This window comes from Aegilops tauschii, chromosome 2 (assembly GCF_002575655.3).
Source record: "Aegilops tauschii subsp. strangulata cultivar AL8/78 chromosome 2, Aet v6.0, whole genome shotgun sequence".
In the NCBI taxonomy this organism is placed as follows: Eukaryota; Viridiplantae; Streptophyta; class Magnoliopsida; order Poales; family Poaceae; genus Aegilops; species Aegilops tauschii.
Window position 1 is genome coordinate 67,543,485 of NC_053036.3, and position 71,878 is coordinate 67,615,362.

Below are 71,878 nucleotides of genomic sequence, written 5' to 3' on the forward strand. Positions count from 1 at the left end.
GATGTCAACAGAGCTATTGTTTGAAATTGGTTTCAATTACCCCTTGTGGAATTCTTCAATGAAGGACCAATTTATTGTCTGCTGATGATTTATCATCCTTGTTTAATTTCCTGGTTGCTTCATTTGGAAATGGAAACACTTTTTTGTACAGCCGCAAGCTCCTTTTGTTCAAGCATCAATGGTTGCACCACGCTCCAGTTGTTCATTAGTGATTTTTTCGTGCCCACCCTGAGCAGATCAGCGCTTAATTGGTCACTATAGACCTGAGATCAATAATATTATGATTGTTTTTACTCTAATAAGTGACGTAGCTGGTGATCCCAAGAAATAACATGCCTAGCAAACAAGGATGTTGATTAAACTGAAGATCGGTACATATAACTAGTCATAGAATAAAAATAAACACAAAGACCTATCTTGATTAAACATGCCAAACAATATGAAGGTTGGTAAAATTGATGATTGGTACTTATAACTAGTCAATGACGAAAAAAAAGAACTATGCTAATAGAATGATGATTGGCTCTTGTAACTAGTCGTACAAAAGAACTACAAAGATGTGCCAATGGGTTGAGACTTGAGACTAATATAATGTTATTTTAACTCTATAACTGGTATATATATATATATATATATATATATATATATATATATATATATATATATATATATATATATATATATATATATATATATATATATATGTCAAATAATTACTCATATGGAATTGGTTTATGGTGCAGTTTCTTCAAACACACGTTTGAGCACTCGATGCACGGCCTATGTATTGCTGAAATTTGAGATGGGCTTTAGGCCCATATAGCAATTTCTGAAAAATATCAAAGGGCCCATGTGTGTTTACTAGCACTAGATGTAGTGGGAAGTTTAGTCCCACCCTGCTAGTGGAGAAGGAGTTGGACCTCTTTTTAAGGGATTGTCTTCCACATGCTATTGGAGCTTGAGAATAGAAGAGGCCCTCGCGCGCTCCTCCTCCGCCGCCCGCCGCGCCGCGGGTTGCGGGAATGAGCTGAGCCCGCCGAGGACACCGCTGCTGCCGCAACAGCTTCTACATGGCCTACTGGAGGGTACTCGTTTAGACAGTATCAGTATGTTACTAATTCTGTCAATGCCATGCTAGTCATCTATTTATGGATTAAATTAGTCGAAAAATTGCTTATTTACTCAGCAATCCAAAAACCTATTATGTGTAGGAATTTTTCGGCGAGTGGCTTTGCCGCAGCACTAAAACCGGATAAGTTTACCGGTACATATTTTAAGCGTTGGCAGACAAAGACCACCTTATGGCTCATGGCTATGAACGTGCTCTGGGTCATCGGTGTTCCTTCAGGAACGATTGCTGCTGAACAGGAGAAGACGTTCAAGGAAGCTACCATCGTGTTCCTAGGAGCAGTTCTTAGCATGATTGGAGATAAGTTGGTCGACGCATATTTACATGTGCGTGTTGCCAAGGACTTGTGGGAGGCGCTCGAATCTAAGTTCGGGGCCACCGATGCTGGGAGCAAAATGTATATTATAGAGTAGTTCCATAATTACAAGATGGTTGAAAATCATCCTGTACTGGAGCAGGCTCATGAGATAACATGCATCATCAAGGAGCTTGAGCTTCTTAAGTGCGAGTTACGACCGGGCAAATTTGTCGCGGGCTGCATAATCGCTAAGATCCCTAATTCATGGAGGAACTTTGCCACCACTCTAAAACATCAGAGGCGTGAATTCTCTGTGGAGGATGTCATTGGCCATCTGAGTGTTGAGCAGAATTCAAGGGCAAAGGACTCACACGGAAAAGGGGCCGAAGGGACTTCTGTCGCCAACATGGTGAACCAGAGGAACTTCAACTCTCACAAGCCCAAGGGAAAGAATGGTGTCCAACAGAATACCGACTTTAAGAAGAAAAGCAAGAAGACCTTCAAGAAGAACAAGAAGGATGAGGGCTGCTTTACTTGTGGTTCGGTTGAACATTGGGCCAACAAGTGCCCAAACAAGTACAAGAAGCCAGGACAGGACTCCAAGTCTGTCAACATGATTGTGGGCAACAATGAGAATGGTGCATCTTGATACGGTAATTTATTTACTGCCTTTTCAGTGTTTCAGCCCACCGATTGGTGGGTGGACACAAGTGCAGGTGTTCATGTGTGTGCTGACATTTCATTGTTTTCTTCTTACCAGGTCACAGGCCACGGGTCCGTATTGATGAGGAATGGCACGAGTACTTCTGTTCATGGTGTTGGCACGGTCGATCTGAAGTTTACTTCGGGAAGGATCGTGGAGCATGCAGCATGTCCCCGCCATCAAGAAGAACCTCGTTAGTGGCTCCCTTCTATGTAGAGAAGGGTTTAAGTTGGTTTTCGAGTCTAATAATTAGTCGTTACAAAATATGGACTCTTTGTTGGAAAAGGTTATTAGAGTGGAGGGATGTTCCGCCTTTCGCTCGCAGATTTTTGTAATAAAGTCGTGAACCATATTCATTCGAATGTGAATGAATCTGAAGTTTGGCATTCACGTCTTTGTCACATTAGTTTCGGTGTTATGAAGCGACTAGCTAAGTTGGATTTAATCCCGAGTTTCACTTTAGCCAAAGGTTCTAATTGCCTTTCATGTGTGCAAGCTAAGCAACCTCGCAAGCCTCACAAGGCCGCGGAGGAGAGACACTTGGCACTATTAGAACTCATACATTCTGATCTTTGTGAGATGAATGTGTGTTGACCAAAGGTGGAAAGAAATACTTCATGACATTGATAGATGATTCCACTAGATATTGCTATGTGTATCTGTTAAATACTAAAGATGAGGCTCTACACTACTTTAAAATCTATAAGGCAGAAGTTAAGAATCAACTTGAAAAGAAAATTAAACGAGTCCGGTCAGATCGTGGTGGAGAGTACTTCTCGAGTGAGTTTGATTCCTTTTGTGCAAACATGGCATTATTCATGAGAGGACGCCTCCCTATTCACCCTAGTCAAACGGGGTTGCTGAGCGGAAAAACCATACTCTAACCGATTTGGTTAACGCCATGTTAGATACATCGGGTTTATCCAAGGCATGGTGGGGGATGCTATATTGACTGCATGTCATGTCCTGAATAAAGTTCTGACAAAGGATAATGAGATCACTCCCTATGAGAAATGGGCGAAGAGAAGAACAACACTCTCGTACTTGCGTACATGGGGCTGTTTAGCGAAAGTCAATGTGTCGATCCCAAAAAGCGCAAGCTTGGACCAAAGACTGTGGACTGCGTTAATTTGGGATACGCTAAGAATAGCGTTGGTTATAGATTTCTAGTAGTGAAATATGAGGTACCTGACCAGAAAGTCAGTACAATTATGGAGTCTAAGGATGCTACATTCTTCGAGGATATTTTTCCTATGAGAGATATGCAAAGCACTTCTAGACAGGAATCTGATGAGACTCCTGAGCTGCCATTCCTATGGAATATTATGAACGAACACATGATGAAAATCCTGAGGAGGATGACGAGGAAACCCTTGGTAGGGGCAAGAGACAAAGGACTACAAAGACCTTTGGTGATGATTTCTTCATGTACCTCGTGGATGATACTCCCACTTCTATTTCAGAAGTGTATGCCTCTCCAGAAGCTGGCTACTAGAAGGATGCGGTCCGTAGCGAGATGGATTCCATCATGGCTAACGGGACATGGGAGATCACTGACCATCCCTATGGTTGCAAACCACTGGGATGTAAGTGGGTGTTCAAAAAGAAGCTTAGGCCCGATGGTACGATTGAAAAGTACAAGGCTAGGCTTGTGGCCAAGGGCTATGACCAGAATGAAGAGGAAGATTTCTTTGATACTTATTCACCTGTGGCTAGACTGACCACCATTCGAGTATTACTCTTGTTGGCGGCCTCGCATGGTCTTCTCATCCATCAGATGGATGTTAAGACGACTTTTCTGAATGGAGAGCTAGACGAGGAAATCTACATGCAACAGCCAGATGGCTTTGTGATAGATGGTCAGGAAAGAAAGGTGTGTATGTTGCTGAAATCTTTATATGGCCTAAAGCAAGCACCTAAGCAATGGCATGATAAGTTCAATACAACTCTGACATCTGTTGGTTTCGTTGTTAATGAGGCTGACAAATATGTATACTATCGCCATGGAGGGGGCGGAGTTATACTGTGCTTGTATGTTGATGACATACTGATATTCGGAACAAACCTCAAAGTCATTGAGGAGGTCAAATCGTTTCTATCTCAGAACTTTGAGATGAAATACCTTGGTGTGGCTGATGTTATCTTGGACATCAAGCTACTAAGAGATAATGAGGGTGGGATTACACTTCTGCAATCCCACTATGTTGAGAAGGTGTTGAGTCGTTTTGGATATTCGGACTGCACACCATCAAACACCATATGATCCCAGCGTGTTGATTCAAAAGTCCAAAGGCACGGCTAAAGATCAATTGAGATACTCTCAAATCATTGGTTCACTGATGTACCTAGCGAGCGCAATGAGGCCTGACATCGCGTTTGCTGTGAGCAAACTGAGCCGGTTTGTTTCCAAACTGGGTGATGTACATTGGCATGCTGTTGAAAGAGTTATGCGCTATCTGAAAGGTACTATGAACTATGGACTTCACTATACCGGAGACCCGTCGGTACTTGAAGGGTATAGTGATGCGAATTGGATCTCTAATGCTGATGAGATGAAGGCCACAACCGGGTATATGTTTACTCTTGGAGGTGGCGCTGTTTCCTGGAAGTCTTGCAAGCAAACGATCTTAACGAGATCGACAATGAAAGCAGAATTAACAGCATTAGACACATCTGGTGTTGAAGCAGGATGGCTTCGAGATCTTTTGATGGACTTGTCATTGGTTGATAAACCGGTTCCGCCTATCCTTATGAACTATGACAATCAGACTGTCATCACCAAGGTGAAGAGTTCAAAGGACAACATGAAGTCCAACAAACACATAAGAATGAGATTAAAAGCTGTCAGAAAATTAAGAAACTCTGGAGTGATAGTGTTGGACTATGTCCATACGGCTAAGAATTTGGCAGATCCCTTCACGAAAGGGCTATCACGTGTTGTGATAGATAATGCATCGAGGGAGATGGGTATGAGACCCACATGAGTTGCCATGGTGGTAACCCAACCTATGTGATCGGAGATCCCGTGAAGTAGGACATGAGAAAACAAGCCAGTGGTGAACTAAGGAGAGTAACTATACTAACCCACTCCATTGAAGATGCAATACTCTCAATACTGTATGGTAGGATGACTGTCATCTTAATGTGTTCCAAAGCTTATGTAAGCAAGATGCTATCCTACAGAGCGATCTTTGGAGAAACACACCTATGTGAGCCCGACTGCTGGTCACAGTCTATGAGATTGGGTGATCTCTAGTAAGCTCATGAATAGGCCAGGAGTGTGACTTATATGCTCCACCCGAGGGGTCAGCCTTCGGCAACCCAGTACTAGTAAGACATGTGGTGAAGCTTCTTTACGCCAAACTGACAATTCAAGGCATAGTCCATTGTTCAGTTGTGAAGGAGTGTAGCTACTTGCTTTAGGTGAAGCTCAACCTTAATAGGTCTTCACTGAAACACTGGTATATCGAAACAACAATTGGAACAGAGGACACACTATTGGGCCCTCGAGATCTGGTGGGGGATTGCTGAAATTTGAGATGGGGTTTAGGCCCATATAGCAATTTCTGAAAAATCTCTAAGGGCCCATGTGGGTTTATTGGCACTAGGTGTAGTGGGAAGTTTAGTCCCACCCCGCTAGTGGAGAAGGAGTTGGACCTCTTTATAAGGGATTGTCTTCCACATGCTATTGGAGCTTGAGAATAGAAGAGGTCCTCGCGCGCTCCTCCTCCGCCGCCCGCCTCTCCACGCCACGCCTCGTCACGACGCGCCGCGGGTTGTGGGAATGAGCCGAGCCGAGCTCACACCTACACGCTTATTTTTGCCAGTCACTAACGGAGAGTTTCTGACTGCTGGGCCACGATCTGAGACGTCGGATCGTGGGCTGTCACGGACTTGGACATGGGTCGAGCCCACGTCTCTCCATGCAGCTGCACTTATATAAGTGTGCGGTGTCTCCTAACCCTAACTGCCACGAACAGATCACATCTGCTCACGCGCACTACCCACCGTCGTTCCTTTGCTACTGCTGCCGCCGGTGACTCCATCCCGTCTGAGGCGTACACGGTCGACGGGAGACCAGGTCTCCGAAACCCCGCCCCTCCGGGTCCTGTACGGGAGAGGGGCGAATAGGTTTATGGGAAGCGACCACGCGACTGCTCGCCTCCGATCCACTACTTCCTCTACGTCCGCGTTGTCTTCATCATCATCATGTCCACCGATGCCGAACATGCCGCCGCCGAGAAGCTCGAGGCCGACAAGAAGGCCGCCGAGGACACCGCTACTACCGCTACCGTCGCGGCAGCTTCTGCATGGCCTACTGGAGGGTATAGCGCGTATAACCCTCTCCTGATTATTTCCGTATTAGCAATACTAGCATTACGTGTAGATGTGTCTACTGTTTGCGTAATACGTGCTCGTTTAGATCATTATCAGTATGTTACTAATTCTTTCAATTCCATGCTAGTCATCTATTTATGGACTAAATTAGTCAAAAAATTACCTATTTACTCAGCATGTATGTGCGTACACTAAACGAGGCACAACCAACCGAATCCTGCCATGGCAAGGCAAGGCCCAACCAAGCCCATAAGTTGGCTGAGGCACTGGTTAGGTTTTAGGCATATGAAGCCAGAAACGCCTGAGTTCTACCTAAAAACGGCCTAGATTTAGGTAAAAACTGGCAAAACTTGTTAAATCTCACAATCCGTACCAACAACCTCGTCGTTGCATTCTCTAGCAAGAACATTGCATTCTTGTGGTGTGTGATAGTATGTATCATTTATTTATAATTTCGATACATATATAGGATAGCTGAAGCTGAAGAGTAGGTCTAAGGCGGATCAAAAAGAGAAGCTAGCGAATAAGAACTTACATGGCGGCGCACATTATCTGACTCCATGAATAATATCCTCTGGGTCCAGGATGCCCTGAACAACACGCTCATCTTTTATTTCCGGAGCGCTCGTCTGTATTTATTCGTAGAAGAGGATGAGACAATGGACACATACCGTCTCCTTCCAGCAATCCGCTGGGATATGGATACTTTACATGTTGAGACTTTGAGATGGATACTTTATATGTTGAGAGAATCGGGACCAACTTTTTAAGAATGTAAGATACCCTCTTCTAATCATTACTTTTGCTGAACATATTCTTTAAAATAAAGGCATCTACAACGCCGATTCTCAAACCGCCCGCATATGTCCGAATCACGCTGTCCGAATGTGTTGTGCCATCCAACATGGGCCTGTATCGGTCCATAGGACTGTACAGACGTACTATTTCCCGCAAACCGGAGACAAACTAGGGGGTGGGGGCTTTGTAGGTGTCCGGACCATTGCCACGTCCGCTTGTGACAGCCCTAGCCCACCAGAACCTCCCCACCTACCTCTCGCGCGCTTTCCATCGAACATCCGTGCCGTTTGCCGCACCGCACTCATGCCGGCCGAGAGCATGCAGCGGCCGGTGTTGATGCCAACGATTTGACCGGACGGGAGGGCGGCGCAGACGAGCACGACCTCTCACTATCGGCGTTAAAGCGGCGCGCCGATCGAGAGAGCATCTTCTGCTGCATGCCCCGCCGAACACGCCTCCTCGCCGCATTCAAATGGCCACAATATGCCCGCCTTCCTCCATTAAACTAACGCATGTGCCGAGAAACCTACTCCGGCCACACTTCCGTTCGTGAGCCACCTGTCATTAAACACAACGTCGGTTGGCTCCGACGTCCACCCGCTATTTAAATGGTGCCAGACGCTAGGCAAAAATTACACCACACTTCACTCCCGTCTCCTCCTTGCACCATTTTCTCCACAATCTCCATGGCTTCCGACGAGCAGAAAGAGGAGTTCTCCGGCATAAAAGCCGGCTGGGTGGCCCGTCGAGCCCGCCGGATATGAGCCATGCAACTCTATGCTCCACCACCGTCAATGCTCTAGGCCGCTGCAGGCCAGCTCGCGGATGCAGAAGCTCCAAGCCGGTGTGTCGTTCAACAACTCGTCGCTCCAAGCCAGGTCGCCGAGGAGTGGCGAGTTGCTCCAGGCCGTCACATGAGGTGAACGGCGGCACGGGCATCGTGGCTGCTATGGACAATGCCATGTCGTACCGCTCATCCCGTGCCTACCATGCCCAGGGCCAAAAAAAAGGAAGGAATGACTCAGATCTATGCCATGAGAGGTGTAATTCCTGGAAGGGGGGCAAACGTTGCTTTGCATATCACAGCATAATAGTATTGAGAAATACTCCCTCTGTAAACAAATATAGTACGTTTTTGATCACCAACCCAAGATAACCTCATCAAGCAAGGATGGACAGGATATAGAACATGTGTTTTGTGGGCGAGATGAGTCAATAGAGCATGTGTTTTTATATCCGGGAAGAAGGGGAAGATGTTAATGTTGGTCCACTTTACAGAAGGTGTTGGTGTTTGCTCCTTTTACGACGATGTGATGTGTACATGTCGTTCCCTTGTCGAAGCAATGTTTTAAGAGTACCTTTCTCGATGTACATGTGTGTTTTCTAAAAACAAGATGTTGGAGTTGTAAATTATTGTCACATGCTGATGTTCGTTGCATGACAATTGATCGTCGTGCTTTTCTTTCATTTTGTGTTTGTTTGACCGTGTGCATCCTAAACGTCTTTTTGACCCTAGTGTTGTTGCAAATGTCGGGTGTCCTATGTATTATTTCGAGGCTTTAATAGAATGCCTCATCTATGAATTTGGCAGAACATACATCTATGGCGAGCTGCTATATTTAGGTCATGGTGTGAATATCCTTTTAGAGTTAGGGCGGTGACAAACATGGAATTAAGGAGAAAACGACCAACATAAACACAAGGAAAGCCGCACACTGTCCTAGTCCATGGGGCAAAGAAATGCTTGGGACATTGGGGGAACCTTGATGATGAGGTTAGATAGATCGCCACCAGAGACACTAATATAATCGCTCAAGAGGGACCGGACCTTCATGCTGGGGACAAACTATGTGGTGGCCACCTTTTCTGATTATTTTCATAGATCTACATATCAACTTCGGTGGTCTAAGTACAAGAGTAGATGGATGTGGGAGGTGCTATAAGCCGCTCGTGGGCAGTGTTTGTTCCGCCTGCAGGGTCTCATGATTGGGCTAGACACTACTTGGTCGAACAAATGTTTCCCATTTTATTAATTATCATAATTTATAGGTACTTTCTATCGATGTTCAAATCCCTGTTTAAAGTAAAAATATTATGTGTTGTTAAATAAGAAAATGTCCAGTTACTCTCCTAAAGAATGTTTCTATCTCCCCCCCCCCCCCCCCCCCCACCCGGAAAAATACTTCTTCTGGAAGAATTGTTCAAGCGCTATAAAATATATTTTCATATATGTAGAGATGTTAATATATTTTTTGTCACGTTGTTGCGAGGAAAATGTGATAAAAAAATTCATGTGTATGAAATAAAATATGTTCATAGCGTATTAAAACACAGTGCACCTGTATGGAAAAAATCATGTATTTTCAAAAAATGTTCATGCATTTGATAATAGTTGGTGTCTATGTTAGAATATATAAGTTCATGCTATTTTGGGGAAGAATATTAGCATTTTTTAGGGAAGAATACAAGTTCATGTGTGTGTGTGTTTTTTTTTCGAGAATCAGTTCATGTGTGTTAGAATGTGTATTCAAGCAAACCCAAACAAGAAAACCAGCAAATGGGCCTGGGCCAGATCGGCCGATAGGACTTCCCCATAAGCGTGTCGCCCTGCATTTAAGCCTAGCCCGCTCCCCACATTCGATCTCCCCCTCCACCCTGCTCCGTTCGACTCAACGGCCGTCAAGAAACCAAGAAAGCAAACCGAGCTACCAACCTCCGCCGCCACCAACGCCGTACGGACCACCGTGGCCATGGCGAACAACGATCTCCGGCCGCAGCCGCTGCCCCCCGGTGTCTACTTCAGCCCGACGTGGAAGGAGAGCATGGGGTTCCTCAACCGGTGGATTGCCTGTGACAAGGAGATTGCCTGACGCCCGGGGGTACATCTTCTTCGATGACGTCTACCACGTCGACCCCCACGTGCTCACGCGGGAGTACACGCCGTCGAGCAGCACCGCGTGTGAACACACGTGGTAGTTCCTCAGCGAGACTAGGTTCCAGAGCCAGATTGCGGGCGGGGGCATCAGCAAGCACGCCGACCGCAGCGTCACCACCGACGGTTACTGGGCGGTGGAGGAGTTCTACCTCGTGTCGTGTGTGATGCACCTGCGGACATATGCCCATCGCCTTTTGTTGGGGTTAAGTTAGGCATGCCAAGAAGCATATGCAAATTAACTGGGGATTATTCATTAGTCTCGTCTAGATATGCTTCTTTGGTGATGGCGTTGACATAATCAATTCATCCGTTTTTGTGTCTCTCAGTTGGTGAGGTTGGAATGCCTATCTCATATATGCACATGTAATAAGTCTCCCATTATTTCGTTAAAAAACTCTTTATGTCAATAATTATCCTTTCGATATATATTCTCAGAAAGTGAGAAACACAAGTTTCGAATAGCACTATGAGTCTGGTTTGCAATAGTCGCCCACGTTGCACTACTAACCATGCTGCTTTGTCCAATTTAGTATGCGTAGATGACCATTTTGTTATTGAACCATCAGATGTTTCAGAAACCATAGAGAGGTTTTGAGCTCTGAAAAGTTTAATGGACAGAAAAAGCACGCAACTTAAGTCATTCAATTCTCTCTAGCACTCATTATGTAAGCCACACCATAATCATATTAACTATCCGATATGAGGTGTAAAGGGGGAATCTCAAACAAATACATTTTTTGAAAATTGCCGCTCACTAATATATGTCTAAAAAAACTTAAATTTCCTTTACTCTTCTTTGATATTTTATGTGTTATGTTGTAAGAAAAACATTATCCACTGTGACAACTGTCACATGTTGTATATGCCTATGAAACAGTGAAACTGTTACTCTTGAAATTATGTTGGTTATCCTTTAAAGCTTCGGTGGGTATTTATATTTTATACATGCTTATTTCTTATGCGTCATTTGACCTGTCATGGTGATGTCACAACAGGACGGGCATCGAAGTTTGGCCCCTTAGCAAGTATTAATTACTATCATATTATATGTGAATCATTGTCTAATATAGGGGTATTTTAAGTAAATATATTTTCTTTATCTTTTTTTCAAATATTTACACAATACTCTAACTTCTTAAAAAATGAACGAACACACACTGGTAGAAAAAAGCCCTTTAGTCCCGGTTCGCAACAGCCTTTAGTCCCGGCTGTGCAACCGGGACTAAATATGCGCGACTAAAGACCCCCCCTTTAGTCGCGCCTCTTACGGACCGCGACTAAAGGCTTTAGTCCCGGTTCTTGTGGCTGACCGGGACTAAAGGCCCGTCCACGTGGGCGCCGGTGGTCCGTCGGGGCGGAGGACCTTTAGTCCCGGTTCTCGTGGCCAACCGGGACTAAAGGCCTCCTCCGCAAGTTTAGGGTTTTAGCCCCCCTAAACCTGGTTTCTTTTTAGTTTGGAGTGTTTTATTTCTTTTATATTTTATTTTGTGTTTTATTTTAATTTTGATAAAGTTTCAGTACACATATTCTACGCTACTATATACATGCATATGAAATTTCAAAAAGAAGAATTCAAGAGGAATATATAATATATATTCAATCTCGGGTGACCATATACAACTTCGAACAAGTTTCCATACACAATTAGGATGGATGACCATATACAACTTCGAACAAGTTTCAATCTCGGGTATGCATATAAATTTCTTCGTCCTCGGTATAGTGTTCTCCTTTAGGATTGATGACTTCCCTCATGAAAAATCCTGCTAATTCTTCTTGAATTGGTCGGAAGCGAGCTTCTGGACTAAGCCTCCTCCGCAAGTTATCCATCGCGTTCTGCACGCTATCCGATGCCTTCCGCTCAGAGGTGTGTCTCCAGATGTTCTCACAAACATAGTATCCACATAGGTTGGTCCCCGGTGGCTGCTTATCCACATTAACTAACCTTCTGAAATCTAGCTCATGTTTGAATTCACCGACAATTTCTTCTGAGAACCGTCTCCAAACCCTACAGGGCAAAGAAAATTAAATGAACAAGGGAGTTATTAGTTACTTGATATTAGGAAATGAACGAAAGAGACCGATCGATATAGAGCTCAAATGATTGAAAATAATTACTTTTGCAGCATTTTTCTCATGTCGGCCCAACGCTTTGGATCCGAATCCATAGAGTCCATGATTAGAACTCTGGAGGTGTGAAGTTCAATATTTAGCAGAATCCAGTGGAACCTGCGGACACGTTACATGCACAGTCATGCATAACTCATCGATTAGACATACCATGCATGGAGTAAACAAAAGAGAATGGGCACAAGAGAGAAACACTCACCCAAAATGGTAAGGAAATAGAATATGACTTTTGAGTTGATGCTTTCTAAGAAACTTGTACAAGTCTTTCTCCACGTCTTCGGGGTGATGTTGTAACACATGTCCATTAACGATATGTGGGTCAATGAACCCAACATCATGGATGTTTCTTATTTTGCATTCCCAAATCTTCAATCTGCATAATAGCGTACGCAACAATATAGTTAGGACAATATATATATATAGTGCAGGCAATGAAGAACGAGATGAGGTAGAAATAAATCACTTACAGAACGTAGCAACTCAGCATAGATTTGTCGAGGTTGCGCAGATTGAACAGCTGGAACAATTCACTCATATGAACTTCTACAGAGTACCGTTTGGTGTGATGCTCATCTGTAACATCCGCATAAACATATTCTTTGTCGGCCCATGTTATGAATTGCTTGTACCAACGTAGCAGATTTCACATTTGTGGTGGTAGACTCTTTTCCCGCGCAGGCTCGACGAGAGGCCCATTCCGCACATATTGTAATGCTATCTCACATACTGGCGCATCCTCAAGGCCTAAGAAGGCACGAAGAGTCAAACCCATCTCGGACGCTTGTTTCATGGCACTTGCTACAGTCAATCCAAGTGCTGCCGCAGCTGCTATGATCTCGGGGTCCTCTTCCGGACCGGCTTTCACTATGAGCGGGGGGATCGATTGTTTCTTCTGCATCCCGAGCTGGTCAACTTGTTTCCCGCTTTTTTTACTTTCTTCTTTCTCCACCTTCAATATTTTTGCTTGCCTATGAAGTTCATGTCCATAGTCGTCAGGCATATTCAGCTCGGCTTGGGACGGTGTCGTCAAAAAATCCTTAGCCCACTTCTTTTGCTTCTCAGTGAATACTTGCTTGGGCTCAGGCTCTTTTTTCGCCTTCATATCCGCCTTCCATTTCTCATAATCAGCAGACGCGGCCAATTTGGTTTCAGCTTCACTAATTTCCCCAGGCCTTGGGAGGAGAGGCTTCAGTGATGGCTCCGGTACCCTTGTGGTCTTAGGTACATAAGGGTCCGGGTTAATAGTCCAGGAGCGGGTTTCCTTGCTGTCCGCCTGCTTCTGCTTCTTCGCCGGAGGTGGATTGGGGGGCGTCGTACCCGCCGGAGGAGGATTGGGGGGCGTCGTACCCGCCGGAGGTTGTGGATCGGGGGACGGCGTCGAATGGCGTGAAGGAGGTGTAGGTGAACCACCACGACCACCACCGCCACCACCACCACCACCACCACCATCGGAGGGGGGTGGACTTGCTAGCCTTGGCGCCTCGCCTGGAAACACTATGTACTTCTTTTTCCATAGAATGAACTGGCGCTTGACATCTCCAAGTCTTCTCTCCCCTTCGGGTGTAGGTTTGTCAATCTCCAGGTCCTCAAACCCTTGGACTATGTCTTCCACCGTGACACGAGCATAGCCATATGCAATGGGGTTGTTGTGGTGGAGTGCTCCAGGTGTACAAGGTAAATCACTGCCGCTAGCTACCTTCGTGGAAACGTTCCCCACGGGATAATGCAGATCACATTCTTTCATCTCCTTTACATCATCCACGGGGTAGTGAGGCTCCGGTGCACGAATCTCGATCATCAGTGCACTAGCACCAGGCGGGGCATCCGTGGAAGCCACGCTGCTTCTTCGCTGCTGGCTTCCGCGATCCGCTTCATGATCTTCATGCGGCCCTGCAGCCGATTTTTCTTTCACTAGTTCATGCACGGTCTGCTTCAACTCATGGAGTTCCGATGCAAACTTCATCATAAGATCTGCATCCCGGTCCGTCTTTCTCTTACGGCTTCTGTAACAGTACGGGTCATTGTCCTGGGAAAACCCTACTTTCCACGGAACTTTGCCTTTGCCTCGTACACGTCCTCCGTGTTCATCATTCCCGAGGGCTGTTGTCAGTGCGTCTTTCTCTCTGTTGAACTTGATCAAGCCCTCTTGAGCTTGGGTCATTGCGTCAATAAGGGCTTGGGTGGGAGCAAACTGTCTCTGCCGGTGAACACACACCCCTGTCTCCGGGTCTAGCGATCCCCCATGCCCGTACCACCAGCTTTTGGCCCTTGGGTCCCATCCCTCTGTACCTAGAGGGATTCCTCGCACCCTCAGGTCCTCCTCCATCTTCTCCCACCTAGGCTCTGAAAGGCGGTATCCTCCTGGCCCCATAATATGATGGAACTTTTTCTTACTCGCATTATCCTTATTTTTTTCGATATTTCCATGAAATGCTCCGATTGCTTTTGCCTCACAAATTCTGGCAAATCATCTTTCAGTTTCTCATGTTGTCCATTGAAATCCGGAGTCTTGCCCTTGTTGACATAGTCACGGGTTAAATTTTTCTTGAAGTTCCGGAATGCTTCGCCCATCTTTTGAAGAGCGAACTCTTTAACTAGCCTCCTCCTCTGACGTCCACCCGGAACCTCGTTACCGAATTCATCGACTTTGTTGTATTCCGGAGGTAGAATGAAATGTTCCATAAGCTTTCTCCAGCAATCCTTTTTCGTTCTCTTGTCGACAAAACTGAAACCAAGACGTGCCTTCTTTGGCTCCTTCCATTCCTGGACGGTGATCGGGACGTTGTCTCTAACAACGACTCCGCATTGGTTGATAAACTTTGAGGTGTGCTGTAGGGGCTTGCCGGTTTCACTGACAAACTCAATGGCATATGTTTCTCCTGTTTTCATCGCCTTGGATTTGCCACGCTTTGTCGTACTCGATCCGGAGGGCTAAAAAAAAGAAAGAGAGTCGCGCGCGTTAATACATATGTATTCACATTTCAGTAAGTTTGTATCACGAGAGGCTCAATGTATATATATACCTCGCCGGAGGTGGCTGCTACTTGCAATTCGAGATCGTCGGTTGTTGACGGTTGACCTCCGTCGACAATGTCCGTTCCTTCACCTTCTTGATCATCGACAATCTCTGTTCCACCGTCAAGGTTCAGAAAAGAAGAGACTACATCCTCTTGTTGCTAATATTCTGACCCCGGCACATAAGGAATCTCGTTGTTGATGATGCCCATTAAATAACGTTCAGCCTCCGGATCCCTAAGCGCCTCGGCTCTATCGTCCGCCATATGTCACTCCTGCATGTAGTAAAAATTCTTTAAGTATAAAGGAATTAAAAAATAAGACTAAGGGGACATAGAGGAGGAGGAATAAAAAAATAAGATTCTTTAAGTAAAAATTCTTTTTTTCTTCTTCTTCCTCTTTCTTCTTTCTTTCTTCTTCTTCCTTTTTCTTTTTTCTTTCTTTCTTCTTCTTCCTTTCTTCTTCCTTTCTTCTTCTTTTTTTCTTCTTCCTTTTTCTTTCTTCTTTCTTATGGTTTTCATTTGGTTTTCATTTTTTTCTTCTTCCTTTTTCTTTCTTCTTTTTTTCTTCTTCCTTTTTCTTTCTTCTTTCTTTCTTCTTTCTTTTTTTCTTCTTCCTTTTTTCTTCTTCCTTTTTCTTCTTTCTTTCTTCTTTCTTTTTTTCTTCTTCCTTTTTTCTCTTCCTCCTTTGTTTTTCTTCTTTCTTTTTTTCTTCTTCCTTTGTTTTTCTTCTTTCTTTTTTTCTTCTTCCTTTGTTTTTCTTCTTCCTTTGTTTTTCTTCCTCCTTTGTTTTTCTTCTTTCTTTTTTTCTTCTTCCTTTTTTTTTCTTCTTTCTTTTTTTCTTCTTCCTTTGTTTTTCTTCTGTTTTTTTCTTCCTTTTTTCCTTTTTCCTTTTTTCTTCTGTTTTTTCTTCTGTTTTTTTCTTCTGTTTGTTTTTCTTGTGTTTTCTTCTGTTTTATTTTTTCTTTCTTCTTCCTTTTTCTTTTTTTTCTTTTTTTTCTTTTTTTCTTCCTTTTTCCTTTTTTCTTCCTTTTTCTTGTTTTTCTTCTGTTTTTCTTTTGTTTTCTTCTTCCTTCTTTCTTCTTCTTCCTTTTTCCTTTTTCTTTCTTCTTCTTCTTCCTTTTTCTTCTTCCTTCTTCTTCTTCTGCCGGCGCGCGGAGGACGGCAGGCAGGGGCAGCGGGTGGCGGGCGGCGGGCGGCAGGGCACGGGCGGCGGGCAAGGGCAGGGCACGGGTGGCGGGCAAGGGCAGGGCACGGGCGGCGGGCAAGGGCAGGGCACGGGCGGCGGCGGCGCTCACTGGGGACGGCGGCGGCGGCGCGCAGGGCTTCGGCGTCGGCGTCGGCGTCGGGGCAGGGCTTCGGCGTCGGCGTCGGCGTCGGGGCAGGGCTTCGGCGTCGAGAGAGGAAGAATGGGAAGTGGCGGAAACTGCTAAGTGCAGTATTTATAGACGTACCTTTAGTCCCGGTTGGGGAGGCGGACCGCGACTAAAGGTACCCTTTAGTCGCGGTTGGCCACACCAACCGCGACTAAAGGGTACCTTTAGTCGCGGTCCGCCTCCCCAACCGGGACTAAAGGGTTTTGGCGCCGCTTTCGTTCCCGCGCAGAAAGACCCTTTAGTCGCGGTTGGGGACAACAACCGCGACTAAAGGGTACCCTTTAGTCGCGGTCCGCCTCCCCAACCGGGACTAAAGGCATTGTGCTGGAACTGGCGCGGTGCGGTGGGATGTTTAGTCCCACCTCGCTAGCCGAGAGGCTTCGACAGTGGTTTATAAGCGCGGCTGCGCTCACCACTTCGAGCTCCTCTCAAATGCAGGCTTACGGGCCTATTCTGTCACTATGTGCTTGTGGGCCTACTGGGCCTTCTGCGGGCCTGAATCCTGGCTCATTGATGGGTTTCTAGTCGTATTCAGGCCGTGGTGGCCCAGTAGGAGGCATATTTTTTATTTTTTGCCTGTTTTTTGTTTTCTTTTTTGCTTTATTTGTTTTGTTTTGTTTCTACTTACAACAAAAAACTTATTTATTTTATTTTATTTTGTTTCTAATTACTTATTTATTTTACTTTATGATAATTATTTTTGCTTTCAATGATTTTGAACAGAAAATACTTCGATAATTTTAGTTGAATCAATTTTATTTATGTTATTAAAATTTATTTTATTTTGTTTGTACTTATATATTTTATTAAAGTTTATATTATTTTGTTTCTAATTCATTTTAAAATATTAAAAATACAATTATATATCAAAAAAATCAGAAAATAAAACTAATTCATTTTAAATTCTTAAAAATACAAATAATATATCAAAAAAATCAGAAAAATAAAACTAATTCATTTTAAAATCTTAAAAATACAATTATATATCAAAAATCAGAAAAATAAAACTAATTCATTTTAAAATCCCTTGAAGGTTTGGCAAAAGGTTTGATACATCATTCAGTTCATCGACCAAATACAAAGTTTGGTACAATAAATTATTACACATCAATTCTTCCCTTGTGTCCCTGCTTGCTTACGATTGTGCCGTATCCATGGAGCATCCTCATCATTTAACTTAATGCTTGGGTCAGTGTTCACTTTGAAGGGCGGAATTTCACCAAACATATTATAATCTTCTGACATGTCTGTCTTGTCCTCCACTCCCACGATGTTTCTTTTCCCTGAAAGAACAATGTGGCGCTTTGGATCATCGCATGATGTACTGATCGTTTTCTTATCTTTCCGTTTCCTCGGTTTGCTACTCATGTCCTTCAAGTAAAAAACCTGAGCGACATCTTTGGCAAGGACGAATGGTTCGTCAAGGTAACCAAGATTGTTGAAATCCACCATTGTCATTCCGTATTGCTCGTCCACCTTTACCCCACCTCCTGTTAGCTTGAACCATTTGCACCGGAACAAAGGGACCTTAAAGGAGGGTCCATAGTCAAGTTCCCATATCTCCTCTATGTAACCATAATATGTGACCTTTCGCCCATTCTCGGTTGCTGCATCAAAGCGGACACCACTATTTTGGTTGGTGCTCTTTTTATCTTGGGCGATGGTGTAAAATGTATTCCCATTTATCTCGTACCCTTGGAAAATCGTTATAGTCGAAGATGGTTTCTTGGCCAACATGTACAGCTGATCTCCAACATCATTGTCATTCATTAAATGTTTTCGCAACCAACTGCCGAAAGTCTCCATGTGGGCCTTTCTAATCCAGGATTCAAGCTTCCCCGGGTTGTCCGAGCATAAAATATTCTTGTGTTGCTCGAAGTACGGAGCCACAAAGCTGGAATTTTGCAGAACTGTGTGGTGTGCTTCAGTCATAGAATGACCGTCCATACATATCGTGGATTTCCTTCCGATCTTGCCTTTTCCACTTAGTCTCCCCTCGTGCCGCGATTGAGGAATACCAATCGGCTTAAGGTCAGGAACATAGTCAATACAGAACTCAATTACCTCCTCATTTCCATAGCCCTTGACGATGCTTCCTTCTGACCTAGCACGGTTACGAACATATTTTTTTAATACTCCCATGAACCTCTCAAAGGGGAACATATTGTGTAGAAATACAGGACCGAGAATGGAAATCTCTTCGACTAGGTGGAGCAGGAGGTGCGTCATAATATCGAAGAAGGATGGTGGGAACACCAACTCGAAACTGACAAGGCATTGGACCACATCGTTCTGTAACCGTGGTAGATCTTCTGGATTGATTACCTTCTGAGAGATTGCATTGAGGAATGCACATAGCTTCACAATGGCTACTCGAACATTTTATGGTAGGAGCCCCTCAAAGCAATCGGAAGCAATTGCGTCATAATCACGTGGCAGTCGTGAGACTTCAGGTTTTGGAACTTTTTCTCCGCCATGTTTATTATTCCCTTTATATTCGACGAGAAGCCAGACGGGACCTTCATACTGCTCAGGCATTCAAAAAAAATGACCTTCTCTTCTTTGGTAAGAGCGTAGCTGGCACGACCTTGAAACCATTCCGGATGCCGGTCATCTGGGTCTTTCAAAAGTTGCTGGTCCTGCCGTGCTTCCTTTGTATCATTTGTCTTCCCATACACGCCCAAGAAGCTTAGCAGTTTCACGCAAATATTCTTCGTAACATGCATCACGTCGATTGCGGAGCGGACATCTAGGACTTTCCAATATTCTAGCTCCCAAAATATAGATTTCTTCTTCCACATGGGTGCGTGCCCGTCAACTCCCCGCGGAACTGATTGTCCGCCAGGACCCTTTCCAAAGATGACTTTCAAATCCTTGACCATATCAAATATCTCAGCACCAGTACGTTCCGCAGGCTTCGGCCGGTGATCTGCCTTGCCGTTGAAATGCTTGCCTTTCTTTCTTACGTTATGATTTCGGGGAAGAAATCGACGATGACCCAGGTACACGTTCTTCTTACAATTAACCAAACGTACACTTTCAGTCTCATGTAAGCAGTGCGTGCATGCATTGTATCCCTTATTTGTCTGTCCCGAAAGGTTACTGAGAGCAGGCCAATCGTTGATGGTTACAAAAAGCAACGCTCGTAGGTCAAATTCCTCTCCTTTGTGCTCATCCCAGACACGTACACCAGGTCTGGCCCACAACTGTAAAAGTTCATCAACTAATGGCCTTAGGTACACATCGATGTCGTTCCCGGGTTGCTTTGGACCTTGGATGAGCACTGGCATCATAATGAACTTCCGCTTCATGCACAACCAAGGAGGAAGGTTGTAGATGCATAGAGTCACGGGCCAGGTGCTATGGCTGGAGCTCTGCTCGCCAAAAGGATTCATGCCATCAGTACTTAGACCAAATCTTATGTTCCTTGCGTCAGCTGCAAAATCTTTGAACACTCTATCGATCTTTCTCCATTGCGTTCCATCAGCGGGGTGTCTCAACTCCCCGTCGGACTTACGGTCCTCTTTGTGCCATCGCAACGACTTGGCATGCTTTTTGTTCATGAACAGACGTTTCAACCGTGGTATTATAGAAGCATACCACATCACCTTGGCAGGAACCCTCTTCCTGGGTTTCTCGCCCTCAACATCGTCACCAGGGTCATCGCCTCTGATCTTATAATGCAATGCAGTGCATACAGGGCATTCATTCAAATTCTCGTATTCACCGCGGTAGAGGATGCAGTCGTTAATGCATGCATGTATCTTCAGAACCTCTAAACCTAGAGGGCAGACAACCTTCTTTGCTTCGTACGTACTGGCGGGCAACTCGTTATTCTTCGGAAACATATTCTTCAACATTTTCAGCAAATTTTCAAATGATGAGTCACCTACACCTTCCTGTGCCTTCCATTTTAGCAAATCCAGTGTGCAGCCCAGCTTTTTCAGACTATTATCGCATCCTGGATACAACGACTTTTTGTGATCCTCTAACATGCGATCCAAATTCTCCCTATCCTTGTCAGTTTCGCAGCGTCTCCGTGCATCAGCAATGGTCCGACCAAGATCATCAGCGGGCTCATCATGTGCCTCTTCTTCACCTTCACCTAACCCTTCCCCACCTTCAGCATCATCCTCCATGAAAGTATCACCGAAATGATCATGATAGTTGTCATCGATATCATCCCCTTCTTCATCTTCTTCCATTCTAACCCCTCTTTCTCCATGCTTGGTCCAACAATTATAGCTTGGCATGAAACCGTGCCGAAGCAGGTGCATGTGAACGTCTCTTGAGGAGGAGTAACCCTTCTGATTCTTACAGACAGCACATGGACAGATAATAAAACCTTGCTGCTTGTTCGCATTTGCCACTACGAGGAAATCTTTCAAACCCGTAGTGAACTCGCCGGAGAGTCGGGGACCGTACATCCATTGCCGATTCATCTGCATTATTATTATATAAAGTATATAATTAACCATCATGCATTTGTTAAACTAACTAGCTAGAAATAATACAAATTAAACAATGAACTACACACATGCATATTTTATCAATGACACATGAAAGGTTCAAGTTGCTAACCGCGATCGCGGAGGAAAAATAAATGAGAAAGCTCAAGTGTGGCTCGGACACTTCATATCATGTTTGTTTCAGGCTCTCGGGCATTTCATCGAACACCTTGTGTGCATAGGAGGAACCAAAAGCAAACCCACCACCCCCTTCTGAAAATTGTGAAGTGAGCTGAGTGAAGTGAAGTGAGCTGAGTCCTATATATAGGGATGGGCCTTTAGTCCCGGTTGGCCTGGCCAACCGCGACTAAAGGCCTTCGGGGACCTTTAGTCCCGGTTGGCCAGGCCAACCGGGACTAAAGCCCCTCCCGTCCGCCAGCTGGATGGGCCTTTAGTCCCGGTTGGCCTGGCCAACCGCGACTAAAGGCCTTCGGGGACCTTAGTCCCGGTTGGCCAGGCCAACCGGGACTAAAGCCCCTCCCGTCCGCCAGCTGTCGACCGAGCGCGCTGGGCCCAGATAGTTGGTCACGGGTCTCCTCCCGAACCGCGACTAAAGACCCCTTTTGTCGCGGTTCGATTATTTTGGGGACTAATGGGGGCGTATGAAAGCCTATTTTTCTACTAGTGGCAGCAACGCGCGCGATCATGATCTAGTAACTCGCAAAACAAAAATGCGTCCTCTAAGCATGAGATCACCTAGATTTGATGAATTATTCCTCGGTACCGTATAGAGTAGAGATCCTACCAAGACATTCCATTGGGAATAATCAAAGGTAATCCCTCTGTTTCTAAATATAAGACATTTTAGAGATTTTAATGGGGACTACATATACAGATTTTAATAGTCGCTTAATTTGCTTTGTATGTAGTCTATATTGAAATCTCTAAAAAAGACATATATTAAGAAATGAAGTAAGTAGTACTATATTTGAAACGACATATTTAGGAATGGAGTAAGTACTATAATTGAGAAGATACGGCAATAGAATACTTACCATATGTGTAACTTAACCTCGTCAGCCGCTCCTATTTATATACCATGACCAAACAGACGTACCCGACCATAGCTAGCGAAACACGGGAGAAAGCCCTGGACTAGAAACCACAAATCGATCCAAGAATCGCTAAGCTCGATCGATCGCCGTAACAGTGGTGCCGACACAGCATGGCGACCAGAGCTGCGTCTCTTGCTCTCGGTGCTCTCCTCGCACTCTCCCTAGGTTGGACCCTCTCTCTCTCCGTTTCATAATTCTTGTCGTGATTTTAGTTCAAACTACTGGTTAACTAATCTGTGCTTGTTTACATACACGATGCCTCAGTGTGTCAGGCAGTCTCTCGTGTGGATCCTGCCGGAGGGGTGGCGGTGCAAGGGTACCCGTGCGGCAACGTGGTCGTCATCCGCGTCCCGCACGACGGCGTCTGCCAGCAGGACCGTTGCGGCGGGCTGTGCGTGGAGCAGTTCATGTGGAAGTACCCGGGCATCAAGGCCGTCATAGGCGATTGCACGGCGGAGAATACCCACGAATGCATCTGCTCTTTTCTTTGCTAGTTGAACTTGATGTACAAGGGTAGTAGCCAATTTTGTGATGTTGTTTGGCTCGGAGGAAATAAAACTTGCTGCACATTCTTTTCTTTTTTGCTTTGTCAGCCCTAGCTATTTTGTTCTTGAGAATATATAATTCGGCCATATATGGACGGGCTCCAAAAAAGGACTTCTTGTTGCCACGGGTAACAACACACTATTATTGGAGGAAAATAGAACGAGCAAGAAACGAGCAGATGATAGAGATCGCTCAGATCTGACACCTACCATGACCACGCCATCCGTAGTCAACGTACGCATAACTGTGCCTTGCCGGCAGAGAAAGAAGCCGGCTTCGCGAAGATGGACGAAATTGTGGCCACCACGTCTGAACATGGGAGGCCGCCGCCACTTGGGTCACATGAAGGCCACCATCGAGGCGATGCCGGCGTACACAGCCGGTGTCTTGCCCGGTCGCAGGCCACCATCGCCTCCTTCCCTCCGGCTAAAGCACATCGCGGTGGCTGCACTCCGATGTGCGGTGTTGCCGAGCATGGGGAAGCGAGCCGCCCTTTGCGCTGAAGCATATACCTTTGTGGCTCTTGATAGTCCGATGAGCGGGCTGCCAGACATGCGGAAGACAATGAAGATCCGCCGCGGCCGGCCGTAGACTAGTCAAGGGAAAGTATATCCGCCGGCGCCGGCTATAGACTAGTTTTACCTTAGTCCAGTATAGTTTTTAGTTAAAAATTGTCAAAAATGTAATGAATTTTGGCCGGTTTATATAAAATCAGGCGTGTTTGCATTAATTCCGACTGATTAGTTCAAACAGGGGTTGAAATATAAGCGGGCAGCTTTGTACGGTGGCCTTTGGCATATCAGTATCCGCGGACTGGCCTCTATCTACGGATAGATGACGGAGTAAATTTGAAGTTTAGTGTTGAAGATGCCCTGAGGCTACCGCAGTTGCATGTTGTTACAAATCCTTTCACGTTTGGCTCCAAGTTGGGAAGCTAATTATGATCATGGGCTCTCCTTGGGGTGGGCGCTGAGAAATTTACGCCAAACTCATAGGTACAGAGGGAGTAATAACATAAGAGTATCTATAGCCGGACGCCCCAACCCCCCTTATACGTTCAGGCGGACGGCCCGGTCAGTGATCGGCCACAAAAAAGCGATCCAGATGGACGCCTCAAACGGGTCTCAAATGCCCGGACCGATCGACACCTCTCATATCCGACCCAAAATGCCCGGGCGCGTCCGCCACATCGGACTGGGCCCACGCTGGTCAACCTGACCCTACATATATTCCTCTCCATCCGCTATCCGGGCCAAACCCTAGCCACTTCACTCCAACTCCCTCCACTTTCCTCTGCCACCCAAGCTCCCGTCCGGCGATCTCCAACCTTCTTCGGCATGGTGGACAGCGGATCCAACGATGACCAGTACCGATCTGTTGACTTGGGTGTCGTCTTATGAGGTTTGGAGGAGGCAATTGCCGTCCGCATTGCACTCTGCCGCTTCCCGGGAGGATAGCGCCCGACCAACAGCGGGATCTGTCCGGCCCGAGTCCATTGCATGGCGCATTGGGCGCTCGAATCCTCCTGCGCCGGATAATTGCGGTCCTCTTGGGAGCCTTCCAATCTCCATTTCCCCATCACCAGTCTGCTGGAGTATGAGTCCTACTGGGACCAATGTGCCCGCCTGGGAAGGAGAGCATGAGGGCGGCGGAGGCCCGCCTCGCTACCGACATGGCGGCGGCGGAGGCAGTTGATGCGGTGGTGCGGGCGGCCACAGAGAAGGAAGGTATCCAGGCCCACATTATAAAGAAGCGGCAGCGGAGAAACACACGCGCCCTTGACTGATAGCAGAATCGGGCGGTCCATGCCATGGATGGAATGCCTCCAAAGAGGAGAAGGAGGACATCCACGGGTCGGACAACATCGACTATGAGCAGATCTGGCTCGATCTGTACTGCGTCTTCGACCGCTACTTCCACGAGATAGACGGCAAGGGCGCCGGGAATGGCAAGGACAGTCATGGATGATCTTCTAGTCAATAGCTAGCATGCAGATTAAACATGTCAATTTTTGGTAGTCCTATGGCATGTCCTGATGTAGTAGCCAGACGATGTGTGTAATGCATCGTTTACGTAGTTGCATGGGTTTGTATGGATTTGAGGTATGTTAATTGAGGTATCCGGTTGTGAGAAGGAAAACTTGAGACATGACTGGTCAGTGTCCGCGGGCGCGTTCGTGGGCCTTTGAGGGACCGAATTTGCCAAGTTCGATCGTAGATGCTCTAACGGGTCTCCAACTTATCTTGTGGCCTTTTATCAAGACACAAAGAGTCTGCACAAAAGTGTGAACAAATGACGGATAAGCTTGCATTTGCAATCAACATTTGTACAACTTTTATAAGTTCCTTTTGCAATACAGACCAAAGATTTGCCTCATCTATTAATTATAACAAGGTTTTGACGAAAATATACCAAAAATACAAAGAGAGTTACTCCTGGAATTCACATTTCACAATAAATCACAACTATCATTATCTCTTGTACTCTCCTAGCTAATAAATACATGTCCGGGCTGCCCGCGAGGGGTATGTTAAATCAGCACGGAAAATTATCTGTGCCGGGGACCGGACCCTCTCTCTAAGTTGCTTAGCCATTGCTTTTTGGGCATCCCTCTATGTTGGAAAGAAGCCCCCTACTGGAGGAGGTATTGGGATTCTTGTGTCACAACCCTTACATGGATATTGACCGTCTGTCAGAAGAACCGTCTTCAAGTCTGGAGCATGACCCATCACGGTACTTACAAATAAAAAGTGTTGCTCCACTAGGGGCCGAAAACCACCGAACTACAACTCTTTCAATTGCCACTTGTGACAGCTGGTGAACCCAGGCAACTTCCATGAAGGTTCCACTCTCTGAGCACCAAAACATCTTATTCTTGCTTCATCACCCTCCTGGCATGGATGTTCAAACATCTGCATTCAACCACCAATACCTAAATTATAAGGGGTTATGGTAGGATTCTAATCAAAGCCAAAGAGACTACAATGGTGCTTTGAGTCAGATAGACTTGTACACATTCTAACTAAAAGTTGAAAAGAATGAGTAGAAGTACCTCAAAATCAAATGTCTCGACAGATAGAGCAGCTTCGATGAGATTTAATGTCCATAATAGGTCAAATTTTGTAAAGACACCATGAATAGTCAGCTTTCTTAGCTTGTTGAATGCAGTGCGTAGGTATTTTCCTTCTGGTTACATCCAAATCTGATGAACACAAGAAAGGTAAAATAGAATAATTGTACATTTGTATGTTATAGATGCAAGTTATGTGTGCACCAGGTTAGTCATTTGCTAAGTAATGGGATGCTTCATGGCAATTATAAATTGTAAATAAAAGCAAATAACATGGTGAAGGAATGAACCAGCAAAACTAGAACAATCCTAGTGCTAGTCCAACATTAAGTTCGTACGAACGAAATAGCACAAAACCACAATATAACAGCTATCGGCTAAACTTACCTTTTCTCCTCGAAAATTTAAGGTTAGAGCATGTATGTTTGTGGCACCATCTAGAACCTGGCTTAAACATAAGTCTTGGTGCTGGAGAGTTGCATCACAGACGAGGGACAATTCATTGAGTGACGGGATAGAACCAAAGCACAAGGGGGCCTCATAAAACAACCAAGCCTGCCAACGGACCCGCTCTAGTTTTGGAAGGAAGAGCACCTTAGCTCTTTTCAACTTGGATACGTAGACTTCTAGAACTCTGAGATTCGAATGTGGCGCATTGATCTTCCATACAGAACAGTCCCCGGTGTCACAGTGGTCCAGACGAAGGTGCAGCAGTTGCTTGCAGCAGTCGAACAGAAGGTGATTCATGTCCCGTTCGGCCAAGCGAACATTTTGTAGATGGAGTCTTGTGAGGCAACGAAGAACGCTAGGGTATGCACTGAAAAATCTAGAGCGCGCCCCGCACCTAGCGCCGTCCAGCAGGCCGTGACCGCCACCGGCGGCCAAGGGTTTCCCCCGGCCAAGCACCCTGCCGCCACCACCGGCCAGCAGGCCGCGCCGCCCCGCACCTAGCGCGCGTCACGACGCGCCGGCCGCCGAGCCGCCGCCGCGCCCGAAGCGAACGGCGCGCGCGGAGGAGCGACGCACCGCCGCCGCCACACGAGCCCCCAACTCGAAGACGAGCCGCTCCGGCGCGCCAGAGCCCCGCCGCCGCGTCGTCCTCCCCAGGGCGACTCGGGCGGCGGCGCATCTCGCAAGCGCAGCGGCCGCACCCCGGCTTCCCTCCCCCCCGCCGCCGCCCAACAGCCTCTGCCGGGCAAAGCCCCGCGCGGATCCGGCGGCGGCGGGGCTCTGGCGCGCCGGAGCGGCTCGTCTTCGAGTTGGGGGCTCGTGTGGCGGCGGCGGTGCGTCGCTCCTCCGCGCGCGCCGTTCGCTTCGGGCGGCGGCGGCTCGGCGGCCGGCGCGTCGTGGCGCGCGCTAGGTGCGGGGCGGCGCGGCCTGCTGGCCGGTGGCGGCGTGGAGCGCGCGGGCCGGTGGCGGCGCGGCGTTCTTCGCGGAGGAGATTGGATCTGAGGCGGCGGCCTCGCTGGTGCGGACGGCGCTCCTCCGGCGGCGGGGAGTGCTCGTCGGTGAGGTAGGCCGGATCTCCTCGGCTGCGCGGGCAGCGAGGTCCCGGTGGGCGCTGGTCATGGCGCGGGGAGGCCCCGGGCTCCCCTCGTCAGTTCGGAGGCGATCTGGTCCGCTTGTGATGCATGACCTCCGGCGTGCACGCGCCTGCTGACGTTGTGGCTGGTTCGGAGGTGGCTGCAGGGTGCTTGGCCGTGGGAAACCCTTGGCCGCCGGTGGCGGTCACGGCGTCGATGGCGTCCCGGACGCCATTCCCTCCTTGGTGGCGGCGCCGAGGCTAAACCTCCCTTGCCTCCCCCCTTCCCCTGCGCCCGGGTGAAAACCCTAGCCCTGGTGGTTAAGCGGCGGTGGCGCCACAGCGTCGTCACCTTCTTGAAGGCGCCGACTTGGGCATGGGGATGCTGGGCGTGCATGGCGAGCTTGCCTGTCCTGGTGGCGGCCCGTCCGATCTACCGCGTCGCAGCTCCGGGCATGTCTCGTGACTGCGGTGCTTATCTTCCGGCCGTGTCTCCGACGGCGACCTTGCCCTTCCTCACCTTGTACTTGCCGTGGTGGAGCGGTACTTCATCTCACTCATTGATGGCGGCGGAGATCGGCGGCATGGTGCTGTGGAGGCTCGGCGTCCGATGCGCGGAGATGGACTCGCGCAGGAGGAGGTAGCTGTCTGGCGTCATGGTGACGTCGATGGCAAAAGTGGCCTTCACAAGGTAGAAGACTCAATATAATCTGAAGACGGACCGGTGGAAGATGGCGGCGACGGCACAAGAGTGCGTCTGACCGGATTGTGCCCCAGACCCGGTATGTGGCTCGGCTGGGGCTTCCGGCTTTTGATGTTAGGTTTAGGTGAGTGGTTTGGGTATGTGGCCCAGCTAGCATCCCTTCATCATATGGATAAGAGTAGCGGCATATATTGCCAAAATGGTGGATTCAGGTATATTGTTTGTAATACTTTGTAAGGTCCTCGAGAATAATTAATAAAGTGGCCGTATGCATCTCCCAGATGCAGAGGCCGGGGGTCATCCTCCTTTTCTAAAAAAAAAATGCACTGAAAAATCCATCCATATCCTGAGCTTGCTGCACCATAACCTCATGTTCGGTGTCCTTGGGCTCTTTATCGGTTAAAATGGCGAGCTGCAAATCTTGTACCATCTCGTTGTCAATGGCGTTGCTGACTAGCAGGCCGATGTCACGCGTGTAGTTTTCCATGAGATAGAACCCAAGGCATAGCTTTCTGACGGTGTGTTCCCTGCGGGACTGAGCCAAGAGGTTGCTCGTAGCTCTTGTTAGAGACGCCATTGCTTGATCGATGTGTCGTGTGGCCCCTGCACATGGGGCACTAAGGAAGTCCATGGCATGGAATTTGAGAGCAGGAAGTAACCACGGCAAGTTTCTCCACCGCGTTGATAAAACGCTACTTTTTGCTGCCGTCGCAATGTCGACTCTTACCAAGATAGAGATTAAGATGTCGCTGGTCAGCGCGCTGAGCCTATCTTCCACACATTTTTGCAACAAGAAAAATATATCATCCATGGATACAGTCAAATCAATGTGCTTTAAACAAAACACGGTTTTAGAAAGTTTGATGTGTTTTGACTTTTGACATCAACAAATATACCACCGTTTTACAAATCATAGTATCCCTAACACCGTGTTCTTTTTAGTATTTGAGAAAGAGATCTCAACCTCTTCTTTCTGAACCAAAGTGAGAAGAACGGTGGTTTTTAGAAACTGATGAAGTATTCATTGCCTAGGCATTTTTACGCCGAGGTTTTAGATTACTATGGTTTTGGAAAAAAATGTGTTGCCAAACTGGGCGAGAAAGTAAACGTAACATTGCATTGCATTCCTGTGGTGTGTAATAGTATCATTTTTATTTATAATTTCAATACATATATTGGGTAGCCTGAAGCTGAACAGTAGGTTGAAGGCGGAGAGGCTAGCAAATCAAAAGGAGAAGCTGGCCAAGAAGAACTTACATGGCGGCGCACATTATCTGACTCCATGGATAACACCCTCTGGGTCCAGGAGGCCCTGAACAACGGGCTCATCCTTTGTTTTTGGAGCGCTCGTCTGTATTAGTTCAGAGAAGAGAAGCAGAGAATCGCCCACTTCTCTCTCTCTCTCTCTCTCTGAGATGAAACCGAGTGCTGGTGGAGGAGATTGAAGCCTGTAAAAAGGATCGGGATGGTCTCACAGTCACGGCCTTGCAAATCAACTGCCCCGTCCGTCTTCGCTAGAGGCAGCTGGTAAACGGATGCTCTACCTCTCGCGGAACAATTCTGGTTCTATACTCCTAAACAAGGGATCCTGGAAATCAGCTGTCCTGGATAGCCCGGCTCATGATCAGACCCTGCCGTCAGCGCGAGGAGAGGGAGAGAGAGGGCACGCAGAAGCCAAACGAAGAGAGGCCTCACCTTCGCGCCTGCTGGCCGGCGGCCAGCACAACTCTAAAAACGCAGACCTTTTGAAAAAAAAACGCAAATATTTATTTTATTTCGTTAAGAAAAAACAGATCATATATTCACGGGTCGAGCAGAGAGTTTTCAAACGAGAGTGGTTCTTGTACACCTACTCTCGGTGCACCCACGCAAGAAAACATATCAAAACATTTCGAAAAAATCTGAAACTTCGTGAAAATGATCATCAACAAATGTTATGGGGGCTTGCAAAATTTGATGGTCAAATAACATTCGAGGAGCTCTCTACAAAAAAGACAAAATCACTGGAAATTAGTCAAAATGTACGTGCACTGTTTGAGCAGATTTTACAATTTTGTCTTTTTTGTAGAGCGCTTCTCGAATGTTATTTGACCACCAAACTTTGCAAGCCCTCACAACATTTGTTGATGATCATTTCCATGAAGTTTCAGATTTTTTCTAAATGTTTTGATATGTTTTCTTGCGTGGGTGCACCGTGGATGCACCGAAAGTGGGTGCAGCTACTACTTTCCCTTTTCAAAAGCAAAGCCCTAGACTCCTCGTTCCCTCAAGCCTCGCCGCCGCCTCTTCTAAGTTCTAACCCACACCCCATCCCGCCGTCCGTCCTACGGTTACCGAAGATTCTGAGAAGACGATGGATTCCGAGAGGAAGATGGACTCTATTGTACTAGATCGGAAGTATTCTGGTCTGACTCCGAGGTTATTGGATTCTCCCCTATACCCAAATCGGATGGCTCTTGAGAGAGGAATGGCGGGCATGGATCCAACGTGGAGGGACAAGTCTTTTGATCCCAAGAGGACCATGGATTTTGCCCTGTTTGGAAAGGTCTGCTACGGATTCGTCTTGCCGTCTGCATCCCATGAATCTGTGGAGAGGATTTTTAAGCTCAGAGAAACGACGATGTCCCGAAACTGCCTTCGATGGAAGTCATTCTCTACAATGGTATATATGAGGAATTTATATCTTCGGTTTAAGATTGAGCCTTGGTATCGATCTATGTTAGGAATTTTAGACCTGTCGATGACGTATTCATGCGATGCTGTGATTTTCTGTTTCTGTTATATCTTTATCATGTTACTATTGGATTTCACCATCTGACCTAGCTAGTATTTTTCTTTTGTGATAAGATATTGTGAGCGCCACATGGGGCTGGGACAGGCTGTTGCCGTGGACGAGCGGTTCTCTTCTTTTCGAAGACTACTTTGGTTACCTTGAGCAGTATTATTGCCGAAATGAAAACGCTGTTTTTGCGCGATGATTCTAAAAGGCTCATTGCCGCAGCAGCTAAAGAGGTAAGTTACTCCCTCCGGCCTCTACTAATCTGAATTGTGATATTTTATTGATGAGTGCTCTTCTAATTTACTTGTTCACACCGCTACTTGGTATCAAGTGTATGGAGACAGAGACAGAGTTAATTGCTCAAATTGCTTGCCATGGTCGAATGGCTGAGCCTTATGCTGAGCAGAGCCAAAAGATCATGGACCAAGCACTTGCCTTCAGCATGGCAGATGGTACACTTGCTATTCCAGCTGGCTCCATTCTTCCAGCTGCTTGCTTTAGGGTACGCTCTGCAAAATACAAATATTGTCAACGCATGCCATTTCTAGTATTAATCGCTTATTCACCACGTACTTTTTTGACACCGCTTGAAAATCGATTGTTGTATTCAAGTGTATCACAGAGGAGGGCAGGTTCAAGATAATGGGAATGTCCGACCTGAATGTTGATGATTTTTATGTTGGCGGTAAGGTCCGGCACGTTGCCTTAATGGTCCTGATCCACTACAGAGGGCCTCATTCTAAGCAGATCTCTGCTGCCATGCTGGTATGTTCATGCCTCTGCCCAAACCGTGTGGTTTGCCTAATTTCCAGTATTCATGCTTCAACATGGCCATATATAAGCTTCTCATCACCAATTGTGTAATGATGTTTTGAAGGGCCTGGCAGAGGAGTATTCTTTTGCATGTAAGTTGCTGGCTGATGAGCCCAGTGCAGAAAATGATGACATGTCTGACCTTTCTGAAGAAATCCGGCGCCGTTTGCTGGAACTTCTGTTCATTATTCATGACACCTTCCCTTTTGAATCTGCTATCGACTATGATTCGATTAAACATTTTCGTATTGCCATGATAAACGCGCATACAAAGTATGATCTGAGTACTAATATTATTTTGTATTTTGTATTGAATTTATATTCTTGAATCCGAAGTGTAATTTTGTGGTGTGCTGCCAGGAACCTATCTGAACCAAGAGAGGAAGTTGCAAGTGCAAATGAGGTTTCCTATGCTAAATCTGATGAGATTTCCATTTTAAAAACTCCAACTCCATTGCCGCGGTACGATGTCAATAATAAACAATGTCTTGTTTTTCTTGTTGCGTTTATTACGTTGGTGCAAAGTGGTATTTACTGGCGTGTTGCTCCTTGTATGGTGTCAGGGACTTAGGGATCAATGAATAATGGAAGTGGAAGCGACATGCGACTTTTCTCCTGATATCACTAGTGTGATTATTTCTAAAACTCCCATACCAACCAAGAGTGTTGTTCCTGATACTCCATCATCATTGTATGCTATCAATAATAAACATTGCCTTGTTTTTCTTGTTGCATTTATTATGTTGGTGCGAATGATACTTTTACCGGTGTGCAGGAATGCTAGTGCTGCCCTCTTGGGCCGGAGTGGGCCACATCTTAAAACAAAACCTTCTCTTAGAGTCCTCAAAAGAACAACCCCTAAGAAAAGGCCCCTCTCTCTTCCAAAGAAAGTGAACTTACAAAAGATTCTTTTACTGTACTTGAAATCATGTGTGTTATCTATCAAGTGTTTATGATACGATATGGATACAATCGTGGACAGTTGTTTGAAGAAATAGAAAAAAAGAACTAAAGTTCCACAGTTCCATTGCCAAAGCCGAAACCTTAAACTTTGTTGCTCCTCCATCGCAACAGTCGACAGATGACAACCATGGCACAAATTGAATGATTTGTTGAATATCCGTAGCATCAAGGCATGAAAACCGCAAGAACATGCCACCTCGAGAGGCGGAACTGTGCAGACAGATGAAGAACATTTGTTGTGTATCACCGTAAGGTTGATGTGATGCAGATGCAATGAAGCAGAAGAACGGGAAGAAGGCTCATTTGCCACCATCGTGCTTGGTTGAGACATTTTGGCAAACAGTGACCAGACACGACGGACGAGTGCTTCGCAATCCGTATTCGTGACCCGACAAGCGCCTGCGACTCTGTGAAGACGTAGTCGGTGTTGAGTTCAACGGTGAAAAACACTCGATAGCCAAAAGTGGAGGAGGATGCGGACTGCTGCCTATCGGGTGGTCCGAGCTGCTGGGTGGCATAGTAGTAGGGCGCCTTCAACTGAGAGGGCCGGGTCTACGACAGACCGGGCGACACCGTCCTGCCCTTGTGCTTTGTCTTAGGAGCTCCTCATTGACTGCCGCCGCCGCATCCTCCGCTTTCTTCCTTGCCTTGACGTGCTAGGCGTTGCGTTCCATGGACTGAACCTTCCAGGCGGCCGCCTCCGGGTCCGACGGGGCGATGAATATCGTTATCGACTCCTCTGACGGCTCCATCACGGCGGTGGTCGGTGGACGACGATGGGCCGGAATGAGAGGGGGGGGGGTCGATAGGGGCAGAGGCAACAAAAAAGTGTGGGTTTCGCTTGTAAACAATAAGTCCGACGTGGCAGACATCTGGACCCCTAGACCTCCCCCAGTTTGGTATCGACTTGTGGGATTCCGGACGTCAGGACCGGTCTGAACAAATTTGGGGACCACTGGCCAAACATGTCCGCACTTTGGAGTTGCCCTTAGTCACCTTATTTTATATTTGAAGATTGGGTACCCTTGCAAATGTTACATTTCCATTTTGCCGCGGATATCCGTGGATGTATTGGTCAAGCCAGTGGAGATGAGATGATGAAAATCAGAACTAAAGTTAGGCATGGACGGCACACTGAAGAGTTCAGAGTGGCATCTCACTTTGTTGGCCTTTATCCTGCACTTTCGGACCACTTGCGCACCTTCAAATCTCATTCACGAAAAAAAGCTGTCACAGGTCTTATGAAGGTCATTATACATGTTGTTTATACACCACTAACGAAAGAATCTGTAAGACTCACATTAGAGGATTGTTATGCAAGCAAGGGGAGGGACAAGCGTCATCATTAGACGTGCTTTATACTCGAGAGGATCGTCACACTTTGGAAGACACTGACATTGTGCGATCATGTAGCAATACCGGGTCAATACCGGCTTGCTTACATGATCTTCACTGAAACTTTAGCACGCAGATTTACGAAATACGATTATCCAGCCAGAATATATGATACGCACGCTTGTGCGTATTCGAGAAACGATTATCCATCCGGTTGCTCTACTTAGCCAACTTACAACAACACTTGCGTCAAGCGTTTGCAGCTCCTGCAACTTGCCATACACTTCATTTCAATCCAAACTAAAGATAGACAAGACAGAGGTGATTAACAAGATCTCAGTATGCTGAGATGGTTGGACCGACGAGGCGGTGAGCTATTTTCACCGGCCGTGGAAGGAGAAGCCGGCGGGGAAGAGGTGGAAGATGCCGCCGAGCAGCCTGGTGAGCGGGCCCTGCAGGTAGGACACGAGCTTCCCCGCCGGCGGCAGCTGGGCGTCGCACTTGATGAGCGGCGTGTCCACCACCAGCGAGCACCGGCCGATGAACGCCGCCAGCGCGCTCGTCAGGTCCGCCTCCATCGTGAAGGACCCGTTGGTGTTCGTCGTCGCGCCGGCCACCACCTGCCCCGCGCACCGCAGCTCCACCTCCGCGTCTGCATAGCACAGAACAGATCCATTAGCCGTATGTGTGTGTGTGCGTGTGTGTCGCCAGGATTTGCGAGGCATGCGCGTACGTACTCGGGAACACGGGGGAGGTGGCGATGTCGATGAGGCTGCCGGTTTTGCACGGCACGACGCCGCTGACGACCAGCCTGCCGAGCTTCGCCTCGGCGCCGCCGAGCACGCACGCCAGCGCGGCCACGAGGAGGAGAACCACCTTAGATGCCATTTGTCGGGGCGCGTCGGAGCTTTGATTCGTCTGGCTTCTTGCTTTGAACTAGGAGTAGGACAACCTATTTATATACTCACTCAGAAAGTGGACGCACCACTGTACTACCAGCGTCCTCTTAATTTTAACCAGAGTTAAACTTAATCTGGATCAGCTCAATAACCTCGCTTTAATTAGTCTTATCCAGTCATGAAAATCTTCTGTCACTGAGAAACTTCTAGCCGGAGTAGTGTTACAAAGATCGCCTTATGATCCACGAAGAACCTTTACGCTTTTCTGGCGGGGTAAAATCATTACGCGCGCTTTTCCCCCCTCTGAAACAGACCTCCATGGTCGTTAGTGCGTCCAAAAACAAGCTTTAATGCCGGGCTTAGTGATGTGCAAAAGAAACGGAAATGATGTATCGATAAACCGATCGGCGTGCCATGTCGGCAATTGTTTATCCCGCCATGTTCGACATGTTCGACGAGCTCTCGTGGTGCGCTTTTGCCGCCTAGCGCGTTAACAAAAAGGGTCAGTAGCTGGCAGCTGCTGAGAGTGAGCTGATCGAGCTTATGGTTGCGTGCCTGTTTATTCCCACTTGCGAGTGAACAGTAAGGCAGGCCAGAGACGAGTGTCCTCTCCACTGGCGCTTTGCGCGTTACTCCGCTCGTGACTAGGAGTAGCTGGACTACATATGTCCTGTAGATTAGTATAGATGTACGTAGCACATAGTTACATAGGTGCAACCGTCTGACACAACTAAAACTGGACCGTGAACAAAAGATCGAGTTTGCTTAGGCATTGTACAATGCAAGATGCTTCAGTGCTTAGCTCTGCACAAGAGGGCTGCCTGATTATTTTGTCTCTCCTCTACCAATAAGCATTGGTGCTTATAAAAAAACTGGTTTATTTTTCTAAACACCTCTCATAAGCACCTTGTGTTGTAAAGGGCTTAGAGCATCCACATTGGTTGGAGACCAACTCTAACTGGCCGACCGATGCGGACTTTATCCGCTTTTTATCTGGTTTGGTGGACAATAGGGGCGTCGTCCGCGCCTTGTCCGCGCCCATCTGGCCGACCCATTTGATCCGCTCGGCCGTTTTTCTTTTCTTCAGTAAACATATTTCATCATCAAACATAGCAAGTCATCTAGCATTTGTTTGCATAGTACCATATACCATGCCAGCATACAACATTGAACGAAAAGACCCACCGGAGCCCCACAAGTGCCATGGGCATAGTTCATGCATCTCGGCCATAGTTCATGAAAAACAAGCAAATAAGAGATGATCATACATCTTGGTCCATCATGAACTTTTGCTTCCTCCCAAACCAAGTCTTCTTTTTTGGGGCCATCTTGCTTGTGTCAGTCCTGATGATCTTCACTTCCTTAGAGATTAGCGCGGGCTCCAACTCCTTTTGCTTCACCTCCACTTCCTTTGGCTCTTGACCAGGCATTTCCTTTATCGAACGGGAGCTTCTTCTTTTGTAGGTCAAAAAAGTTGTTCATGGCCTCCTCAATTTGAGATTTCAATTATTAATGAGCCTAGCTCATTTATTTCTAACAGCAAGGATGGCCCAACCAAGCACACAAGTTGTTGAGGCACTAGCCAGGTTTCAGGCACAAAGCTAGGCACATCCGAGGTATGTCTAAAAATGGCCTAGATTTAGGTAAAGAATGAGAACACTAGTAAAATCTCAAAATTCACCCATCTAGGATAGAATCCACCATTCAGGCATCAATTAGGGTTGCCCGGTTTTAGGCAAGCGCTACCTAGCTTTTTTTAGGCCAATCAGCCTCCATATATGGGCCAACCATAATGCCTCCCGAGACACCGAAGCACGGCATAATATCTGCATTTTGGCCTGCTGCACTTGGGTCTGGAACGCAGTAGTATTATCCATTTTTTGTGGGTTTAGTAATTTTTTCACACGCAAGCGCTCATATATACACATACATTCACCCCTATGAACACACACACATCCCATACCACTATGAGCACAAGACTGGTCCGGCATATCATATTGAGATTTTACGAAGTCACCATAAGCACCTTGTAGTCGATGGAAACATCTCCTCCCACTGAACGTTCATCACCGGAAATCCTGAAATAAGTCCAGAAAAATGCGAGCACCAGGACTTGAACCCTGGTCGGCTGGGGATAACACGTCCTCCTAAGCTAGCTTCTTTGACATCTAAAATATGCCACTCCTAGACAAATTTGATATTGTTGCTAGCTACCTTGGGAAATACCCTCGACTAATGAATATAGTGGTGATTTATTCAAGAGAAAATAAACATATAAGGAATACAACCATCTCAATATCTATGCTTTTATCTATGCAAACTACATACATATATGATACAAATAAAACATGTCTTGTTATCTTATATAAAACTACATACATATAGTAATAGTTACACTTTTACTATGAAGGATTTTATCATGGGTTTTGCCGCATCGACAACCTTTATAATAACCAGGAAAATTACTCTGTAGATAATGACCATTCCAAGTAATATCGCAAGATCAACCCACTTTGAGTAGCCTAACTCCACTTGAAAGTTGTTCTTCAGGATATATTGACCGGTGATGACTCCATCGACACCAGCTAAATTTGGGAACACCAATCCCAAGAATTCATTTTTGTACAGTCCTTGAGTTGTATATTTGTGGTAGGATATGTAGTAAGTTGGTTCCATATTGGTTTTGGGAGGTCATTTGGAAGCCTAAAGAAACCGGCGTTTAGCATTAGCAACCCTTGTACTCCAGATCCTGTGATTATACCCAGGAGAAAATCAGGTACGATGGCTGCTACAATCATCATCAAACCTTGAACCAACATTGTGCAAGCCCATAGTGTTGCGACAAAGAAGAAGAAGTGTCCTATTCCTCTTTGAAGCCCAGTTAGGTAATAAGCAATTATAGCCGGTAGCACGCATATGAGGCCCAAGTATACAGTTGATGAAAGTGTGTTGGCTATGACAAATTCAGTGACTCCTAGTGTCCACTCCTCCTTTCTTTCTCAAATATCTACATTTTACAAACGATCATGTAACCCAAAATCACAAACACAAAGTAGATTTGTGTAAGAAAGGATAATATTCCCCACCTTCATATCCTCGACAAATGATGGAAAAGCTCCGATTGCCATCATTGTCATGAAGGTGGATGTGTACATAAGCATGGATGCTCGTGCCTTAAAGGGTCAAGAAATATAAAGTGGTATTCTGTTACTAGTTGTTGTTTTTGTCGCTTCATCATATAGATTAGAAATCAACGACTTACTTGGATTGATGAATAATTGTGACCAACATTGAAGAAAATTTTCCCAATGGTTAGAAAAAGTGCCATGTAGATACCAAAGCGCAACCAATAATAGCCTATGTCTCTGTGCATGTTTATCATTGATCTTTTGGTTAGGACAACTAATTTGGTCAAGAATGTAGCTTGCCTTTGTTGAACTACATACTCTCCCTGCAGGATGATAAACCATAGAAACATGAAGCATATGAGTGAGACATATCTACTTCAAACTCAACCTAATGCGTCATCTTAGTCTAGATAATGAAGAAACATGATTTCTTTGCCTTGCTTCCATTTCAGTGTCTAAGATAGCAACAGTCCCAGAAGAACCAACCAAAGTCTGGATTACTTTCGCAGCATGCGGCGCATTAACGGTAGATTCTTCCTCAAATTCCTATGAAAATATGTTGTATATGCCTTTGAATTTCATTGGAGCTAAAATTTCAAAGTATAAAAAACCTCGAGAGATCAATTTCGTACCTCAAAGTCTATGTTTATCATCCTTAAGAAGTGACCCGAAGGATTCATCCTCAATGGGCATGGGAAGCCATTAGCATCGAAGAAGTACAAGTTACCCAAATGAGAATTGCTGTTTTTGTACACAATCTAGATATTAATTTTCATGACAAAAATAAATAGCTTACAATAACAAATACGTTTTGCTAGGAAAATGTAATGGTTATAAAAAATCGGTGTTTACATTAGTCAACAAACTTTATGTAAAAAGTTCTTAAGATGCAAAGTTTAGAAATATTTAGAACTTTTATGTCGCTGACGTCAAATGATTTTCTACCTTGTAAACATAGTGAATGTTCTAGCAAACAAAAAACTAATAATTGCATGAATCTCTAAAATTGAGAAAGATGTGTGATTTGTAAGACTTGTGTGAGCAGGTTTTACATATTTTGGAATCCTACACATAGTAAGCATGGTGGGATGTCATTCCCACTAAAGATGTCGATCCTAATGGTTCGTCTATACATGACATTCAGTATATATGCGAGGACCTGGCGCCTAAGGATATTGAGGCATCGGGAAGCTACACCATTGGCTTTACCGTACCTCACCTTCTACAATATTTTGCAATGGAAAGATGTTTCTGTTAATATAGTATTAGGGCAAATCCGTTGAACATTCAGTTTCGATGTGCTTTGATCGAGGATAAGTGGATATCAAGGCTCGATTTAGTATGTTGGATCAACTTAACTAATAAATCTGATTCCTTCCGAGGGCGGTTGCATTCTTCTTGGGTATTCTCTATTAAATCTATGTATTAGGATCATATAAATACCAGGCCTGTCAGTTTGAAAACTAAGGTTCCGCTCAAGATAAATAAGTACCCATGGTGTGTTCATCGAGGGGTAATCCTAAGGAAGGATAATTTGACAAATCTAAGTGACAAGGGAGTAAAAAATGTTGTTTATATGATCAAGGGTAAATAAATCACCATCTTTTTATTTCATGCTCGTTTGCCGCCCTTCTTTGGTTCACCATCCATGTGGCCTTCAACTGCCTTGACCTACTAGTGTAGAGAATTTGTTCGGGAAACTGATTGGGTGGGGCTTTTCCCAGGTTAAAGGTGCATATTGGAGTGAGAGTTTGTGCATTTTTATCGACATTATGGAACTGCTGTAACAACTATGAATTTAACAGAACAAAGATACCAAACTTTGCAAGTGGTCCATGAAACTTTTAATACGTATTTATTGGACAGTATCAAAAGTTTGAAATGCATCTTTGAACTTTCTAAAACAGTGACCCATGTGCATATGTAAACAGTGACCCATGTGCCCATCGCTGAGTTGGCACATTTCAGAACATTGGTTGTGTTGCAGTTCAGGCCAAAATATTGCACTAGATGTTTTTCTATGTAATACTAACACTAAAACGTATCCGTACCTCCATTGCTTTGGAAGCTGGCCCGAAATAAACCGTCTTTCCGTTGGCTAGCAGGCAGAGACCATGGAAGAGCTCGAACACCTCTGTGCTTGGCTGGTGGATGGCTGCGACGACCGTCGTCCCATTCCTTTTGGCTATCCCGACGATGCGGCTCATGACGTGGTACGACGCGGCGCTGTCAAGCCCGCTGGTCGGCTCGTCGAGGAAGATGAGCGCCGGTGACGCCAGCAGCTCAATGCAGATACTCACTCGCTTCCGCTGGCCACCGCTGATGCCCTTGGAAACGGGCCCGCCGATCCGGGTTCCGGCCACCGCGGCGAGCCCCATCTGCTTGATAACATCGTCGGCCCACGAGCGCTTCTCAGCCGGCGTCAAGGAGTCCGGCAGCTGAAGCTCCGCCGAGTAGTGCACCGCCTCCGCCACCGTCAGCGTCACCATCAGCACGTCTTCTTGGGTCACATACGCCTTTAGTGCATGCAAGCGATCGGTCGGAACTTATTATTAGGTAGTTACACGCAAACGTCGAGGCTTAATTACATCTCTATCAATATTGTAGGAGCATTGCTACACGTATGCCATTTTCTGGTAAGTAGATTTCAGTACGACAACCTTTAATAGCCATCGGTCATGTCACTTGAGATCGGCCGTATCATGTGAACGGACGGCCAGAAACGTGTAAGTCATGAGAGGGCTGTGATTTGGTTCAGTTTTAATAGGTAGCTAGCCGATTGAGAGCATTCGCATGAGCATGTGCAACTTACGGAGGTTCTGGATGCAATTTTCTGTCGGCAACCGTTGATCATGATCTCTCCACTCTCTTTCATGTTGGGTCCAAGTCGTCCTGTTTAAGCATACATGTTATGACCAAAACGTAAATGTAAACAAGGAGAGTATACCCAAACTTGTGTGCAAACTTTAGATTTAGAACTGAAGGTTAAATAATCTTCTGATGTATTTCTTTTATCGTCTTGGTCTCCGGACATGTTTTCTAAGCAATATCACAAACTGCAAGAGTATAAATACCCCAAGACCATGACTGCAACAAATTAGCAGATAACCAACATATCTCCTATCATATGTAATTTTTCCGAGCACTTTACATTATGGTTACCTAGTATCATCTAGATGTGGAGACTGGAAGATAATACAAATATTATTTTCAACGGTATCTTTTTTTCATTTCCCTAGCAAGTGTACTTCAATTACGAATTGGGTCCTTTTCTCAATAATGGGCGGGCAGATACAGTATCGGCAATGATGTACATGTACTCCTTTTGAGATAACATAGTTATGCATTTCTAGACAGGGTTGAAGAAAGTAAAGCTTTCCTTTGAGCAAAAAGTTGAGTATAAGTTTCCCGAAGATGAACATGTCAAGTTACTAGCTTATTTTGTAGGGTAGGAAAGCCATACCAGCTAAGGTATCAAGTAGAGTAGTTTTGCCACAGCCCGAAGGACCCATGAGAGCCAGTACTTCTCCAGGGCGCGCGTAGCCGCTAAGCTTATCAAGGATCACAGCACGACCCTTTCTCCCGTTCATGGCCGTCACCGAAAGGTCTTTCCATGTGAGAAATACCTCCGTAGTACCGGGCTCTACATTGTCTACCACCCCACTAGCCGGCGGCTCGGAGTCGGAGAGACAACGCGGGAAGAAGATGGGGCTGGACGGCCACGTCGACCATCCGCGCCATGAAACCATGGCGGTGCTCGACGACGTCGTCGACCGGAGTGGCTTGGTAGGGCTCGGCGTCGGAGCCCATCTCGGCAGCGGTGACGCTGCCATGTATATTCTCTCTGTGTTTTGTGTGTGTTAGGGGTTTCAGTGTGTCTACCAGCCCTTTATATAGGTCGTCCGAACTTGTGGGGATGTTTAGTTGAATATTCTGGCCTGTTAGGTAGCTAGTCATATTGCATGAGATGTGTCTTGTTAACAACCAGATATTTTTCCTTTCTAGCGCCGCTAGAATAATACGCATGTTCTAGATAATTTAATCAAAAAATGAAGATTTTTTTTGCATCGACAAATGAAGTTATATATGATGGTGATATTGGTGCTGTTAACGAACGAAAGTTCCGTTGAGAATAATACTGCATATCTATCTTGTTTTTCACTGGTTTTCAACCCGACTTTGACATAAATAGCACCAGCTTGATCCACATCACCACCTTCTCTCTTCTTTATAATACACCACCTAAATTTAGATTTTGGTCCGGAAATCACTTGTTAAGATGCTATCACATTTTAAAATACCTCAAAAAATTTATACAATTGGAATAATTCAATTATTAAGCTGAATTTTCTCTCTTGGTTTGGCAAACCGTTTACGACAAACCCACTAAGTATTGGTAGGGTTGACAAGTCATGGAGACATGACATGATAGCACTAAGGGTGTCATAATCTTGCAACGATAAACATGCTGTTGAATTAGGTTTCGTCCTTCATGGGCTTACTTCGTTTTTATAATTTTTCTCTAACTTGTAGGCCATATCTATTTTTCTAACACAAGATTGACGAAGTCATCACAGACGTCTTGTAGACGAAGGGTACCTCTTGTCCCACTGAGCGAACACCGCCAGAAAGGCGTAAATGGATAAAAAAATGCGAGCACCAATGTCAACTCTAGGGCTTGAACCCTGGAGGGTTGGTTCCACCACAAGGAACCTAACCATCTGAGGTACACACGGTTTGTCTTGACCATGTCTATTGGTTGGGCCTTAGTTTATTTCACATGACTTTACTTTTAAACATGTTGGTGATATGTGAGACCGGGTGAGACCCCCTAGGTGAATTTGACTATTTCCCTCAACAAATAATAACTAGCTAAATACCCACGTGTATTGTTGCGGAATGGGCAAAGATCATCTCGAGATATCGAATGGAGGTACTTACCTCATAATCTCTTCCAACCATCGTCCACCTCTTTGTTTTATTCCTTTCATTTATGTGTCTTGTGGCTTTTGCCCCAGGCCCAACCAATATTGTGTCATCATGTTTACGCACACTAATGGCGTGTGTTGTCACATTTTTCCACGCACCATCATTCTATTTGGCATTCAGTAGTACTCCCTCTCTCTCAGTTTACAGGGCGTGCGCGTACCCCTAGGTCGTCAATTTCAGCAACCTAATACAAGTCATATATTACAAAAAATATACCAACATAAACTTCAGATGTTCTATTTTCAAACGGTATAATTTTTGTGTTATATAGTTTATATTAGGATGATAAAATTGGCAACCTAGGTATACGCGTAGGACTTGTAAACTGAAACGAAGGTAGTAGTTGAGGTCATCTATGCATTTAATTCAATAATATTTTATATTTCCTCCTATCCACACGAAACAAACCGAGGTTTCGCTCCGCTCAATATCACCGCTTACTTTCGGCACATGCCCATCTACCAGTTCACCACAAAGTCACTATTTTGGTCCACACTCAAACTTATGATAAAGAGCGTGGTAAAACAACCAAGGGCTTGTGTGATTGTCTAGTAAGAATAACGACTTATTTATGAATAGCATGGAATTCGAAGGCGTAATTGGAAAGTCTAGGAAGCCTGATTTTCTTGAGTTCGAGTCACCTGGACCAATACGTACATATGTCATATTTAGAGGATTACAATATATAATATCCAAAAGAATAAGCTCCTTTTTTGTGCGATTACCAATTTCCTCGAAGGGAAAGGGTCATTGCCGTCGGGTGGGAGGACGTTGTGCCAAGTTATTCATCGCAGGGTGCCAACACGTGGAGCGCCGACCATTCCGGTCATTGACCACCACTGTTGTCTTAGAGCATCTCCAGCTGCGCCCCCCCTCCGGCGACTTTTTCGAAAAAACGCCCCAGTCACGCTCCCAGGACGCCGAAATTCGCCGGCTCGGCCCGTTTTTGGGCCCGGCGATCGCAGGCCGAACCCGGCGCACTAGAGGCGCTCAGGGGCTCCGGCACAAGGGAAAAGCACATCTGGCCCACACCGTCAGGCAAAAAGTCAAGTCTTTTTTTCCAGATTCGCCTCCCACCCCCCGCGCGCTCGGCCGCACAGCCGGCTGATCCCGGAACCGACCACCGCCCGCCCACCGCTAGATAGCCCATCCTCGCCGGAAAAAAGAGCAGAAGTTTCGCCGAGGCAGCCCCTCCGCCAGCAGCTGGGCGATTTTTCTGGCGTTTCCGGCCGCGGAGGGGCAGTGTTGCGGCGGGTACACGCCCACCGCGCCCGCAAGGTGTTCGGCGATTTGTCTGCCTCGGCAATGGACTCGGACGACGAGGAAGCGCTCGCCGCGCTGCTGGAGGAGGAAGCCGAGGCCGGCGTCCAGGAAGAGGAACATCTCATGGTCCTCGCCGCCCTCGCCGGCCTGCTGCCGAGCAATGAAAAGCCGCGGCGAGGTGGCTCGGCGCCGGGGCGGATGAAAGCAAATAACCAGCATCGTCTCGAAGGCTACTGCATGCTCTACTCCGACTACTTCGCCGACGCTCCACTGCATGGCGACAAAACATTTTGGCGCCGTTATCGGATGAGCCGAAAGCTTTTTCCCTGGATTGTGAATTCCATCCGGGAGCTCGACAGCTACTTCAAGTGCAAGAAGGATTGCACCGGCAAATTTGGATTCACCTCAATCCAGAACTGCACGACAGCGATGAGGATGCTTGGATACGGAGCACCCGGTGATTAACTCGACGACTATGGGCGCATGGCCGAGTCCACCATCATTTAGTGTTTCTACAAGTTCTGCCGGGCAGTGGTGGCAGTGTTTGGACCGCAATACTTGCGAACACCCAATGCGGAAGACACTGCTCGGATCCTAGCACAGAATGCAGCAAGAGGATTTCCTGGGATGCTTGGAAGCATCGACTGCATGCATTGGAAATGGAAGAACTGCCCATTTGCTTGGCGGGGGATGTACAAAGGCGGCAAAGGCGGTTGCAGTGTGATACTTGAGGCGGTGACCACACAGGACCTCTGAATTTGGCACTCCTTTTTTGATATGCCAGGAACTCACAATGACATCAACGTGCTGTAGTGCTCCCCTGTCTTTGCCTCTTGTTGAAGGTCATTCTCCTCCGGTGAACTTCGAGGTCAATGAGCGGCAGTACAACAAGGGGTACTACTTAGCTGATGGCATCTATCCGAGATGGTCTACATTTGTGAAGACTATCTCAAACGATGTGCCAGGGGGCAAGAAGTCCCACTTTGCCAAGGTTCAGGAGGCTTGCAGGAAGTATGTCGAGCGGGCATTTGGTGTGATCCAATCTCGATTTGCTATTGTCCGGTACGCTGCTCAGACCTGGTCGAAAAATCAAATGTGGGAGATCATGACTTGCTGTGTCATCTTGCACAACATGATCATCGAGAGCGAGTAGGAAGAGCTAGTGTTTGACACTGAACCATACTACAGGTAGGGTCCTCTAGCCAAAGTTGACCACCAGCTACCAGCAACCTGGACTGCCTACCTCAGTATGCGTCAGGAGATCCGAGACCCACAAGTGCATCATCAACTGCAGCAGGATATGGTGGATCACCTATGGAGGATCAAGGGCGACGCCTAGCTCGACGTGTGATGAAATATGAGTTTTTGTTGTTGAACTATTTTATTGGACTATTTGTTGTTGAAATTTTATTTTCTGTGATGAACTATGCGATAAAAAGTTTATTTATGTTAGAATTTATTGCCGAACCACGTCGAATATGGGCCGGTATCGGGCCACTTTTCGCCGAACGTGGGACGAAAACTGGGCCGATATCAGCGCATGGGGCGACGGCTGCATGCCCAACCGCCCCAGAGCCGATTCGACCGCCGGCTCGCCCCCAGACGGCGATTTTTTTACCTCCTAGGAAGGCCAACGGCTGGAGATGCTCTTAGGCGGATGCACCGCCGGGAGCCGCAATGTGACTATGTGAGGTTGTTGTCACAGGCGACACCACACCACTGCCTTTCTTGTCCTTCTTGGATGAGAGACACTACACCCATCCGTGCGTCCATGAGGAGGCGGTGCAGAGTGGACGCCAGGATGTCGTCCTGCAGTGAGCTCGTCTCAGGGGATGCTTTCATGATGCCAGAGGATGGACGCCGATAAGGCTCTTGTGTGTCGCACCCGCCGCTTGGAGTAGCGGGCCGAGAGCAATCAGGGCTGTAGTTCTTTTCAGTTTAGCATTCAGATTCTATGTTGTGTGTAAGTGTGTACCTAGTTTGACATTAACAAGGAAACAAACACTCGAGTTATTTTTACTGCCTCTCTCATAAGTTTTAGCGAGGAAGAAAGTGATGATTTAGAAGTGATCGAGTAAATAAGCGAGTACCGATTGTAAGCATCGATAGTGAGGGAGCCAGACCTCAAGTTATTTAACGGGGAAATGAGGAATACACGAAATATGGAACACAAAAACCGACGAATTCTCTCGTGACCCCCTCGGGACGCCTCCCCAGGGCCCCGCCAGGGGACGATCTCAAGGCCGCGAGAAGCCAACAACGACGCTGCCTCTCCTCCATCGCCGCCGTCGGTGGGGCCGACGCCGAAGGGGCCGGGGTGCTGGATGCAATAGCGTCTCTAATGGATCGGCTGGGCGAGTCCAACAAGGAGCACATGCGCAGCGGCCAGGACGACGCCGTTGGTCATGCGGCGGCGGTGCTAGCCCCCATGGCCGTCGTTAACCGGCGGGTTCTCTGGCAATGGCAGGCATGGTGGCGGCCGCGTATCTGGATCCCACCCAGATCCATCACCGATTCTTCACGTGGATGGTCGGTGGCGCAATGAGGGCTCCAGTGAGGGGATGGAGGGTCTCCGTCGGAGTACCGGCGAAGGCATACGTCTTCATGGAGAGGCTTCGAGTGGTTTCAGCCAGCCGCGAGATCGGGACGACGCCTCTTCCAGTGAAAATCGCGCCTGACTGCGATCTTGGCAGATGATGGCGGCATGTCTGACGTCGTTTCCTTCTCGAGGCATTGTCGTTGCAGGTCACGTCAAGTCGATCGAGATGTTCTAGGGAAAACCCTAGACATGGGTCTACCAGATCGGATGATGACGATGCCTTGGGTGTCGTTCCCCCTCTCGGGGGCATCGTTTTGGAGCAAATGCTTGCTGGAGGAGACAAGAGGAGGAGCGGTGTTACATCTACCGCATGGCCGACGACGGACCTCAACGGCATGCCGCTGCGGAGTTTCGTCGATGGGCGCGTGTGGATGGATACGTGTAGGATGGTGGCGTTGTCTGGCCCCGTTGTGGCGTTGACGGCAGGCCTAGCAAGGTCGGTGCGACAGTTCCTTGTGACGCCCCCGATTTGACCGTACACTAATCATGCACGCAAATGTGTACGATCAAGATCAGGGACTCACGGGAAGATATCACAACACAACTCTACAACATAAATAAGTCATACAAGCATCATAATACAAGCTAGGGGCCTCGAGGGCTCGAATGCAAGTGCTCGATCATAGACGAGTCAGCGGAAGCAACAATATCTGAGTACAGACATAAGTTAAACAAGTTTGCCTTAAGAAGGCTAGCACAAACTGGGATACAGATCGAACGAGGCGCAGGCCTCCTGCCTGGGATCCTCCTAACTACTCCTGGTCGTCGTCAGCGGGCTGCACGTAGTAGTAGGCACCTCCAGTGTCGTAGGAGTCGTCGTCGACGGTGGCGTCTGGCTCCTGGACTCCAGCCTCTGGTTGCGACAATCAGGTAGAAAGGAAAGGGGGAAAAGAGGAAGGAAAGCAACCGTGAGTACTCATCCAAAGTACTCGCAAGCAAGGAGCTACTCTACATATGCAAGGGTATATGTATAAAGGACCATATCAGTGGACTGAACTGCAGAATGCCAGAATAAGGGGGGATAGCTAGTCCTGTCGAAGACTACGCTTCTGGCAGCCTCCATCTTGCAGCATGTAGAAGAGAGTAGATTGAAGTCCTCCAAGTAGCATCGCATAGCATAATCCTACTCGGCAATCCCCTCCTCGTCGCCCTGTTAGAGAGCGATCACCGGGTTGTATCTGGCACTTGGAAGGGTGTGTTTTATTAAGTATCCGGTTCTAGTTGTCATAAGGTCAAGGTACAACTCCGGGTCGTCCTTTTACCGAGGGACACAGCTATTCGAATAGATAAACTTCCCTGCAGGGGTGCACCACATAACCCAACACGCTCGATCCCATTTGGCCGGACACACTATTCTGGGTCATGCCCGGCCGCGAAAGATCAACACGTCGCAGCCCCACCTAGGCACAACAGAGAGGTCAGCACGCCGGTCTAAATCCTATGCGCGCAGGGGTCTGGGCCCATTGCACACCTGCACGTTGCGAACGCGGCCGGAAGCAGACCTAGCCTAGTGGCGTTCCAGTCCAATCCGGCGCGCGCCGCTTGGTCGCTGACGTCACGAAGGCTTCGACTGATACCACGACGTCGAGTACCCATAACTGTTCCCGCGTAGCTGGTTAGTGCATATAGACCAAATGGCCAGACTCAGATCAAATACCAAGAACTCGTTAAGCGTGTTATGTTGAAGTAACCGCGGACGCCGTCCAGGGCCAGGCCCACCTCTCGCCTAGGTGGTCTCAACCTGCCCTGTCGCTCCGCCACAAAGATCCACTTGCGGGTACTCCTATGAGCCGACCCGACTTTAGTCACCATAGGTGTCATGTATAGATTATGTAAGTATATACCCGTGATCACCGCTCAAGTGATCACGGCCCGATAGTATAGCACAGCAGACGGACAAGAATGTAGGGCCACTGATGGAAAACTAGCATCCTATACTAAGCATGTAGGATTGCAGGTAAAGGTAACAACAGTAGTAGAAAGGACAGGCTATGCATCAGGATAGGATTAACGGAAAGCAGTAACATGCTACACTACTCTAATGCAAGCAGTATAGAGAAGAATAGGCGATATCTGGTAATCAAGGGGGGGGCTTGCCTGGTTGCTCTGGCAAGTAGGAGGGGTCGTCAACTCCGTAGTCGAACTGGGCAGCAGCAGCGTCGGTCTTGTGGTCTACCGGAGAGAAGAGAGGGAAGAAACAATGAATACAATGCAAACAGATGCATAACGATGCATGACAAAGCAAACAGCGGTGTCAGGTGTGCCCTAACGCGGTAAGAGGTGATACAGGCGAAGGGGGAAAACATCCGGGAAAGTATCTCCGGTGTTTCGCGTTTTCGGACAGATGAACCGAAGGGGGAAAGTTGCGAGTTCGATATGTTAGGGATGTGTGGCGGACGAACGGGCTGCGTATCCGGATTCGTCTCGTCGTTCTGAGCAACTTTCATGTAGAAAGTATTTTCGTCCGAGTTACGGATTATTTTATATTAATTTTTAAAGATTTAAATCATTTTTAGGATTTATTTAATTTATTTAATAAACGTTATCCAGAATAGTAAAAGATGACGTCAGCATGACATCATGCTGATGTCAGCAGTCAACTGTGCAGTTGACTGGGTCAACTACGTGTGGGTCCCGCATGTCATACACTAGACTAACTAATCATGATTAATTAGTTTAATTAGTTGTTTAGTTTAATTAATTAAGTTAATTATTTTTATTATTATATTTTTTAATTCTTGTTTTGGTGCAGGGGGTGGACCCCAGCGGTCATTGACCCAGCCCAGCCACCCGTGCGCTGGGTTAACGGGCGCTGGAGCGTGCAGGCGCTAGCCCGAACGGGGCAAGCCCGTTATGGTGTGGTTGCGGGCGACGGTCGCCAGAGCGCGGCAGGGCCCCGGGCGGCGGTGGACTCGGCGCGACTAGAGTGCGGCCGGGCGAGCGGGCACATGACCCAGGCGCGGCATGAAGGAGGAGATCGCGGCCCCGAGGCGGAAACGAGCGTGGGGCGCGTGAAGGCGCCCGCGCTGGCGCGACCAGGGAGCGTCGAGGGGCTCCAGGGGTGTGCGCGTGCGCGGTCTGGCGGTGAGCGCGTGCTCGGTGCGAGCGTAGCCGTGGGCTGTTCCGACGATGGCAAGGAGAGGGGGAAGAGAAGCAGAGGCCGGGGCCTCACCGCGAGGTGTAGGGGACTGGCAGTGGGGGTCGAGGGGGAGGACGGGGACGACTATTCGGCGAGGCGGTGATGGGCTCCGGCGGCGAGGTCCTTGGGCGATGGGCGACGTGGTCGGGAGTGACGCCTCCAAATCTAGGAAACGGGCGGAAGGGTTGGTGGAGCCGGCGAGGAGGAGCCGAGGATGGAGCAGCGACGGCGTGGGCGATGGGGTTCCCCGGGCGGCGGCGTCGCGGTCGAACGCCACCCCGATCTATATGGGATCGAGAGGTGGTGTGGGAGAGGGGGGAGGCAATGTGGGAAGAGTGGGGGTGGATGGGGTTAGGGTTACGGGACCAGGGGCGTTAAGGGGAGTGGGGGGGGGGGTTGGGCCGGCCTGGTGGGGGGGGGTGGCCGACTGGGTTGGGATGGGCCGAGGCCCATGGGAGCTGGGGATCTATCCTTTTGATTTTTTTGTTTTTCTTTTATCTTTCAATTTCTTTTCTGTTTATTTCATCTTTCAAATTATTTTAGTTTTGTAAAACATATAGTTAGTTCCTAAATTAGTAATAGTAATTATACCACTGCCACAATTAACTTGGCACCTAAATATAATAGTTTGTAATTGTTTATCATTTTAAAAGCATTTAATATTTGTTTTTACTACTGTTTTACTCATTTTAGAGTATGGAGACATTTTATAAAAATGTGGTTTCTCTATCATAATTACCTATGCATTATCTGGCTGTCCCCAAACATTTTAGTTTTAATGTTTGAAAATATTTTATTGTTTGCTTGATTTTGAATTTGAATTCGAACCGGTTTCGAACTAACGCGAGATTAGCAACAGTAATCGAGGTGACGTGGTATCATTGACGTGGGATTACTGTAGCCTAATTATCCGGGCGTTACATTCCTGCTCTAGAGATGGTTCGATGGAAGATGGTGGCGGCGGCCTCTAAGAGTGCGCCAGACCGGTGTGTGCCCCAGACCCGGCAATGCGGCTTGGTTGGGGCATCCGGCTTTAGATGTTAGGTTTTGGTGCAATGTCTGTTTGGTATTTGGTTCGGACATTCGGCACCCCTTCATCAAGTGGATAGGAGTAGCGACAGATGTTGCCAAGATGATGACTTCAGACTTATTGATATATTACTTTGTAAGGTCTTTATGAATAATAAATAAAATGATTGCATGCATCACGCAGATGCAGAGGTCGGGGGTCATCCTTCTTTTAAAAGAAAAAGTAGAGCGATAGTGCCCTAACTAGTATGAAACATCAATAGAGCGATGACGAGTGTATGAACAAGATAATACATCATGTAGAGCGGGAGAAACAGGTGGAAAGACGTGACACCACACATCAAATGGTATTATGCAAAGTGGAAGGACACGACGACATAACATTTGCTGAGATAGGGGGAAATCAAAAAACAATTCACCAGAAATAGTGTCTTGCATGTTAATTATGGATAGGCAAGAAGACACACCAATGAATGGAATTATACCAAAGAGGTGCAGGGTGGTCAGCGATAACGTGAAATACTTAGTTTTACACTCATCGTCATAATAGAAGTGCCTCCACATTGGTCTCCTCTCTCTTTTGGTCCTCTCTGGCAAGGCGACTAGAGCAAAAGCTTCCTTCCCTCGATCTTCCTCAGTGAGCCTGTGGATTTGCTTTCCATCTACTTGCCGCTCCAGCGGCCAATGGGCAGGAAGGGGAGTCTTGGTCCCTCTGCCTCGGCTACTAGTTAGGTTACCGTTTTAATACTCGCAAAAGTAGCACTTGAGCGGATGGTGGCGCTTCATTTTTGGACGGATGTAATTCTGTTGAACCTTTATAACATATCTCGGTCATTTCTGAAAAAATAAAACTGCCTACACGTTAATGTCTCAAAAAGTCAAAATATTTATTTTCACCGCATGACGACGGACAAGTATTCATCTCGTAGCAATTGAAAGCCGATCGTTGGTGGATCTCCCAGTCTGGCATCTTTGTAACCAGTGTACTATCTCCGTCCTGATTTATTGGTTCCTTTTGTAATTTATGCCAAAGTTTAACCATAAATTTGACTATCAAAATTTTAATGCAGGTCACAAAAAATTATAGCATCGGATTTGCATTTGAACATAGTTTTTGATGTACTCCGGGGATGTTGAGTATAATGTATATTAGGAAGACGAGATAGACTAGGATTTGTTCTGTCTTGTCTTGTACTCTAAGTAAATGATTGTACTCCTATATATATATGCCCACGAGGCTCAAGCAATACAATAAACTATTCCATCAATCCCTCTCTCCCTTCTAACATGGTATCTATCGCAAGTCGATCCTAAACCCTAGCCACCGCCGCTTCCGCACCCGCGCGCCGCCTCCGGGGCGGCCGGCCTCCATGACCGCCGCCGGGGGCCGCGCCACCCGTACCTAGGGTTCGTCCGCCGGTCGTGTTGACCGGCTGCCCTAGAGAGTCTTTTCCCCAAGCCTTGCTCCGGGGTTTTCTCTCTCCCGCCGGTCATCTTGATCGCGCGGTTTTTTTGGTTTTCTGATCTATTCTTGATCGGTTTGCGTCGTCCACCGCCGCCGTCGACCCCGAGCGACTCTACTCCAACCCCGGCGCGACCAGCCAGCCTCTCTTCCGACTCGGCGCCCACCCGCGGCCCGTCAGGGCGAGCCGCCGTCCGCGCGTCGGTCCGCCCGTCGCCCTGCGCCGTCCATCACCGCCCTACTCCGACCGGGACACCTGCATCGCCCCGACCCGGCGGCTTCGCGCCATGCGACGGCCAATCATAGCCGTCGCTCGCGCGCCGGCCCGCCCATCGATCCGCATCACCCGCCTCCGCCGTGTCTGCACGGCGGCCCGGCGGTCTACCTTGCCGGCCTCGTCCTCGCGGCTGCGTCAGGATGGCTGCGTCCGGCTCGTCGGCTGCCTCAACTCGGGCGCCGCTGGTCCGTTGGTCGTTCGGGCCTCGCTGCCCGGGCGCCGGTGTTGCTTTGGCAGCCCTGGTGCCGGTGCTGACAAGCTCGTCCGCACGATGTCCCACGCCGTCCGTCGTCGCTGGCTTCATCTCGGACTCCGCCGCCACCACGCCTCCACCGAGAGGCGTCCCCGACCTCGCGCGCGATTGGCTTGATCACCCACTCGCCGTCGTGATCCGCCTCATCTATGCCGCGCGACCGACTTGGCCCGTCGGTTACTCGCGCCTCCGCAGGTCCCATGAAGATCGTCCCCGAGTTCAGCACACCTCTCCACCAATCGAGCATCGGGCTGCCGCTGCGTCGCCCCATCGAGCCGCAGCGCCGCCGCCCGGTGGTTCTCCTCGCGGCTGCATCGACTCGTGCTTCGCCGCTGCGTCGCCCCTTCGGGCCGTAGTGCCACGATACGCGGTCCCCACCGCCGCCCCGAGGCCGTCCCCGTGGCTGCACCGACTCGCGAACCGCCGTTGCGTCGCCCCTTCGGGCCGCAGCGTCGCGGCCCGCGGTCCCCGCCGCCGCCCCGAGGTCTTCCCGCCGTCGCCCCGAACCGCCTGCCGCCGCTGCGTCGCCCCTTCGGGCCGTAGCGCCGCGGCCCGCGGTTTGCTCCGCCGTCACCGCGCGTCGAGCTCCCGTGGTATGCGCCGCGCCGTCTTCCTTGGCGCGGGAACGCCACCGTCCGCGCCGGTCTTCGTCACGCTGTCAGGGTTCTTCGCCTACTTCGAGCACCGCCGCCGCACTCCTAACCTAGCCGCCGCCGCCGCTGCTCTTCTTTGGCCGCCGCCGCCCGTCCACCCTCTTCGTCTTCGTCCAAGCACCAGCCCGTCACAAGCGTCGCCGTCATCTACCCCGACCACTTCGTCTACTCCGACCACCGTTGGTGACATCGGCCCCGCGCCGATGGACGCTGCAATCGTCGTCGAGTTCTTCTCTGCTGGCCCGTCCGACTTCTCCGACATGGCGTACAGCTCGTGCAGGTCCCTCGTCTACGCATGCCCGGTGCTGGCAACACCGATGCATGCCTTCATCCACGACGTGTCTCCGGGCCTGGCAAGCCTGGTCGGCGCTTCGTCAAATTCGTCTTCGTCCGTCTACGCATGCCCGGTGCTGGCAACACCGGTGCGTGCCTTCGTCCACGATGTGTCCCCGGGCTTGGCAAACCCGCCGCGACGCGTCGTCAACAACATTTTCTTCCCGGCGCGCCCCTACTTCGACACTACTGCGCCTATGCTAACTCGGCGCCCCCTTGCGCCTGTGGCTCCACGGCGACTTACTCGACACCGGCCACCCCGACTCGACATCGACCCCGGCATTCTTCGCACGGCTACCTCGACCACGGCTCCACCACACACGCTCTCGGCTACCTCGACAAACGGCACAAAGGGCTACAACCTGCTTGAGCAACCTCGTCGGTTTCCACTCCAGCCATGACTCCGCGATGCGTCGACCGTTACGACTGGGGGGGGGGGGGGGGTGGGGGGTGTCCGTCGGCTTGCCTTTGGATTCTTCTCCAGTCTCACCGTCTGTGTCGCTACCGTTGTGACTGCGGGGGGATGTTGAGTATAATGTTTATTAGGAGAGAAGAGATAGATTAGGATTTGTTCTGGCTTGTATTGTACTCCAAATAGATGATTGTACTTCTATATATATGCCCACGAGGCTTAAGCAATACAATAAACTATTCCACCAATCCCTCTCTCCCTTCTAAGAGATATCACCTTTGCTATGTATAATTTATATTTTATTAGTTAAAATCATGATCAAAGTATGATCCTTAAATACAAATGGGAGTAATAATAAACCAGGACGGAGGAAGAAATTTCGACCGTGTATGTCACAAGCGGGTTAGGGTTAGGTTGGAGCGTTGCTGGTTGGAGTATCGTGGCGAATGGCTGCTACCACCTTAATGCTGTCAAGGTCATTACTAGATCTTTTCGCCTCGACGGGTCCGTCACGTTAATGGTGTATTGGCTGTCTACGTACGTACGGCCCAACTGGCTCCCTGAACATGCTACTGTAACGAACGAATGCAGCCAAACCTACTACGTTTCATGACATACCGCGTGACGGAACTATCGTCCGACTTTTCATCGAAGCACATGATGAATGCAGTGATGCGGACGCAGCTGCGGGGAGACGCATGTTAATTGAACTCCCAGTGCTGGGTCGCTGCCAGGCATCAAGGCGGAATCACAGGGGAGGGGGCCCGACGAGCTCGACGCGGATGCGCCCAGCGGTGGACCTGCCGTCGCGGACGCCATGGGACCGTCTTCATTGCGTGCGTGCTCCACACCTCCTCTGCCGAACAGACGTGGACAACATCGGCCGGCCACACGATCCACCGCTGTTAGACTGAGCATGCGCGCACGCGAGAAACACAGCGTACCTTGAACTGAGCACGATCAGCGCATCTACAATCACAGCTTCTTCTTTTTGATATCAAGAGACTTTATTCATCAAATAATGAAAAGATCGTTTACAAGGGAAAATGAAATAAAGTCAGGGATAGCATCCCAAACACAAAAGGTACTGGAGCTAAAAGCATATTTTGCTATAGTATTCGCCACCTCATTGGCCTCTTTAAAACAATGTAAGAAATTAACTTGGCCAAATTTCTTCATCAGTTGTTTACTCTCCATCATCACTGGAACAGAAGGTCCTGCATAATCGTTCTCACCTTTCATAGCATCAACAACAAAAGAGTTATCAGATTCAATTATCAGCTTGCTACAGCCAATGCTCGCCGCCAAATAAAATCCATTTCTGATCGCAATCATTTCCGCTGAGTCTACATTAGGAACGTGAGGCATGAGCCATGAGGCAGACGCAATAAAATTGCCATTCTCATCTTAGGCCACTGCGCCAGAAGCTCCTAACAATGTTTCAGCGACGAATGAAGCATCAACATTTATTTTAACGAATCCTTTGGATGGCTTCTTCCACATCTGATCCAGTTTACGTTTTGGAGACTTTGAGTTAGCAGCTCGCATAAAATTTGTCAACAGAACTTTGATGGAGATGGCAGATCGCTCTGCAGTTTGCACAGATTCTCCCCTCACCAATTGTCGTCATTGCCACCAAAGAAACCATGTAGCAAGTAGCGCCAGCTCAGCACATGGCAAGCCTCCGGTGACCGATTGCATTTTAGCTAAAATATCAAGTGTATCTGATCCTGACCTATCTTGCAGAACCGCTTTTTGCACATCATCATAAAGTCCCAAGTCCTTCCATACATCTTTTACTCTAGCACACTTGAAGCAGTGTGGTATGTCCTCAGGTCCCAAGGAGCAGATCGGGCATTGAATAGGTGTACGTATGTGCCTTCCTAAAAGGACCCCATAACATGGTAAAACCCATGCAACACTTTTCATGCAAAAAATTTAACCTTCCCTGGAATTCTTAATTTCCAAACTTCTTTCCTGATTGAATTCAAGTTGACCCTGCCTTGACCATCTATTCTGTACCCTCGTTGCCCATGTTGATGTTCCCACTCTCGGTGGTATGCAGAACGTACAGAAAAGGTTCCCGATCTTGTGTAATTCCACCGGATAAAATCATCCATGCTATGCACATTCAAAGGGATTTGTAGTATACATTGAGCATCAACAGGTGAAAAACGTCTCGGATTAGGATTTCATCCCACGAACCAGAGTTGGGGTCAATGAGCTCATCAACCTTAGATAGGATGATGTTCCCATTAGGAGTTATAACTTTTCTGCTCGGGCTAGATGGAATCCATGGATCGCTCCAAATATTAATTTCAGCTCCGGATCCAACTCTCCAAATGCATACCATGTTAAAGGTTTGAATTTCCGAGACAATACTCTGCCAGGTATAGGAGGAGCCCTTCTTTGCTCCAGCCTTTAGGATATTTTCATCGGGATAGTACTTAGCCCTTAACACACGCGCACACAAAGAATCTGGGTTCTAGATTAGTCGCCAATATTGTTTTGCTAACATAGCAAGGTTGAAACTATGAAGGTCTCTAAATCCCATGCCCCCTTTCTTCTTCGGAGTACACATCTTTCACCATGCGAACCAGTGCATTTTCTTTCTGTCCTCCTCATCTCCCCACCAGAATCCCGATATCTCATCGGTTATGGCCTTGCAAATACCTTTGGGTAATTTGAAAACTGACATAGCATATGAAGGTATTGCTTGCGCCACAGATTTCAGCAAGATTTCCTTTCCCTGCATAGACAAAACTTTCTCCTTCCAGCCTTTCAGACGTTGGCACACTCGGTCAATTAGGTGTTGGAATTAGTCACTTCTGTCCACCCCAACCATAGTTGGGAGACCTAAATATGTATCGGAGAGAGCTTCAGTTAATATATTTAATTCCCTACAAATATCCTCTCTCACACAGACACCAGTGTTTGGGCTAAAATAAATACTGGATTTGGCATTACTAACCATTTGTCCGAAGTTTTGACAGTAAGTTTCCAGCACTTTCTTCAATGTTCTTGCATTGCTGATATTAGCCTTCATTAAAATTAAGGAGTCATCTACAAAAAGAAGATGTGATATAGACGACGCATTCCGACAGACTTTAACTCCTTCAATTCCCCCAATATCCTCCTCATGAGCTAGAAGGCTTGAGAGACCCTCTGAGCAAATTAGAAATAGGTGCGGGGATAGCGGGTCTCCCTATCTCAATCCCCTTGTCGGCACAAATTCATCAGTTTCAGTGACATTAAAACGAATCTTGTAACTTACCGATGATACACATTCCATGATCATCTCCACCCATTCTTCTCGAAATCCCATTCTCATCATCATGTTACGCAAAAAAAACCACTCAACTCTATCATATGCTTTGTGCATGTAAAGTTTTACAACACCGTAACCATTGGAGCCATGGGTCCTTTTCTTTATCGCATGAAAGCTCTCATAAACAACCAAAACATTGTCGGTAATAAGTCTACCCGAGATAAAAGCACTCGGAGTTGCGGATCTAATTTCAGGAAGTATCTTTTTCAATCTATTAGCTATCATCTTCGAGATAATTTTGTAGACCACATTACACAGACTAATCGGTCTATATTGGGTGATTACCTCTGGATTGTCTACCTTGGGGATAAGCACAATGTTAGTTGCATTCCACCCCGTTGGTATTTTATTCTTATTTATAGCATCAAGAACCTCTTTGGTGAGCTCGCCAAGTATATGCCAGAATCTCTTGAAGAATAAAGCATGGAGACCGTCCGGGCCAGGGGCCTTCACGTCCCCGATTTGAAACAGTGCCCTCTTAACTTCATCCCCTGTGTAATCTGCGCACAAAAAGTCATTCATTGCAGCCGAAACACTTGGCTTCGCTGATGCTAGAAGTCCCTGATCAGTATCCCCTGCCTTTGAAGTGAACAATGACACAAAATACTCCCGCACCAGGGGCTTAAGGCTGTCATTTCCTTCCACCCAGCCATCCATTGTGTTCTTAAGCCGCTTAATCAGATTTTTCTTCCTCCGCATAGAAGTGTACTGCTGGAAATATGAACTGTTCCGGTCTCCATGTCCCAGCCAAGTCACCCTGCCCCGTTGGGCCCAATATATCTCGTCTTGTTCCAGTATGTTTTATATAAGAACTGTAAGTTCCTTATGCCTCGCCTTAACTTCATCGTCCTTAGGAGCTCGCATGAGCTTCTCTAGTTCTTTTTGAACATTCCTCAACCTCGATCATGAAATTTTGAGTACCGTCCGATCCCACACATGCAGATCATTATGGACAGACTCAAGCTTGTCCCGGATGCTCGGACACACGCCATTGTGTACTGCTTTTTGCCATGCAGTTCAGATGATTTTCTCCACTGTATCTTCTGCTAACCAACGTGCCTCAAATATTCTTTCCTTCCTCTGGCCATCAGCTACACCACGGAGATGGTTTGTGTCTAGACAAATAGGCCGATGGTCAGATTTTCCCATCTCCAGGTTTATCAATCCTGCCCAAGGATGCATCTGCGCCCATGCCTGGTTAGACACCGCCCTGTCTAGTCTTTCTCTTAGTCCTCCTCAAAACCAAGTAACGTTATCTCCTCCGTAACCAATATCTTCTAGGGACCAGTCTGATAAAGCATCCTGAAACGCTTGCATTCTTGATTGATGCGGAGGGGCTCCCCCTTCTTTTTTAGAGGAGTCGAGAATCTCATTAAAGTCCCCTATTACTGTCTGCGGTAGATCTATTTGTGAATGCAATTCACGTAAATTATTATAGGTATGGTCCTTGTTATTCCAACTAGGTTATCCGTATAAACAAGTTAGTCTTCAAGTGTCCCATTCGATTCTTCAACTGACACATCAATATAGGCTAATGTAGTTGTCTGGGAGTAGATCCTCACCTCCTTCTTCCAAACTAACAAGAGACCACCTCTTCGACCATCTAGACTTGGAGAAACTATCTTGTGGTCCATCTTTATTTTCTTCTTAACTTCATCTTCCTGAAGATCATCCAAGTGCGTCTCAGACAAGAAGAACACATCCGGGCTATGCCTTCTCTGAATATCCAGAAGCGAGCGGACTGTCGGGGCACCAAGGAGGCCCCGACAGTTCCAGCTTATGATTTTCATTATCTTGGTGGTACTCCAACCACTCCCAGCCACAAGCAAAACTTGCACGAACAAATCTTGAACTTGCACGTGCAGATCAGCCACCAATAATTGTATGTACAAATCACTTGCCCTTGTACGAACAGATCACACTTCAGATAAACAATCAGTCAGAAACCAGATCATCCATCCATAGAACCAACATGCAGCGACCTGGAGAAGCAAGCTGGCTGAATTAACAACGACACCTGCCGCGATAGTTCACGTAGAGTCGGAAAAAATACAGATGATCTGACGAGCAAACCGGCTGGAATCAAAGACGACACACCTACGCAAAGAGAAGGGGTCGGAACATGGCAGCGGCGCCGCCGCCGCCGCCGAAGTGGCGGCCGGCGCGGCCACTGACCTAGATCGCCTTTCTTGTCGCAAGAGCACGAAATGGTACGGGCCTAGTCTTCTTTTGATTGGTTTGCGGTTTTCCTTTCCATCTACAATCACACCTACCTAATACGAGTTGCCAAACGCCCCAGGACGCGTCTTCTGATTACCATTTTCATACAAACCCATGCAATGACATAATCTACGTAAACTACTACTACGAACTACTAAACTACGCGTTGGCATTGTGGTCATTGACGGCCGGGCACACGGCCAGCTCGTCCTTGTCCTCCTCGAACTCGGCGAAGAGCTAGTAGATCTTTGCCTTCCGCTGGTGAAGGACGCGGCGGTTCGCCTCCACCTCGTGCTCTGTCTTGAAGGACTCGAGGAGGGCCTACTGCTCAGCCAGCTCGTCCACCTGGGCCTCCTCGAACTCCTCCATGGCGTTGGCCATGTTTAACTCCTCCATGGCGTTGGCCATGTTAAAGAGAGAGGTCCTTAGGGGGTGGTTGTCTTCTGCGGCCACTTAATAGGGGGGGCAAATAGAGTTGCTCATGAGATTGCTAAATTGTGTATGATTTCTAGAACTGGTGAGTTGGTAGGTGATGTTCCTTCATACATGACGTACTTTGTAAGTAAAAGTTTAATAACTATGTCTTAATTATTGTATGTTTTTTCAATAAAAACATTATATGCATTAATTATTTTGGTCTTTGCTATCTCTCGCACGGAAAAGTTGATGGTTCATGATGTGATGTTGTTTTGAGGTGGTGATCGGTTGGTGTTTTCGATGACTAACATCCAAGGTGGTGTGTTGTGATGATGTTCTACTGGTTTCTTTGTGGTGGGCACTCTCAGAGCGATTCTTTCCTTTTTGGACCCTTCAAGAAGCTTTCTTTACCTTCCCGTACATACCGGGACACTCCCGGGGACCTTCAAGAGCACTTTCAAGATCATCTGAAACACTTTCATAATCCTTCCAATATCTCATAGTACTTCCACATATTACTACTAGTCATTATGTGTGTGATCCTGTAGGTTAGATAATATGCGGACATGTCCGAAACATCTTTTAGTCAATAATTATTAGCGGGATCTGCACACCCAACATAATTCCCACAGATCAATGAAGATCATTATCGAGTGAAACTTTTGTTATTGAATAGAATTCCCTTTACCTCGTGATATGTTACAAAAGACGAGGAGAGACTTTTACGGTATCCCAGTGATCAACACCTTGATCACTATACCTAGTTATCCGTGTTACTGGTGTGTACTTGTTTCCGTATTCCGGTATTGACGTGACTAACTTCTTAGTCACTATACTTGGCCAGGCGACGCTGGATACCGTAAAACCGACTGGGCCGAGAGTGTATGTCGTCATCCCCAAAGAGATTAATCCTGATCTTGACATATAGAACACCACGACATACTTTTCTGGTGTACCCGAAAGTCACCTTTAAAATCACCCAATGGCGAAGTAACGTTTGGCAACCCCAAAGTAACCATCTGATATCCGGGTCTACGATTCATGGTCTATGGATGCAAGTAGAAGTTAACACACTATATGAAAACACCGATGACATATTAACGACGTGATCTCATCGTATTTCATAAGTTGGGTCTATCCCATAACACTGTTACAACAACAATGTGTTCTCATTATTGCGAGCACCCTTGTTACATTAAAAATGCCCATGGTCAGGAAAACGGAACAATCAATAATACATTAGCTAGTCCAAAGGCCCGACTAGGGATATGTTTGGCGTTTATCTTTCAATGGATGCAACTAGGCTTTCCTCTGAATCTCACATTCAAGAACCATTGCAATTCTAGCTTAATTATTAACATGGAAATATAATAATAATGACTTTGCAATTGTGTCTAGGGCATATTTCAATAACAGTTTCAAACCAGGTACAATTATCTCGATGGTCTCTTACAAATATGGCAAACAACATACATGTATGATAGGACAACAAACATATAATTTTACTCTTCATAGACAATGTGTCATTACACTTTTGCTATTAGACATTTTATGAATGGTTTTGCCATTTTTGAAACCTTTATAATGACCAAGAAAAGCACCCTATAGATAATGACCATTCCAAGTAAGATCGCAAGAACGACCCACTTAGAGTAACCTAACTCCACTTGTAAGTTGTACTTAAGGATATATTTACCACTAATGTCAATACCCCTGGCAAGACCTAAATCTTGGAAGACCAAGCCCAAGAATTCATTTTTGGACAATCCTTGAGTTGTATACTTTTGGTAAGATATGTAGTACGTTGGGTACTTCCATATTGGTTTTGGGAGGTCATTTGGAAGCCTGAAGAAGCCAGCGTTTAGCATTAGTAGCCCTTGTACTCTAGAACCCGTAATTATACCTAGGAGAAAATCAGGTACGATGGCTGCAACAATCATCATCAAACCCTCAACCAACATTGTGCATGTCCATAGAGTTGCAACAAAGAAGAAGAAGTGTTCTATTCCTCTTTGAAGTCCAGTTAGGTAATAAGCAATTGCGGCAGGTAGTACGGAGATGAGACCCAAGTATAGAGTTGATGAAAGTGTGTTGGCTATTACAAATTCAATGGCCCCGTAGTGTCCACTCCGCTGCTCTTTCTCAAATATCTGCATTTTCCAAATTATCATGTAATAGAAAATCACAAAACCAAAGTAGACTTGTTTTAGAAACAATAATGATACCCACCTTCATATCCTCGACAAATGATGGAAAACCTCCGATTGCCATCATTGTCATGAAGGTTGATGTAAACATAAGCATAGATGCTCGTGCCTAGAATGGTCAACAAACATAGAGTAGTATGTCAACCTACAAATACTTACTATTTTCACTCTTTATTTTATAGATTAGGAATCGACTACTCACTTGGATTGATGCATAATTGTGACCAACATTGAAGAAAATGGTCCCAATGGTTAAAAAAAGTGCGATGTTGATTACAAAACGTAACCAATAATAGCCTATGTCTCTGTGCATGTTAATCATTGATCTTTTGGTTAGGACAATCGATTTGGTCCAGAACGATGCTTGCCTTTGTTGAAGTACATGGTCACCCTGCTAAACAAAAACAATGGAGACGCAAAAGTATATAAGTGAGACATATATAATCTCACATACTCAACCAAATGCATCAGCTTAGTCCATATAAAGAAGATACCTTCTTAATTAATTTGCTTGCTTCCATTTCAGTTCCTAAAATAGCAGGAGAGCCAGAAGAAGCCACTAGAGTTTGGATTACTTTTGCAGCATGTGCCAAATTTATCGCTGATTCTTCCTCGGCTTCCTACACAAACATGATGTATATGCCTTTCAATTTACCACGAGTTAAATTTTCCATACAGAAATACAAAGCCTTGAGAGATCATTTTCATACCTCAAAGTCTGTGTTTATCATCCTTAAGAAGTGATCAGAAGGATTCCTCCTCAATGGGCATGGGAACCCATTAGCATCAAAGAACTGCAAGTTACCCAAAAGAGTATGGTTAATTTTGTACACACTATAGAAACAATCTTTCATGAAAAAAAAATATAACCTAGCGATACCCCACACATATCCAAGTGAAAGCATCTTCTGTGCAGACACATCTATAATAGACTGAAGCCTAAAAAAATTCATACATGTGCATAAATGGTTCACAAGCAAATGTTGTTTTACAAAAATATAGTAATCGTTATAGAAAAGCATCATGTACATTAGTTAACAAATTTGATGCAATTTTTTTAAAAGTGGAAATCTTAGAAATGTGTACAATTTTGATGTTACTGGTGGGTACCGACCTTCTACCTCATAAGCATAGAGAATATTATAAATGACAGAAAAGAGACTAGAATAATTGCATTAACTGCTAAAATAGAGAAAGATATGTGACTTGTAAGTCTATGCGAGTATATTTTACACATGTTTGAACTCCTACAGACATTGGAATTACTTAGAAATTCTTGGTTATAAGTAATTGAAAGGCTCGGCCTTTCATTATGTTTGAAATGTTCATATAACAAGTGTTTATTTTTTTCTTGAGGTGGATTCTTTGTCCACTCATTTCAACATGGTGCCATGACGAGAATGGCAAGGAGATCCAATTGTGGATCCCGAACTCGATGCCGGAACGTACTTGCCAGTAGCTATGTGTTGCAAGAGTATCCAAGAAATTCTTGCTACAACCAAAAACTGAATCACAGATGGTTTGGAACTATAGTTGTATGTGGTATTCAGGTATCATAGGCAGTTGCAAAACCTCTGATGATATTTTTGTTACCACTGTCTTGTGTCTCAAACGGTTTAGCAAACTGTATGTGATAGGAGTTCTCAATGCTCTTGAAGTGGTATTTTGTAGTACTGAATTACATTAGTCAATATTGGATGGGAAATACACAGGAGCACCAAGGTGCTCCAACCCCCTACACGAAAATTAAATTTAAAAAATACCAGGAAAATTAAAAAAACTAAAATCTTGGGATCTCAAACTTGGGTGCCCAATCTACGCCCGTATGAAGTTTCGTATAAAAATACCAGGAAATATATCTGTAGCGAAGAAAATACAGTTTGAACTAAAATCCATCCAATCAGTTTTTTTGGTGTACATAGGAATTTTTTTGGTCATTTTTTCCATAGATACATTTTCTGGTGTTTTTTCACAAAATTTCACACGAAAGTAGATTGAGCACTTACATGTCCCAAAACCCCAGATTTGTTTTGAATTTTCCTGGTATTTTTTTTGCATTTAATGTTCATATAGGCGTGTGGAGCACCCAGGTGCTACAAATCCTTTTCCGTATTGTACGTGCTTTCAAGTCAGAAGTAACTATTCAAATGTTTGCTATTTATTTTTCAGAGAGACATTGAAGTTGCACTTGCATTTAACAATCGACTGGTATGAAGCTCATTAGTTGGGAATAGCATTGCTTGACGCTTGCGTTCCAGCTCCCCGCTCCCGCTCCTAGGGTTCCCCCTCGCGCCTCCGCCGCCGCCGGCCGCCATCCCCTCCCGCGCCTCCGGCCACCGGCCGCGCACGCTGCGTCGCGCCCCGCCTCGCTCTCCCCCTCCCGGCTCGCTCCCCGCGTCGCCTCCCCGAGCGAGGGGGCCGAGGGGCCCTCTCCCCGCCCCCCAGCGCCCCCCTCCCCTTCCCCTCCTTCCGCCGCCGCCGGCCTGCGCCACCGGGCCTGCCCGCGTGGTGTTGGCGGCGGTGGCGGCCTTTCCTTCCCCGCGTGCGGTGCCATGCATGGCTCGGGTGGTGGCATCCCGCGGCGGTGCTCCTCGGTCGACGGTGGTTCCGGTGGCGGCTGCTCAAGGCGGCGTGGCTCCGGGTGGCCTAGAGGCGGCGACGCGGCCACTTGGCGGCGGGCTGGCGCGGTGGATGGTGGCGGCGCCCTCCCGGACCATATCTGGGCCCTTTGGGCCCCATCTGGGTCTGGGCGGGCCTGACTCGGTCTTGACCGCGGCGGCTCCGGCGGGGGCGGTGGTGGCGCGGCTTGTGCGGGGGGTTGTGGAGACGGCCGGACGTCTACTGCAGCGCGGCGATGGGGGCTTCACGAGCCCCTTTTGGGCTCGGCCGGACCTCGAGGGCCTGGTACGCTCCCCTTGCCGCATCTGGTCGGTGACCGCCGATGGTGGTGGAGGTTGTCTCCTCCGGCGTGGCTGCTGTCGCTACCGCTCCTCATTCTTCGCTGCTCCCTCTCGACCTCGTCGGTCTCGCTTCGATGGCCATGGTGAGGCGGCGGTGATGATGGCAAGACCGTGGTGGCGCACGTTGGTGGGTGGCATGTCTGGTGGAGCGCGTCGGACCGTTCGGGGATGTGGGTGTTTGCCAGATGGGAAAAAATCCGTGCCGGCTCGGCACCGACGCGGTGACGCCTGTGGGCGCCACCGTTCCTTCCTGAAGGGCGTCGGGTATTCCCCTTCCCCACGCCCCTTCGCATACCGGGGAAAACCCTAGGACCTGTCCGTGCAGCAGCATCATCGTCGTGTTCCTTCTTGAAGGTGCTGCTTGGTATGCGGAGGTTTGAGGTGCTTGGAGCGTGGTGGTAGATCTCAGGTGGGCGCAGCGGTTTCGGGTTATCATCGTTTTCGTCGATCCGACGTTGTTAACATTATTTTATCTCTTCTTTCTCTTTTGTTTGTTTTGGGCATGCTTGTGCTGTTTGCCCCAGCATTGGACTCTTCGTTGTATCGGGTGGTTGCTATATCTATATAGCGGGGCGAAAGCCTATTTCGTTTAAATGAAGCTCATTAGTTTTTTTAAGCCGTAAGCTCATTAGTTTTGCATATGTACACTTGTCCTGTGTGCTAAAACAACTTTCTTAATAATTGTATCTGCTCTCTGTTAATTAGTTTGTTAGACATGTTGGTGTCAAATTTAACGTTGGCAAGCCTATACTTTCCATCATAAGAATCATAATGTTCAATCTGATACACACCTTTTCTATGTAGAAATGATAAGAATGCACAAGTTCAGCAAATCAACAGCATCCTGCCATCACTATCTTGCCAGAGTATAAATTGTTTAAGCTGGCCAGTTTACCTTAATTAAAGTGTTGTTAATTAGTCTAATGATGCCCCCAAGCTGTTATTTCTTTCTGCAGTGATTTAACTACGTTTCAATTTTCATGCAGTGATTTAATGCAATTCTATTACTGGCCTATTATATACAAATTTGTTCCCGTACGAAACTTCCAAATATTCTGTAGTCCTGTAGATGGGGTCGGGGACAACTCTCAAACATGGTCATGTGCAATTTAGAGAATACATACTCAAGAATAGTGACCCCATTGCTTACAAGGCAGCTCTGTCCTTGCACAAAGGAAATATAATGGTTCTGAAAATCTCTACTGTTAGTTTCATGTCGTTAGTTGGGATATAGATAGTGATCATTTCTTCTTTCCATTAAATGTGTTTAAGATATGACATTTTACCAGTTGTAAATGAGGTCTTTAGGTGAAAGTGTTGTTCAAGGAGCAGCATATAGAAAATGTACATTATCACGCTAGCTAAGCAATATTTTTGTAAGATAGAACATTTGGATGGCGTTTGGACAAAGAAAGAACCCGTAAAAGGTAATGGTTCACAGTACATGGCCACCAAAATATGTCAAGATTTTACCACCCGATATTTTTCAAATGCATGTAATCAAATTTCAGATTATGATGATGGTTAAATAGATGCTCATGGTGCCGCTATGCACACTACAGCGGTAGAGGTTAAAAGTGGAGATGTCTTTTTTCCTAAATTCTGGGCCAAAATTTATTACTTTTTCGCGCGAAGGGGGAGGGGCGCTCAAATTAGTACGGAAATGCTAAAAATCTGACGTCGGATTTTCAGGCGTGATAAATCAAACATTTTTCATGGCAATTTATATTGACGTGAATATGGCAAATTTAGTCTGTCAGCACTGGCAATTTCCTGGCAAAAAAATAAGCGGGGACAGATTTATCATGCTCGTCAGCTAAACTTGTCATTCTTGGCAAACATAATTTGCTCTGAAAATTGTTTGATTTGCCATGCCTAAAAATCTAACATTTGCTCGGTATTCGGGTCCAATTACTATGGGTCTATTTGATCGCACACCGGTTCCGCCTTGCTAATTTTTTTGGCGTTGACAGCTGCGAAGGCATCTGCTTGAATTGGGTCACGCCCTATACCCAGAGGTTCCTCCCATTTGAGTAACCAATTTTTGGGCAATCCACTGGCGGCTGAATTTATCCAAACGGGGCCTATACGCCCCTGTATTTGCGGTTTGGTTTCTCTGTCCTGAGTAATAATGGATATATTAACACTGAGCCATGTGTTTATCACTCGCCCACAGACACATATGAGGACATTGGTTATGTTGCAATTCAGGCCACAATATTGCACTAGATATGCTTTCACAAACCATAAGTAACACTAATCCCAGGACCAATATTTTATAGATATGCTTTCACAACATTGAACTAGATATGTTTTCATAAATCATAAGTAATACTGACACTAGTCGCAGGGTCACCAATGCAACCATAAATTCCGAACTGAAGTACACGTACCTCTATTGCCTTGGAAGCTGGCCCAAAATAAACTGCCCTCCCATTGGCCAGCAGGCAGAGGCCATGGAAGAGCTCGAACACCTCTGTGCTTGGCTGGTGGATGGCTGCGACGACCGTCGTCCCATTCCTTCTGGCGATCCCGGCGATGCGACTCATGACATGGTACGACGTGGCGCTATCAAGCCCGCTTGTTGGCTCGTCGAGGAAGATGAGCGCCGGCGACGCCAGCAGCTCAATGCAGATGCTCACTCGCTTCCGCTGGCCACCGCTGATTCCCTTGCAAACTCGCCCGCCGATCCGAGTTCCGGCCACAGTGGCGAGTCCCATCTGCCGGATAACATCGTCGGCCCATGACCGCTTCTCCGCCGGCGTCAAGGAGTCCGGCAGCTGAAGCTGTGCAGAATAGTGCACTGCCTCCGCCACCGTCAACGTCGCCATCAGCACGTTTTCTTGGGTCACATACGCCTTCATTGCATGAACGTGATCGGAGGTTGTTAGGGAGTTATACACAAACGTCGATGTTTAATTATACCTCTATCAATGTCGGGCATGGGCATATGTGGAACTTACCGAGGTTCCGGATGCAACCTTGTGACGGCATCCATTGATCAACATGTCTCCCCTCGCTTTCATGTTAGGTCCGAGTCGTCCTGTTTATAAGCATATACATATGTATATGTAGTACAGATCATAAGTAAAGGAGAAACGTATTGACAAACCAAACATTAACGTTGTCCACAATCGCTATGGTTTAGCTGAGGTAACAAGTGGCGCCGACAATATTATGGGAAGAAGAAGACACATAGCGAAATCCAAGCAGGAGTACTAGAGAGTGTGTTTCTCGTTCGACAATCATGAGGCCGGGTTGGTTCGCACATCGGAATTTTATTGAACACTATTTATGCATAGAAATGTGGAAGGAAGTGATTATTTCAAAGTGGACTATGAAATATTTATTTACACATCGGATATTTGATCATCTTTGTATATTTACAGAAAATACTTGCATATATTAAACCTTGTGTGCAAAAGAAAAAACTTGTGTGTAACTTTAGATTTGAACTAACCAAACTAAAGGTTAAAAATCCATTTGATGTATTTTGCAATCTGTCTGCAGGCATGTTATTTTTAAAATAATATCACAAAATGCAAGGGTATATACCCACAGACCACAACTGTAAGAAGTTAGCTGATAATTAATTAACCAATCTCATACAATATGTTTTTTTCTAAACCCTGGAAATTATGGTTGTCCATATCATATAGATGCAGAGACGGGAAGATGGTGCGATTACTCTTAAAAAAACATTGGTGCATGAGCCATGAGCTATGTGGCATCACCTTGGATGCAACACATCAATTACTCTTTTTCACATCGGTGAGCTTATGGTTGCATCGTATTGCACCAATTAACCGATCGCACTGTAAATTATGGTTGTCCGTATCAATTACCCTTTTTCACATTGGCACTTTTTTTACGTCGACACAAGGGGCGCAGCCGTCCAAGTAGGAGCGTGTTAGCCATGGACTTTTTTTCCGGAAAAATTAGCCATGCACTTAATAGAAACACGAGGTAAGAGCAGAACTATATACTGATATTTATTTTATTGTACAAATTTCTAGTTGGGTTTTTTCTGTTTATTTGTGTCAAACAACTTACAAAGTACCTAGTAGCAAAATCAAACAAAACAAAAGATAGCAACAAGTTTAAATAGCTAACTGGAACATTAGCAAAATTACCACATGTGCAGAACTTATTTACGAACAAAGAACACTAGCAAAAATAAAAATAAATTACAGCTGGAATACAAAACAAATAATCATATCTTACAAATATATTATAAGTTTTTCTAAACAAAAGATAAAGTGTAAGTTTACAGAAGATGGACATTTCAAGTTATCAGCTTTTTTGTATGGTAGGAAAGTTATACCAGCCAAGGCATCAAGTAGAGTAGTTTTGCCACAGCCGGAAGGACCCATGAGAGCCAGCACTTCGCCAGGGCGCGCGTATCCACTAAGCCCATCAAGGATCACAGCATGGCCCTTTCTCCTGCTTATGACCGTCACCGATAGATCCTGCCACTTCAGAAATACCCCAGCAACGCCGGGCTCCACATTGTCCACTACCCCGTCGGCCGGCGAAGCCTCCCATGGCTCCGAGTTAGAGAGACAACGTGGGAAGAAGATGGGGCTTGACGGCCACGCCGACCAGCCGCGCCATGAAACCCTAGCAGTGCTCGACGACGTCATCGACTGTAGTGGCCTGGTGGGGCTCGGCTTCGGGGCCCATCTCGGCAGTGGTGACGCAGCCATATATATACGTTGTGTGCCTTTTCAATTTGCGGTTTCCATGTGTCTACCAGCGCCTTATATAGGTCCAAAGTTTTTTTTTGGAACGAAGGCTTCAGAGGAGCCCGGCTTTGAATTAACGAAGCCATCAATCGGCCAGGGATTACACAAGGCCACCAATACAACCAACACGGAACAGAAAGGAAAATCTACAGCGGATACAGAGAGTTGCCCAGCAGCTTACAAGCACCAAAGACTACAAGCCCTACACAAAATCCTAAATAAGCTCTAGCTTGTAGTCGACGGAGTCCTCCAAGTGCACTTGACCCAGAAGAGCGAACAGAGAGGAACATCAAACGGCGCCAGTGCGCAACGACAAAGGACCGCGCCCTCATCAACCCAGGACGGTGGACACCGAAAACATGTCGCAGTTCTCCAAATCCGGAGGGGACCCCTGCCCCTCGCCTTGGCTCGAAAGGCGCCGGACTGCCGGAAGATGGAATTGCTCACCCTAGAGGAAAGAACGGACACGGTTCCGGCCACCAAGGGGGATACTCAGCCCGACCTATCGCTGCACGAAGGAAACCGAGGATATCCACACCGAGGCTCACTGATACAAGCACGAAGAGGAAAAACTGCACAAAGGAGCTGTCACTGAACAAACATACAGCGAAAAGAGATGGAGCACCACAATTGGAATTAGCTCAGGCCCACAGAAATCAGCCATGTTCGTGTCATTGCGTCGAGCAGTTGCTAGTGAGGACCCCTATCCCCTCCCTGCCCAAGGCAATGACGCCAGTCAAGCAGAAGCTGGCCTGCAACTGAACAAATCAAGGAATGTCGAGCTGCACTAATTCAGAAACAAAGCACCATGTTCCATCTCCCTCGCCGAAGACGCAGCCACCACGATGCCCCACTGCACGCTCCCACCTTGCCCAAGACGGCACCTTCAAGAAGGAGGCGACGCACCGCGCCGTTGCCGTCCAGTCTAAGCAAGACAAGGGATTTCTCCCGGGAAAGAGGCGGAAGGGAGAGGAACCGAACCTCGACGACGCCTCCGTGGAGGGGAACGGCACCGACCGGTGTCGCCGCCGCCGTGGCCAGAGAACCAGCCAAGGATTTCTCCCGGTCCAGGTTCGCGACTCCTGGCAGTCCACCATCACCGACACCCTCGACCTGAGGCCTCCGACGACCAGATCCGGTGTGCAGCAGCGCTGCAGGGGGGGGGGGGGGGAGGGAGTCCACCTTCAGATCCGGACGCGAGCCAAGAGGACGACCACCCGCTACGCCCGGCGACAGCGCCCGCCGTCCCTCGCCGCCCACGCGGCCGAGGAGACATAGGGGCAACACCTGCGACGCCGCTCGCTGTAGAAGACGGCGCCGCCAGAGACGACGCCGCTCGCTGTAGATATAGGTCCAAAGTTGAGGGGATGTTAACTGGCTGGTCATATTACATGAGACGTGTCGTTAAAAGCCAGAGACTTTTCTTTCTAGTACAGATGGAATAATGAGCATCTTTTGGTTTAATTAATCAAGAAATAAAGTGTCATGGTGATCTTTGCACTACAAAGGATCGTCTAAAAAAGGATCGAATGTTTCATAGTAACTAGCTT

At 47.0% G+C, this 71,878-nt stretch overlaps 3 protein-coding genes, 1 long non-coding RNA gene and 1 pseudogene across 4 annotated transcripts; 1 reads left to right on the top strand and 4 right to left on the bottom strand.

The window, feature by feature from the left end:
• Positions 1–22,315: 22,315 nt before the first annotated feature.
• On the top strand, positions 22,316–22,918 carry LOC141041953 (uncharacterized). Its single transcript, XR_012203726.1, has 2 exons — positions 22,316–22,449; positions 22,549–22,918. It is a non-coding gene; the product is annotated as an uncharacterized lncRNA (long non-coding RNA).
• Positions 22,919–26,209: 3,291 nt separating this feature from the next.
• On the bottom strand, positions 26,210–29,943 carry LOC109746437 (uncharacterized; annotated as a pseudogene).
• Positions 29,944–34,152: 4,209 nt separating this feature from the next.
• LOC109746443 (phylloplanin) lies at positions 34,153–34,962 on the bottom strand. The gene is made up of 2 exons (XM_020305565.1): positions 34,753–34,962; positions 34,153–34,667 (listed from the first exon to the last, which is right to left on the bottom strand). The coding sequence occupies exons 1-2, from the start codon at positions 34,901–34,903 to the stop codon at positions 34,396–34,398; spliced, it is 423 nt and encodes a 140-aa protein (XP_020161154.1). The 5' UTR covers positions 34,904–34,962; the 3' UTR covers positions 34,153–34,395.
• A 2,185-nt stretch (positions 34,963–37,147) lies between these two features.
• LOC109746442 (ABC transporter G family member 1) lies at positions 37,148–41,953 on the bottom strand. The gene is given in 10 exon segments (XM_020305563.3): positions 37,148–37,586; positions 37,589–37,891; positions 37,894–37,921; positions 38,001–38,087; positions 38,177–38,365; positions 38,466–38,588; positions 38,675–38,758; positions 40,094–40,558; positions 40,855–40,934; positions 41,506–41,953. Coding segments are annotated over 10 exon segments (2,010 nt in total). The 5' UTR covers positions 41,876–41,953; the 3' UTR covers positions 37,148–37,305.
• Positions 41,954–61,942: 19,989 nt separating this feature from the next.
• On the bottom strand, positions 61,943–70,299 carry LOC109746441 (ABC transporter G family member 1-like). The gene is made up of 8 exons (XM_040401613.2): positions 69,908–70,299; positions 68,547–68,626; positions 67,977–68,441; positions 63,334–63,417; positions 63,118–63,243; positions 62,826–63,014; positions 62,646–62,732; positions 61,943–62,566 (listed from the first exon to the last, which is right to left on the bottom strand). Exons 1-8 carry the CDS (start codon positions 70,287–70,289, stop codon positions 61,943–61,945), a joined length of 2,037 nt encoding a protein of 678 aa, XP_040257547.1. The 5' UTR covers positions 70,290–70,299.
• Between the last annotated feature and the right edge of the window lie 1,579 nt (positions 70,300–71,878).

Coding starts and splice junctions, on each gene's coding strand:
- LOC109746443 (XM_020305565.1), bottom strand. CDS start 34,903: ATGGCATCTAAGGTGGTTCTCCTCCTCGTGGCCGCGCTGGCGTGCGTG. Junction 34,668..34,752: donor CACCTCCCCCGTGTTCCCGA/GTACGTACGCGC, acceptor TGTGCTATGCAG/ACGCGGAGGTGGAGCTGCGG.
- LOC109746441 (XM_040401613.2), bottom strand. CDS start 70,289: ATGGCTGCGTCACCACTGCCGAGATGGGCCCCGAAGCCGAGCCCCACC. Junction 68,627..69,907: donor TCTACTTGATGCCTTGGCTG/GTATAACTTTCC, acceptor GCTTATAAACAG/GACGACTCGGACCTAACATG. Junction 68,442..68,546: donor AGGTTGCATCCGGAACCTCG/GTAAGTTCCACA, acceptor CATGCAATGAAG/GCGTATGTGACCCAAGAAAA.